Source organism: Rattus norvegicus, chromosome 7 (assembly GCF_021556685.1).
Source record: "Rattus norvegicus strain SHRSP/BbbUtx chromosome 7, alternate assembly SHRSP_T2T, whole genome shotgun sequence".
NCBI lineage: Eukaryota > Metazoa > Chordata > Mammalia > Rodentia > Muridae > Rattus > Rattus norvegicus.
The window spans coordinates 62845027-62917115 of record NC_141540.1 but is presented as its reverse complement, the minus strand read 5'-3'; the positions used below and the strand labels follow the sequence as shown (position 1 = coordinate 62917115).

General features: G+C 44.9%; 2 long non-coding RNA genes across 6 annotated transcripts; one reads left to right on the top strand and one right to left on the bottom strand.

Moving 5' to 3' along the window:
- The first annotated feature begins 36912 nt into the window (after window positions 1-36912).
- LOC102550217 (uncharacterized) lies at window positions 36913-48091 on the top strand. Of its 5 annotated transcripts, XR_015624676.1 has the most exons (7): window positions 36913-37516; window positions 42472-42601; window positions 42953-43253; window positions 44457-44592; window positions 45717-45905; window positions 46258-46452; window positions 46875-48091. It is a non-coding gene; the product is annotated as an uncharacterized LOC102550217 (long non-coding RNA). The 5 variants fall into 5 exon arrangements; XR_015624677.1 differs by lacking the exons at window positions 36913-37516; window positions 42472-42601 and having other exon boundaries at window positions 42772-43253; window positions 44414-44592; window positions 45865-45905; XR_015624675.1 differs by lacking the exons at window positions 36913-37516; window positions 42472-42601 and having other exon boundaries at window positions 42774-43253.
- Window positions 48092-53161: 5070 nt separating this feature from the next.
- On the bottom strand, window positions 53162-54823 carry LOC120093602 (uncharacterized). Its single transcript, XR_015624674.1, has 2 exons — window positions 54440-54823; window positions 53162-54336 (listed from the first exon to the last, which is right to left on the bottom strand). It is a non-coding gene; the product is annotated as an uncharacterized LOC120093602 (long non-coding RNA).
- Window positions 54824-72089: the final 17266 nt, after the last annotated feature.

Sequence of the window (72089 nt, the reverse complement as noted above, 5' to 3'; positions counted from 1 at the left end):
GTTCCTAGAAGGCTGCTTGGAGGGTGGGTATCACATCTTTGAAAATATGCCTGGCAGATCAGGAAACAGAACGCATGTGTGCGCAGACGCGCACACGCACGCACACGCTCGTTTTGTTTTGTTTGGTTTGCTTTGTGAGACAAAGTTTCACTATGAAATTCTAAACAGCTTGGAAACTCTTCTGGGGCCTATTCTGGCCTCAAACTCAAGTTTCTCCTGCTTCTGCCCCAGGCGCACTGGGATTATAGGTTTAAACCGCACCACCTCTGGCCTCAGAGTCTATTGTTCTTGTAATGTTCTTGTTTGTTTGTTTGGGCCTAGGGCATGCTAGGCAAGCATTCTATCATTTAGTCAAACCCCTGGCCTTGTGATGTTCCCCCAAAGGATAAAATCTAAGTTTTCAGAGCTTCCTGCTCCTCCCTCAGACCCGAGACAGACAGTACAGCGTCCCCTTGTCCTAACATGGTGCATACTTGAGAAGAAAAGGTGGACCAGGCCCTGGGTGAAGCCCGTCCTTGCCCCCTTCTTTTTCTAGAGTATGGGGGGCAAGACGAGAAAATTATTAAGGATTTTGAGATGACTTTGGTGGAACTTTGAACCAAGCACAAGCTCTTCCGGGTTTAGGTCACTGAATACTGTGTGACCAGGGTGGCCTATGGTTCCCCAGCCTTCCCACACATATGGGGACATTTCTGAAGCAGTGTACCAGCTGAGGGCAGGGAACACAGGATCTTCCTCCAGACCCTGTTCTTTTCCTGCCTCCCTCAGTCTCTGCCTTGTCTGTATTTCACAGGAAAGATTTCATGGAGCTGCCAGCCTGTCAATTAGCATTTGGATACCTGTCTAGGAGTTACCATGAAAAGCACACACCAGGCCTTGGGTTGGACCCCTAGGCAAGGCAAAACTAACCAACCAACAGACCAAAGCAGGAAGGAGGGGAAGCCATCTGTGGTAAGCCATGAACAGTTCCTATATTCACAGCAGGTCTGAAGAACATAGCCTGTTCTACAGCAGGAATCTTGATGAGACTGGCTAGCAGCCTCACCTTGTGTATTCTTGTACACAATTTCCAGGTTACCCAACTCAAAGTGTTCTTTCTCATGAAGACAATACTCGTCAAAGGAAGAAGGAAATAAAATGGCACCCCACCATTACTCACCCCTCCACTATCTCCCCACTGCCCCCCCCATTCCAACAACCCACTACCCCCTTCCCCCAACTCTCCTCTCCCCCCCAGCCCCATTCCCCACTGCAGGCTAAGCTAGGCATTCATACGCATTGTTCCTATAGGATACTAGGCTCCACGGTAGGAATTGAACTGGAGACAATACCGACTCACAGGTATAAAGGATGCCCTTGTGCAGAGAGGTTTCTGTCACAAGGCCAAGGGCCCTTCCATTGGATAAACACCTTACAGACCACTTCCCTCTGGTCTCTGCGCCTAGAGTAGTTTCTCATCTCTCTCTACCTATTGAAAATCCATCGAGCTGCCAAGGCCACAGTCTTTCAAGAATCTTTACTTATTTTTGACAGTATTCTTTCTATGACCCTTTGCTTCGGTTTTCCTACTAATTCCAACATATTCCAAAATGTCATCTTACTAACTTACCCACCTATTTAGCTGTGTGCCCAATACGCCCATTACCCTCATTTTGAATCTGATCACACATTCTCTAACATGGACTGCCTCTACCTCCTCGTGTTGATTACAGACAAATGGAGTCACGGTCTTTATTACTGCGGCAGCCAGCCTGGTGGCAGAGAGACGTTTTTTCTCTCTCTAGCTTCTGAAGACGAGGGTTGCTTGTGACTCATCTCCGTCTCCTTCAGCAGCAAGCACAGCCTTCTCCCGTCTTCTCAGTAAAAATATCTGTGCGATGAAGTGGACCACAAGGCAAGTTCAGTAGCAGCCCGTGGACAAGTGACATAAAACTGGCATAGGATACTGGACAAGTGTTTGGCAGGTTACGGGTGTGTTATGGGCGGGATTCAGTAACCACAGACGTCATCGCCCTGTGTTTATGGTTGTCTCCTTAGCATTACAACATAGAAATTCACCAGGCATGGCTTATTCCCAGACAGTTTTTCTATTTCTGTTCGGCCTTTTACAATTGCTTTTATTAGTTATTCTTTCAGGATGTCTTGGAGAGCTGCCCCATAAAAATTATTAATGCTAGTCATCCGGGAGCTCCTCACGGTTTATGAGATGCGTGGGTGGCAATGAAGTTTTTAACAGCATCTTTTTGTTGTGCAGCTGTTCGAGGTGCCATTTTGTTTTGAAAAAAAAAAAACTAGACAAATTTCTAAGAACATCACATACTCCAAGTCTGGCACAGTGCTGGTGACGTTGTCTCACCTGGAGGTGAATGATTTCTAGGCCCGTCTTCAGTCCATTGCCGTCAAAATGTTCTAGTGACAGTGACATCTGTCTGCCTCTGGCATAGCTCTCGTTGGTACTGGGCTCAGTCTCTCCTCTCCCATCTTTAACCTCTCTGGTCTTCTGCATCGCACACACAGTCTGGATTTTCACCCTGCTCAGTAGTGGCATCACCCGGGCTCCCTTCTTGACTTGTTGGCCGGGGGACGGTGTCTAAATCTTCTCCTCTTCCTTGTCTCTTTAGATGATGGCTGGATGCCAGCACATGCACACATGCACACATGCCTCTTCTGCTTCTGACTTCTCTGTGCCCCAGACTCACATACTTGGATGTGCCCAGGGCAGTTTGATCTGGATATCTGCTGGGCACCTCAGATGCGACATTTTTTTGTTTTTTGAAAATCTTAATCCTTAAGCTTTTCCTCTCAAAAACTGTTCTACTCAGTTTTCCCAACGCTGTTGTGAGAAGGGACACCAATGGTCTTGCGTTGAGTTCCTCAACCCCAAACCCTAGGGGTGGTCTAAGACCCCTTCCTGCTGAAGCCTGGGTTCATGCAAAGCTTTCCCTGAGGCCCTGATGTGTGGAGAAGGACCATAGCTCCTTCTCTAACCCAGGAACATGCAGAGCCAGTATGGCCTGGGCCCTGGGGAGCTATGGCTTCTGATAACTCAACTCTTCTCACCACAAGGAGCTACAGTTATCAGTCCCAAAGCCACTGTGTGCTTGGTCTGCCAAGTTCTTGAGATGCCCCGTGTTCCCCTTGTGTAGAGCATTGTTTGATTAGCTTCCCATTGACTTTATCCCATGATAGCTTCTTCTGACCTTGTCCCATTTCCCCCCTTGAAATAGTATACAAGACGCTGTACTTCTTAATAAACTTGCTTGGCATTAGACACAGCTCGTGCCACACTTCCAGAGCCCACGTGTTCTATCTCCTTCATCGCTGGTCTCCTGAACCTTCCTCCTTGGGACCCTGGCACCGACGACATACAGAAGAAAGAGTAAGTAGCACTATAAATAGATGGTTGAGATAGGACAACCAGGAGGACCACCTGAAGGAGGAGGCAGACCATGGGACAGCTGGATTCCAGAGTACTTTTATCTCCTCAGATGCTTCGCTAGCTTCTAAGTTCCAGATCTCGTTGTCTTTTGCCAAAGTGCATGTAAAAAAAAAAATTGTTTACCTTCATCAAGAAAATCTTCCCTACAATCTGGCTCTAGAAAAGGTCCCGTAGATTTGAAAACATGGGGAAGTGTAGATAAACAATTCAAAACAGAGTGTCACCTGCAAGGGCCACGTGGCTTCCTGTTGACAGGTTTGCACTGTGGAAATGGACTACAGGTTGTTTGGACCCACAGCATAGCGTTGATTCAGTTGCGATGAAACAGCCCTGTCAATATGGTCGGTCTACTCCAAAACAGACACAGAGATCAAAACAAAAATAAAAAGCCAAAACATAGAGATTAAGGGCTCAGAGGACCAGAAACGGCACCAGTTCTTACAGTATGTTCAATTCTTGAGGCCTCAGAGGAAGAGGGGAAAGTTCTCTCTCTCTCTTTTTTAAATAGTACAGTTATAAAGTCAATAAAATGGCTTCAACCCATTTAACTGAGTGCGTGTGCGCCATTTAGCTGAGTGTCTGTCTGTGCACGTGTGTGTGCGCACACACATTTTCAATGAGCAGCAGCAGCAGCAGCAACAGGCGGTAGCTTCTGCGTCGGCGGCCACAGCAGCAGCAGGGAGTGTGGCTGGAGAGGCCCCACATCCAGAAAAAGTCCTGACTGTGCTAGCTGTTGTGTGTCCGCTTGACACAAGCTAGAGTCATCAGAGAGGAAGGAACCTCCATAGAGGAAATGCCTCCGGGAGATCTAGCTGTAAGGCATTTTCTCAATGAGTGATCAATGGGGGAGGGGCCGGCATTGTGGGTGGAGCCATCTCTGGGCTGGTGGTCCTGAGTTCTTTAAGAAAGCAGGCTGCGCAAGTCAGGGGAAGCAAGCCAGGAAGCAGCACCCTCCATGGCCTCTGCATCAGCTCCTGCTTTTAGCTTCCAGCCCTGCTTGAGTTCCTGTCCTGACTTCTTCCAGTGATGGTCTATGATCTGGAAGTGTAAGCGGAATAGATGCTTTCCTCCCCGACTTGCTTTTTGGTCTAGGCGTTTCCAGTTCCTGTTCCTGTTCCTGTTTCCTTTCCTTGCAGCAATAGACCCCTGACTGACACAGTGACGAGGTGGCTGAAGTGTTTCCCGCCTTTTTCTCTTTTTCCTTCTGTTCTTCCATTCTACACATCAGATTTTACAAGCTCGAACTTCAAACCTAATTCCTAAATTACTCTCGTATATTGCATGCGTGCACGCACACACGCGCGTGCGCATGTGCACATGCGTGTGTGCACACACTCTTAAAGGATTTTCAAGACATGTTTGACCTCTTTAAACACAAATACTAAAGTGGATTTTCAAAGACCAAATACAGGAAATACAGGACTTCTGCCCTATCTTCTAAAATAATTGCTATCTTCCTCCTTCCAGCTGTGCTGGCCTAAAATCACAAAATAATGGTTAGATGTTAATATTTTTTTATAATTAAAAAGCTATGCAGGCCATTCCAATTTTATTTAAACATAAAAATGTGGATGACCTATCTACATGACTATTGTGTCTGATGATATAAAAAATGAAGAAAAAACATTAAGATAAAAGATAAAATAATGTTAATAAATAAGGATTTATATATTGTTGTGGTTTATATATTCTCAGCCCAGGGAGTTAGGAGGAGTGGCCTTGCTGATGTAGGTGTGTCACTGTGGGCATGGCCTTTAAGACCCTCATCCTAGCTGCCTGGAAGCCTGTATTCTGCTAGCAGCCTTCAGATGAAGATGTAGAGCTCACAGCTCCTCCTGCCTGGATGCTGTCATGCTCCCACCTTGATGATACTGGACTGAACCTCTGAACCTCTGTAAGCCAGCCCCAATTAAATGTTCCCTTAGAAGAGTTGCCTTGGTCGTGGTGTGTATTCACAGCCGTAAAACCCTAATTAAGACAGATTAAGACGAATCTATGTTTACACAGTAAAAAACTAAAGGCTTTTTTAAGTGATAAAGAGCCACATAAGTTATCTAAGGTATATAGAAGATGGCATAGGGTAATATAGAGAATAAGAATTAGAGATAATGTGTACGATATTCTAGTTTCTAAGGTCTAAGATTAACAATTACAAAATGACTGGCTAACTGTATGTCGAATCAAGGTTTATTTTAAAATATCTGGCTATTAAAATATTACATAATAATTGTAAGTATCAGACTCTTCTGCATGCTTCTCATGGGGCCGCCTGCCCCACTCTCTCTAACTCTACTGGGATTCCAATTTGTCTGACGTTGGTGGCTGTCTTAGCCAGGGTTTCTCTGGCTGTGATGAAACACCATGACCAAAAGCAAGGTGAGGGGACTGGCTCCCACATCATCCTTCATTATTGAAGGAGGTCACAAAAGGAACTCACAGCGGCTGATGCAGAGGCCATGAAGGGGTGCTGCTTACTGGCTTGCTCCCATGGCTTTAATGGAAACCACCAGTCCCAGGCTTGCTCTTGGTTTAAATGACCCCAGGAGTAAGAATCATCTTTTATGGTGTACTGTCCCAGGTTACTCTTTTTCACACTGCCAGGGAAGGATCCTCAAGAGTTTGCTTTCTGGGGTCCCCGAGCTGTTTCTTCCACACCAGGAGGGAGTAGGAAAATGCTTGCCACTACTCCATTTGGGTCCCTGGCATGCACATAAATAAGCCGGGTGGGGCAGCACACATCTATAAACCCAGTGGGATGGGCCAGAGATAGGAGGACCCCTGGGACTTCTTGGCCAGCCAGTCTACCACCACAGTGAGTTCCAGGTTCAGTAAGGGACCTTGACCAGAATAAACCAGTATAACAATACTGGATAGAGTCTAAGATTACAGATATCTAAAGACAGAAGAGCATTAGAGAATGACACCTAATAGGTGCACCATATTCGTTGGCCACTGGGTTGAGATATCTTAGGATGAAGAAAGAGTTGATGGGTGTCGCCCCGTGCTAGCGCTTTGGTCAGTGCCTGGATGGGGAAGTGAAGCTCAAACCTGGACTCTGAGAATCTAAGAAGATGGACCCTATTGTGACTTCAGTGAATCAAAGATGGGTAACGGATGAGGTGCCAACGTTTCGGCTCTTCTCTGTCCTCTTTCCTGATATCAGTTTTCTTTCTCTACATGCAAAACTCCGCTCAGCTCCGGGTTTATGAAGTTTAGTAAAATATACAACTATAAAAGCAAACGTTCCTCTGCTTATTTGGAATGGATTCTGGCAAGCATTCTCAGATAAAGACACAAACTGTCTTTGTTCGTTTCCGCAAACTGGCATTGTGCTGCTTGGAGACCCAGTCTACATCAGCAAAAGTAAGAGTGCGTGTTTCTTATTGGTGTTGGCTGTGCGAAACTGGGTAAATAAAACCCACATTTTCTATAACCTATGAATACACAAGCACCTCATTCTCCAGCTCAGGGTGGAAACATTTATTTTCGGCATTCTTGGTTCTTTCTGCATTAGCTTCACAGATTTTTCTCAGTCAGATGTCGATGTTGGGTGAGCCTAAATCACAAGACATATCTAGATAAAGGGAGTGACTGATGCCCAGCGATGGGTCTCTGTTAATATTTATAAGAAAATTATGCCATCTGTGGAGGTTTCTTTCTGAAATTGTATGTGTTGCTCCTCTTTAAATGACAGGTAATGGGGGTTGGGGATTTAGCCCAGTGGTAGAGCGCTTGCCTAGCGAGCACAAGGCCCTGGGTTCGATCCCCAGCTCCGAAAAAAAGAATCAAAAAAAAAAAAAATGACAGGTAATGGTGCTTGCTTGGTTTTTGTGATGCTACCCCAGAATGTAAAGAGAGAACAGTCCTTCTTTCTGTGTGACTCCTCTCCTTGCAGAACAGAGAGCCTTGTCTTGTGAAACCAGTGACCCAGCACCACACCGGACGGGTGCTTTACAGGGCTTAGCAGGAAATGAAGTCGGGAGACGCTGCAACAGTGTGCATGTGGTTTGTCTTCTAAACTCATTGACATTTGCTCTCCACGTTGAGATATTGGAAGAGATGGGTGCTCTGCTCCCTTGCGTGGACCAATCTAGTCGTGTGACTTTTTCATGGCAGACTTAGCCTGGTCAGGGCCACCTTGAGGAGCCACACATGTAAGAAGGCCATTACCAACTGTGGTCCCCTCAACCTTCAACGTCTGAAAACGTGAGAGTAAACGAACACCCTTTCTTCCTGTTATCTAGTCTGCATAACGGTGGTGTTAGCAGCAGGAAGCAGAAAGACAGACTCCTTGTTTAAAAAATCAACCATCACAGGGTGGCACTGGCAGGATATTGAGCCAAGGATGGTAGTGTGTCAGCCTGGGACCCATGTGACTGTGCTGGTTATAGGCCTCAAGCTGGCCTGGCCTACGTCCTTATTTCAGATTTTTAAAATATGGCTTCTTCAGGGGGATGAACCGTTGTGAATCTGCCTGCTCCTGTGTGAAGAACAGGTAAAAAGAACAATCCACTTCTAGTTACTCCGGCTGATTGTCTGAACCATCAGACGAGGAAACCAAGCTTTTCAGGAAATTGCTGTCCCCAAGCAAGACAAGAGAGGTTGTGACGACAGCATCCAAGGGTAAGAAAACATGACGACATTGTCCTAGTATAAGGACATGTAAAGACAGTGTCCTCGTGTAGGGATTTCCATGACGATGCCTTCTAGCTTAAACCCAGGTTCTTTTGGGCAGGGACTTCAGAATCCCTTCTAAGTACCAGCCCCAAATACTTAGATCTGTGCTCCAGTCCATGCCTGGAGATCCCCAGAGATACTTGGGGACCACGTAACCAGCACAGTTCCAGGATCCACTGCAGACCCAGCTCATCAGACTCTCCAGAGGGAAAGTAGATTAATTAGTAACTAAACGTTTTTAAATGTTTTCATTGTTTCAAATTGGCACAAGCGTTAGATACTCTACAGGGCATATTCAGAGAAAGTATCGTTTTGTGGCTCTCCCTCTTCCCTACCCATAATCCTGCTCCCCACTAATCTCCTCCTTGTCACCTCCCAGTCAGATTCCTTTCCTCCTTCACGGCCCATCTGGTTTTTTGCCCATCCCCCACCCCAGCTCTTCCCCCTAATGCTGCGCTCTGCCTCATTTATTTATTTGGTTATTTATTTATTTATTTACTTACTTACTTACTTAGTTTACCCACTCTTTCCCATGTTGCCAGATAGACAAATAAAACGGAAGCGCTCAGGCAGAACTAGAAGAAGGGGAGATCAAGACTGAAAGGCAAATCTGTTTCAAGAGAGACAAAGAAACAGAAAGAGTATGACAAGCTGCCAGTCACCAGCCACCACCAGTTGTCCAGCTCTCCTGTAAATGGAGTCCAAAGTCACAGAGGTGGATGGAATGTTGGAGAAAGAAGTGAGAGGGTGGTTGCTGGTGTTGTATTGTTTTGTTTTTGACACAAGATCTTACTATGTAGCAGTGTCTGGCTTTTAGCACGAAATAATTATTACTCCAAAGTGCCAAAATTTGGGTGTTACATTCTTTCTACCTTTACCAGATTTTGTTAATTTACTTAACCACTGATGGACACTACAGTTCCTAGTTGTCGTCGTCGTCAACTTCTTCTTCTTCTTCTTCTTCTTCTTCTTCTTCTTCTTCTTCTTCTTCTTCTTCTTCTTCTTCTTCTTCTTCCTCTTCCTCTTCCTCTTCCTCTTCCTCTTCTTCTCCTCCTCCTCCTCCTCCTCCTCCTCCTCCTCCTCCTCCTCCTCCTCCTTTCTCCTGCTCCTTGTTCTCTTTTTTGTAAATACTTCCAAAATGTCCATCAAGACTCCCTCCTGCCCAACCCTCCTCCAAGAAAAAGAACAATGGTGTCTACAAAAGGAGTCCTTCTGGGTAAAATTTGTCCATTGTTACCATCAGAATATATTATGCTTTGAAAGCAAAATAAAGCTTCAATGAGCAAATGATAATTCAGTGAGAAAGGTATTACGATACTTAAGAGTTCTAGGGGCTCCTGTCTCTAAAGACAGCTGAGCAGTGGTCTGGATCCGTCTGTAGCTCATGTCCAGCATGCTAGCTTAGAACCAGCAGCGGTAATAGGAGTTTTGGCAAGCAAATACTTGATTTTGAAAAAAAATTTTTCTTTTCTTTTTTTAATTAAAGATTTATTTTTTGGGGGTTGGGGATTTGGCTCAGTGGTAGAGCGCTTGCCTAGCAACCGCAAGGCCCTGGGTTCGGTCCCCAGCTCCGAAAAAAAAAAAGATTTGTTTTTTTATATTCTATCCCGTGTGTGTGTGTGTGTGTGTGTGTGTGTGTGTGTGTGTGTGTGTGTAGGTGAGTGCATACCATGCATGCACAGGTACCTACAGAGTCCAGAAGAGGGCATCAGACCATCTGGATCTAGACTTTCAGGCCTTTGTGACTTACTGGACATGGGTGCTGGGAATTGAGTTTAGGTTCCTGGCAGGAGCAACACATGCCCTTAACTGCTAAGCTGTCTCTGCCTCCCTACCCCCAGTCTTCTTGCTAATTCATGCTTATTCTTCTTGGAATCCATGGAGTTTGATGAAGTGCAGATAGCGTCCTTATGTCCAGTGATAGTGAGCATCTTGTGCTGTGCTACTCCTAGCCTCTCGGTCCCTTGCTTCCTTTTTCGCTTCACCTCATCCACTTTGGTTGGAAATGTATGAGACTTTGTCATTACTTGAAGGCTTTGCGTAAAGGAAATAAATAAAACCTGTCCTGTGTAGGACATTTCCTGTCCTGATTAAGAAGAGAAGGCATGACTCATTTGGGGTAAAATGACAATGGGAGAGACCAACTAGAGATTGAAGTGGAACACTTTATAGCATAAAGCCAGTGAACAGACATACCACGTATTGACGAATCGTTGGTGAGGACCTAGCAGGGAGCGGTAGACTGTTGAAGGAAGTGGCAGGAGCTGGAAGCGGAGTTGAACGGAGTTGATTTGGATGGGAGTTTGTGCTCATGACCACAAAGCAATGCAGAGAAGCCCCTAACAGATACATGAGCTATTAATGAGGAAAGTCCAAGCTGGGCTGCTTTGCCGCACGAATCAGGGAGTTCACAGTGATGTGGGACTCTGTACTGTCATTGTGATGGGAAACACAGCAACACTAGGGTCCAGTGGTGCCTCAGAGCCGTTTCAAAAGACATCGGATCTTTCTCCATTGCAGAAGCTACAAATACTTTCAAGGCATATGTGGTTACCTAGGCAACATCCTGGACTTTAAGTAGGGAGACACTCCTGCTGAAAAGCCCAGTAGACTTTTAGTTCAATTTGGACCTCTTCTAAAGAGGTGTTTGGACCTGCTTCCTGAGCACAGAAGACAGCCTCATAAACGAGGTGTCTGTGGTAACGGAAGATGGCTCAGCAGTTAAGAGAGCTCATTGTCCTTCCAGAGGATCAAACCTCAGTCCCCAGAACCTGCGTTCCCTGTAACCCCAGCCTCAAGGTAATTGGAAACTTCTTGTCTCCTTGGGTGCACCCACACATGTGTACCTACCCACACACAGACCCACAGACATACATACGCACATATACACCCCAATAATAAAAATCTTTAAAAAAACAAAAGGAGACATTTACACCAGGACTCAGAAAAGATTCAGTCTGTACAGAACCATCTCTTCGAAAGTAGATGGGCAACCCTTCAGTCAGTTCTTCGTGTTCCCAAGAGAGCCGGAAACCTACGTTGACGGTAGTGGTGGCGTGCCCCTCGGAAATTCACAAATATTTTCCCAAACACAGATAATATAGAATTTTCCAAGTGCCATCAGACATATAATTAGTGTCATTATCAAAGTGCTGTGGAATGCCTTGCAAACATGAGTTGTCAAGCATTAACGTCCTTCCTCTCCCACCTCCCACATTCCTGCCCCCCCACTCTCCCACCCCTTCACCCCCATGGCCACAGGCTCAGGCTTCTGTGAAGGGCTCGGCAGAGCATTTACTGTTTCGCTGCAGGCTCCTTACTTGGCATGCCCTACAAACTACATCAAAAAGAAGACAAATATTTACGAAGGCATTCCTTAATGGACGGTCAAGCCGTGCAATGGACTTCCGTGGTTTCATAGGCTGAGCTAATGCGGCAGGGCGTATATTAATAATTTAAGAAAGAAACACATATGGAACTCATTTCCTGTTGGGTCAGATCCATTAATGGGGCGGTGTGGGGGAAAGGTGCTTTTTTTCCCCCTTCACCCTCCTTGAGATTTGGGTGAGACTTCGGAATTCTTGAATTCTGAACTCTATCGTTTGCTCCACTCCTGGCCCCCAGAGTGTCTGAGGCTATAAGACCCCTGGAGACTACATATTTCTTTGCTCAGAAGATAAAGCAGGGTCAAAGAGCTGGACAGCTGAAGGGATGGCACCCTGTCTTCAGGTACAGGAGCTGCTGGTATGCTGTCCCTGGGGATGCAGAAATTCCAGTTCCAAGTCGGACTCCTTCCAGGCAAGAGGATAGAAGATTCTTCCCTTTGATCAGCCAAAGGGGAAATATTGTAAGATTTTAGGATAGGGTTCTCGATTGAGAGGAATGTTGGCAGAGTCCACTCAGCTTTGAGAGTGAAGATCAAAAACGTATGTGCCAAGTTGGACATGGTGGTGCACACCTTAAATTCCAGAAACTAGAGAGGGAGAGGCAGGTGGATCTCTGAGTTTGAGGTCAGCCTGGTCTACAGAGCAACCAGGGCTATACCAGGACAGCCAGGGCTATACGAAGAGATCTTGGACAAAAACAAACAAGTCAAAACAAAAAGTTTCTATGCCTGTGGCGGTTTGAATCAGGGCGGCCCTCGCAGGCTCATATAGTCACCAGGAAATGGAACTCTGTGCTAGGAATAGAAGAATCAGGAGGCAATGACGTTGCTGGAGGACGTGTGGTGGACTCTAAGGTTTCAAAACTCCATGCCGGGCTTTGTCATTCGTTCTGTCTGCAGATCAGGATGTAACTCAGTTACCTTTCCAGCACCACGCCTCCCATGCCTGCTGTCCGTGCTTCCTGCTATGATAGTGAACACGCTTCTAGAACTTCAAGCAACCCCCCAGTTATATGCTTCCTCCCATAAGAATGTCCTTGGTCATGGTAATTCGTTCACAGCAACAGAACAGTGACTAAGACCTTCCTGGTGTTGTGATCCCTTAATACAGCTGTTCTTCATGTTGTGGTGACCCCCCCATCATAAAATTATCTTTGTTGCTAGTTTGTAACTGTAGCTTTGCTTCTGTTATGAAGCATAATATAAATGTCTGATGTGCGGGATCTGATATGCCACCCCGGTGGAAGAGTCATTTGATCCCCAAAAGATCGAGACCCACATGGTAAGGATCGCTGGACTAAGATGTAGACATGTAGCCAAATATTTTTTCCTCCCCCAAGTTGCCTTGGTCATGGTCTCATCACAGCAATAACAGCCCTAACAAAGACAATGCCTACCTTTGACTTTGGGGAGCACCCGTAAGGAAAATAGAATTATTTCCCCTGTGAGCTTACAGTTCAACAGAAGTCACAAGACAAAATGCATAAAGTAAACACGGTGCATTGAGGAATTATAATGTTGGATAAACATTGGGTAGTGGTTGCATTGGTGAATTAAGGTTGGATGGGGTGGATGATAACACCACCTGCTTCCACACAAACTCTTCACCCGGAAAGCCTCTTATCTGAACTGCTTTCTGTTCCCGAAACTGACCTGCCAGTTTCTGTCCTTCCCGCCTTTACTGTATGCATTCTCTGACCTGTAGCACTCGTCTGCCCTGCACCTGCCCAGGCAGTTGCTCCAGAGGCTCAGCTCATAGCTTTAGTCTTCCTTGTTGTCATTTACATACACCATGCAGGGAGGAGACACTTCAGGTACTTTCCTCAAGTCAAGAAAACCCGGGTCTTTGTACTGTTGGCCTCGTAAACACAGCCTCGGAGAGCTCTCACTGGTTAGTGATTGCAAGGTTGGTAAGCAAGCTTTATGATTTCATGGCAAATGCAGCTTGCAACCTCAAGGGAACAAACTTGATTCTCTACAACATCGTACCGCACAGATGCCGTCTTGCCACACAGCTGTGCCAAGTCTTCAGGTTGCAGAGCCCTTTCCAACCATAGAAATAGGCTGTCAATATTATAGACACAGCCCTGCCATTCTTGCTAAGCAGAGGGAAATTTAATTTCATGATGACAGGGGTAAGGTAGACTTAATGAAGGTGAATATTTATTATCTAACTACCTGTGTTTAGATCAGAGAATGACTAATGCAATAAGGTTAAAAGCACTTCTGTCCCAACCTAAAGTTTCTTCGTGTTCAAAGCCACTGAAATGCCTTTAGTCTCAAGTGCAGTTTAAAATCAGGATGTTAAAAAAAAATGGGACAGACATGGTAGTATATACCTTTATCCCCAGCACTGGAGATGGAGAAGCAAGTGGGTCTCTCTGAGTTGGAGGCCAGCCTGGACTGCAGAGTGAGTTCCAGGACAGCCAGGGCTACACGGAGAAACTCTGTCCTGAAAAACAAAACAAAACAAACAATAAGAAAGAAAAGTAGAGGATGGTTGCAGCTAACCATTGGACTGAACAAGGGGACCCCAAGGGAGGAGCTAGAGAAAAGACTGAAGGAGCTGAAGGGGTTTGCAACCATGTAGGAAGAGCAACGATATCAACAACCAAACCCTACTAGAGCTCCCAGGGACTAAACCACCAACCAAAGAGTATACATGAAGGGACCCATGACTCCAGCCACATATGTGGCAGAGGATGGCCTCATAGGGCATCAATGGGAGGAGAAGCCCTGTGAAAGCTTGTTTCCCCAGTGTAGAGGAATGCCAGGGCAGTGAGGTGGAAGTCAGTGGGTGGGAGTGGGAGCCTCCTCATAGAAGGAGGGGGAGAAGAGGGAGGGGGAGGGGGAGGGGGGTACGGGAAAGGCAGGAAAGGGGATAACATTTGAAATGTAAACACATAAACTATTTAAGAAAAATAAAAATTAAAAAAGAAAAGTATATGTGATACACACACACACACACACACACAGACTGAACATATCTTCACTACACTGTTTTTTTCTCAGCTTCCTCTTCATTTTACTAGAAAGCCCATGATTCCCCCATGAGAGGAATTCTCACCTGTGCTCCCTTCCCCTGAACAGGAACACTTTTACCACCTTGGAGTCACACTCAAATGTTGGTCTCTGTTCAAATGTCACTTAAATGTCACTTTCTCAGTGAGGCTTTCTTGAATCATTGTACGTAAGATGGCCCCAGAGTCCCTCATGCTCCCACTTCCCTTCTGGCTATGGAGTCTATGATCCATTCTATCATGCAAACTCCATAGGAACAAGGGTTACCACCATGACCTCAATGCCCCAACGAGTGGCATATGGATGCCCTCTTTACGTTATTAAAGGCTCATGACAATAAAGAATAATTGTTAGAAAGATACGATTAGATTTATCTCTCTGTATTTATCCATTTACTTTGTGTGTGTGTGTGTGTGTGTGTGTGTGTGTGTGTGTGTGTGTGTGTGTGTTTTCAAGCACTCATGTAGGGGACAGAGAACAACTTGTGGGAGGTGGTTCTGGTTTCACACCTTGTTGAGGCAGGATCTCTTTTTTTTTTTTTTTCTGTTAACCTGTGTCTTTTTTTTTTTAATTTAGAGAATACTTTATTAGTTTTTTTAATCAAACCCATGTATATAAGACCTTACATATTTAATACAGTGTGTTACCCCTGTACAAATGGAAAAAACTTAAGTTCAACATTTCTAGACCAATATGGCTGTTAATTTCTGTACAGTGCCAACTCAACACAGTAAACGGGGATACTTTTTTCGAAAGTTGACAGCACAGGTAAAGTTTCAAAAAATTCAAATTATATATCTGTATATATATATTTATATTTATATAAAAAGACCAATAATAGCAGTGTGTTATGCATCAACAGCAGCAACAGCTTTTCCAGGTTCGAGGCAGGATCTCTTTTGTTGCTTCTGCTGCTCCAGGCTTCTACCCACTCTAAGTGGCTAAGCCCTGCCCATTAGTGACTAAGCCACGCCCACTCTAAGACTAAGTCCCACCCACTATTCTCCCTCTCCACCCCCATCTCACTGTAAGAGTTCTGAGGTTGCAGATGTATGCTACCAATCCAGCTTTTTTTGTGGGTTTTGGGTTGTGCAGCAAACATTATCAGCTGAGCCATGTGCCCTGCCCCAATTTAGCATGTTGTTGTTGTTTTGTTTTCTAAATGAGATCACCAGCTATCAAGTACAGTGCTATAGTGCTATTTAAAATCTATTGGGCCATTCCCACAAGATGGATGCATTTTACACAGCAGCCCGGTACATCTGTGTGAAATAATACCTTTCCTTATGTGCAACGTTCTCTTCTCGATTTGTGGTGTTGCTGGTCTCCCTCTCTCCCGTTCTATTCTATTATTGGTAAGTGCTCTGACCCACTGAACTAATATTATTTTTTTTAAAGATTTATTCATTTATTATATATAAGTACACTGTAGCTGTCTTCAGATACACCAGAAGAGGGCATCGGATCTCTTTACAGATGGTTGTGAGCCACCATGTGGTTGCTGGGAATTGAACTCAGGACCTCTGGAAGAGAAGTCAGTGCTCTTAACCGCTGAGCCATCTCTCCAGCCCCTGAACTAATATTATGTCCCACTAATATTATGTCAACTTGATCAGTTTAGAAACACCGATTTAAAGTGGTTTTTAAAGTATCCAACTGTCTTAGTTAGGGTTTTACTGCTGTAAACACACACTGTGACTAAGGCAAGTCTTATAAGGACAGCATTTAATTGTGGCTGGCTTACAGGTTCAGAGGTTCAGTCCATTGTCATCAAGGAGGGAACACAGCAGTATCCAGGCAGGCATGGGGCAGGCAGAGCTGAGAGTTCTACATCTTCATCCGAAGGCTGCAAGTGGTGACTCTGTCGGTGCGTCTCTCCCCTGACCCAGAGACACTGACAGTGTCTCTGCTCCTGTGCCCAAGAAGCTGCTGCTGATTGCTGGTATTTGTGAGTGCAATCCAGGAGCCAGGGACTCTGCTGCTACCCTGGGCAGCTTTGCTGAGGCACCTACAAGACCTACAACTATTTCACCCCCAACCTCTGGAAGGAGACTGTGTTCACCAAGTCTCCTTTCAGGAGTTCATCGGCCATCTTGTGAAAACCCACATCAGGGTCTCTGTTCAGAGGACCAAGGCTTCAGGTATGGCAACCACAGAAGGGTTTTTATGTAAAAAGAAAATGTGAATTTAAGTTTGGGGTGGGGAGAGGGGGAGTGAGGGGGCGGGAGAGAGAGAGAGAGAGAGAGAGAGAGAGAGAGAGAGAGAGATATCAAATGAATCCTAAAATGAATAAATTCAGAAGGAAGTAGGGATTTATATGTTGCTGGTAGAAACGAAAATTACTACAACCCTTTAGAAAATAATTTCTCAATATGGCCTTAAAGTGTTTTTTAAAATGATTTATCTATTAATTTTATGTATATGAGTACACTGTCATTGTCTTCAGACAAACCAGAAGAGGGCATTGGATCCTATTACAGATGGTTGTGAGCCACCATGTGGTTGCTGGGAATTGAACTCAGGGCCTCTGGAAGAACAGTCAGTGCTCTTAACCGCTGAGCCATCTCTCCAGCCCCTTAAAATGTTTATAAGAGTAATTTCACTCTGGAAGTTGTCTTAAGGCATCTTCTGAAATGAATTAATTTTTTTACACGTAGTGATCATAATACTATTAAAAGTAGCAAAAAATTGGAAATAAAGTTTATATGATAATTACATGAATCACAGAGTGGAATAGTATGCTGCCAGTAAGATGAGGCGTACCATGTATGTTACTGTGGCTGGTGAGACAACAAGGCACGAGCTGTCTATAGAGAACTGCCTTTGCATTACCTTCCCCACCTGCCGACACTGCTCACAAGTGCTCGGATTCCATTTGAAATAATCTCATCCATTCATTCTTTCAACTCATAGACGTATAAAATTTGTTTTCTGGCTGAATTCTGGATATACGTTTCTTTTCATAAGAACAAGAGACAGAATCAGCTTTTCTCCCAACGATGTTAAGTCCGACTCACTGGCGGTGGCTGACAGGCTGCTGTCTGGGACACAAATAGGTGAAATTCAGGGCAGCAACTAAAGGTGTGAGTTGAAGTCTGCAGGCCCGCGCTCCCCTCCCCAGCCTCCCCCTCCCCCTCCCTCTCCTCAGCCCCGCTCCCCGCATGAACACAACACTTTCAGCTGTTTGCTTGTGGCTTTTGGTCTTTGGGATTGCCTGGGTGTACTTGTCCTGTGTAGAAAAGTCGTCATGAGTAACTGCCTTATTCTGCTGCCACAGCATAAATAAATCTTGAATTCTCCCAGCTGGGTCAGGGCCAGACCTAAGCCTGGACCAGTTGGACCCAGGAGGTTGTATTACAAGAAGCGCAGTGTTGTGTCCTAGCAACCGGAGCAACGGACTCCGGTGTCCGCACAAAGCATCGGTTTAAAGACCGTACTTCCCCCATTAAATAGCTAAACAGCTGTATTATTCTTAGAGAAGTCGTAAGACAGGAATTGGAAAAAGCATTTCCAGTTTTATGGTTAAAAAAATGATTATTTTGGTTTGTGGATTGTCTACTGCTGCAGATTTAATGTTAAAGAGAATCAGGAATGTCTGATTTAATTACTTTTGGATGAATGCGTATCTTTGATAGAGAATCATGATAAATATTAACTATGTACCAAAGGCCAGAACTGCATTTCCCCCTGAAAATTAGGCTGAAAATAAGAATAAATGGACTCTACATGTTGTGAACACTCTAAAATGTTTGAACTTTGTATTTTGATTACTAATACATATTCATTATAGAGGGGTTGAAAAGATTTCACTCACCCATAAACTCAGCACCTGCAGCTAAGTGGACTGTAGCTATTATTAATATATTGGCATGAAACTCTTCCCTTTTTCTCTGCATATGTGCACATATATGATATTTTATTCTTCCCAAATGAGATGGTTCTAGCAAATATTAGAGTTATGATCTTCAATACTTGTTAGTGGTTTTATGGTAAATATGTTACAGTTTTTCTCTTAACCCAGCTAGCTCCCAAATAATTGAAACTGGACTATTATATTTATTTATCAAGCTTTAACTGCACAACAACTGAGCAGTATTACAATCTTAATCCTCTAGGCTACTCTGTCTACCTCCTGGTCAAAATCCTCATTATACTTGCATTTCTAATATTGATTGGCCTCTTTCTGCTTCAGGTGTTTTCTCACAGTATCTCCTGGACTCTTTCCCCTTGGCTGAATCCCTACTTCTGTCTCCTGTCCCTTCCCCTGGCTGGGAGGAAGTCCTGCCCTATTCTCTCCCCAGCTCGGTCATTGCCTGATTAGCCAGCTTTATTGACCAAGCAGGGAATAATTGGGGAGCAATATTTACATGACACTGAGACAGGAGATTCTCAGAACAGGGATTGTAACCAGATATGGGGAGGGGACACAGTAATGAGCATCTGAATGATGCAAGGATACACTTTACATAGAGCACAACAACATTATGCCTACAAATACTTTTCTATTGCTGTGATAAGACACCATGTAAACCCTGAGCTATTGCTTTAGGGCCATGCCTGCCAGCCTGTCGTCTTGCTCCTCATCATGATGGTGATAATCAACTCTAATTCTCTGTAAGCCTCAAATGAACTTTTTCTATAAGTTGCTGTCTTAGTTAGGGTTTTACTGCCTGTGAACAGACACCATGACCAAAGCAACTCTTATAAGGGACAGCATTTAATTAAGGCTGGCTTACAAGTTCTGAGGTTCAGTCAATTATCATCAAGGTGGGAGCATGGCATCCAGCATCCAGGCAGACGTGGAACTGAGAGTTTTACATCTTCATCCAAAGGAAGCCAGACCAGACTGTGTTCCAGGCACCTAGAAGGAGGGTCTCAAAGCCCACCCCTACAGCGACACACTTCCTCCAACAAGGCCCCACTTCCTAATTGCCATTCTCTGAGCCAAGTATTTAAGTGTATGAGCTTTGGGGACCACTGTCATTCAAACCACCACACTAGCATATTGTTAACATCATCCCATGGCCGTAACTATATAGTTCTGCAACATTGTTTTTATAGTAGCTGCACACATTTGTCTTCATGTGGTCCATTTGGGATATTTATAAACCAGTGCTTTGCAAACTTGAGTTCATGACCTTTAGCAGAGTAAAAAGGGAGCTGAAGTGTGTTATGGCTGGTAATCTTGTTTATTATATTTTAAGTATAAATCACAGCTTTATAATTTGCCTTGCTAACGATGACAAGTTTTCCCTTAACTCTGTACATCTGACTTTAAAATGGCATCATTTGTCTTCTGTAAGTTCAAGCTTTTGGATGATGCTCATAGTTATTCTGAACGGCTCCATAAATGGTGTGGGGGATTTTTATATTCGATTTACAGAATGATTTGGGAATTGATACCCTGGCATTAATGCCCTTTTCCCTTTGGATATAAAGAGTATCTTTTCAGTTTGTTTTTTTCATTTATGCCACAGAGTTAAGTTGCAAAGGACTGTTCATCCAAGCCTACACATTCCCTCTTGAACTTATCCACTGGCATTAAATATTTAGTTACGTTATTATATAAATACCATCATTATTTTTTCCAATGGAACACAATCCTATGTAAGAACAACATTTCTATGCTTGCTTTATAACGAAGTATGCTGGCTTCTAAAAATAGTTTCCCACCCAAGCTGTGTTGGTCACATGTGAAAGAGAGCTATGAAGTGTAGCTGGACACTTTGGCGTCCATCCCGCTGCCTCCTTAGTCTTGTATTATTACAGTCATTTTCATTTCATTGAGTATGAATGGCTGGTTTATGAAAGCAGGATGCCTTGTGGCTTATAGACATCTCTATGACCCATCACCTTCATGAAGAGCCAGGTGAGCTTCTGAGTAACAGGCCTGAGCCACACACAGCAGGATCCACCTGCGGTGGCCTTGTCCCTTGCCCTTGTCAACAGCTGCACATCCCTAAACCATGCTTTTTACGAACTGGAAGAACACAAGGGCTGGCTAGGTCAGTCCCGGTACTGTACGCTAATGCCAGCTGTTCTTTGACAGGATGCCGTGTTGAGTGCATATAGCATTTCATTTTAGAGATGAAAATAACGTGACCGGGAGAGATCAAACACATCTACTCTTTATCCATTCATTCTTTTCTAGCACAGTGGTTCTTAACCGTCCTGACCCTTTAATACAGTTCCCCATGCTGTGGTGACTCCCAACCATAAAATCATTTCCACTGGTACTCAGTAACTGCAATTTTGTGAGTTGTACAAATATTGGTGTTTTCTGATGAGTTTAGGTTATTGGGGGGTTATGACCACAGGTTGAGAACCATTGATCTAGCATGTATCACAGACCTACCAAGGACATAGGTTTCTTTTATGGCGATGAACTAGAAGTCCCTGTTCTCATGCAATTATTATTTTTTTATAGGAGAAGTATAGCTCATTCTAGGTGAGCATGCCAAGTGTTTTCCCTGCAGCTTGACCCAAAGAGGTGAGTCTCTCTCCTGTGGAGTTGGAAGGAGGGCAGCTCTTGTCACTCAACCTTCATGACGCACGAAATTAAAAATGGCACAAATATTGGGTGTGTCTTGCACTCCCACAGAGATGCCCGCTGCCTCCTAGCCTGTAGTAAGTAGATGGGAGGGCAGCGGCTCAGTCTTGTTTCCGATGCTGCTGACAACAGCGTCTATCCCTAGGCGCCAGCATCCAGAAAAGAAAGCTCTTCAGTGATATCCTAGTGAGATCCCACGTTCCACTGGACCGCTGTCTGTGGGAGCAGTGTGCACGGTCCAAACATACGGTTGATCATGAAACCTCTGCTAGTGACGTGCAGAGCCAGAGGGCACTCGTTTTGCAGTAGAGAGATGCACATAGGAGAAAGCTGGTGCTTCAGCCACCGGGTTCTCACAGCAGATCCACAGTCTGGTCTGGAGCCTGCTCAGTACAGGCAGCCAAAATGTCAAGAGCGGTGGTCATGGCCATGGATCGCTACGGTGATGGGATCACAGAATACTCTGCAAATTGTATTCTAACTGGGCAGGCATGTGTAAACAATAGCAACAACAAAACGTACCAATGTCCTCGCCAAGGTTTGGGCGCCTTTATGGTGCACGCAGAGCACAGGCCTCAAAGAGCAATCCGTCATCCCCTGAGAAGCATTCCAGGGTGGCTTGACTTGTGAAAGCTGATCCCAGGTGGGCACCGGCTCTCCTTAGGGACTGTACTTTAGTTTATCTTGAGCCTCACACCAACTCTGTTTTTCCTTCTCATCCTTCCTAGTAAAACTCTGAGCGAACCTAAGACATCAAGGATGAGGCAAATTCAGTAAAAAGTGGATGCTGGGATTTTCCTTGGTGTAGCAGACAGGTAGAATGAACATGGCCCCCATAGGTCCGCAGGGAGTAGCGCTGGTAGGAGGCGTGGCCTTGTTGGAGTGGGCGTGGCCTTGGTGGAGCAAGTTTGTTACCGTGAGCTGGCTTTGAGATGCTCAAACCACACCCAGTGTGACATTCACTTCTTGTATGAAGATGTAGAACTCTCACCTCTCTCTCCGGCGCCAGGTCTGCCCGCATCATTCCATGTTTCCTACCACGATGATAAAGGTCTAAACCCCTGAATGGAAGCCAGCCCCATTTGAACGTTTTCCTTCATAAGAGTTGCGGAGGTCACGATGTCTCTCCACAGCAATAGAAACCAAGCTAAGACAGCTGATTACGTAAAAACTTCTAATATCGCCCCACATTACCTTTAAAAACAGGACTGTTGGCTATGGGGCTACACAGGTTTACTTTGAAATGATAAAGTTATATTGTAAATCTTTGCTACTCTTCCATAAATGAAAACAATGTTTTTTGCATTGCTCACAGATACTTTAGAATATCTAGAGTTAACCTTCCTTTGTTAGGATCGATCTGGATTTTCATTCTTTTTTTTTTTTTTTTGGTTCTTTTTTTCGGAGCTGGGGACCGAACCCAGGGCCTTGCGCTTCCTAGGCAAGCGCTCTACCACTGAGCTAAATCCCCAGCCCCTGGATTTTCATTTTTTTTTTAAAAAAAATTATATTCTTTTTTTTCTTTTCTATTTTTCGGAGCTGGGGACCGAACCCAGGACCTTGTGCTTGCTAGGCAAGCGCTCTACCACTGAGCTAAATCCCCAACCCCAAAAATTATATTCTTAATTCTTATAAAATGCATGGAGTTAAGGGAACTTTTCCACCAGAGATTTCCAAAGACTGGGAAGGATCTGAGTTGCCTTAACACAGTTGGCGCTTTAAATACAGGGGAATATTTCTTTGATATTAACTCAGCTTGATGTCAGATTTCATTAAACCCTTGGAAGTCAGTTTGGAATTTCACCTTTAATATAAGACTGTGTGTGTGTGTGTGTGTGTGTGTGTGTGTGTGTGTGTGTGTGTGTGTGTGTGTGTGTGTGTGTTTTAACCTGTGAAAGCCAAAGAAAAGCTGAAACCCAGAACTAAAGGAAACCACCCAGGGCCCCTTGCCCTCTGCCTCCCCTGCCAAGATGAGGTTCAGGGAGGCTCGATAATCACACTCAGTGTGGAAAACTTACACATGTCTTCACTTTCCCCTTGTTTGCTACATCCCATAAAGTCTTTGCGAGCACAAGGATTTGCTGATGAAGGGGACTAATCCAGGACAAGCCGCTCTCTCGTCCTTTCCACTAATAAGAAGGGAATCTGCTCCAGGTTTGGATGCCAGACAACCAGAAGGAAAACTTGTGTATTGGACGCCATGGGTCCCTTGTTTTATTTACTTTCTGTGCAACTGGAAATTATTTATAGAAACTCGTGTGTGTTTCCTGCAAGTGACCCAAACAACCCAAACTATTCCAGGGGGAAGCATTGTTCCTTTACCAAATTAAACAAGACAGTAACTGGCCTGTCCTCAGGAATTGAGGAGGGGGTGGCTAAGAAAATGGATAAAGAGGTTTTTCTTTCTGTCATGTGTTAGTTATTCAGCCTGCTGTGTGCTGGGCTGGGCTCTGAGTTGAAAATATCAATAAAGCAGCCCTCCTGCCCTGGCGCAGTTCATTTTACAAATGAGGGAGACAAGCAAACAAATCATTTCAAGCCTGGGAGACTCTGGCTGTAATGGAAAGCACCTGGCGGGGCCTGCGACCCTCTCACCCTAAGACCCCCGAGGCAGTCCAGCGGGAACAGATACAAATCACAACTGAAAGGCCCGAGTTTTCAGCTCTATTGATTCCAAACGATGCTGCGCAGTTACCTGGTATCATTGGTCGCCTGTAGACATGGGTGGCCAAGGGCCTTAAGTTGGGTAACTTCAGGAGGGTCTCAGACACAGGTAGCTTCTACACAGAGGCCTTTCCAGGAAAATGCTGTATTTCTGTCATTTACAAGTTGGTCTGAGCCTCAGGATGGAGTCAGTGGTCTCTGCCTTCAAAGACAGCAGTGGATTTATGAGTCTCCGACTAACAGTAACTCACTGCCTGTCACCTAGGTGCTCTTAGCTTATACATCGCCCCTCCTGAAGCCTCTCACCAACACAGGGGGATTTATATTGAAGTCAATGAAACTTATGTTTTAGGGCTTCTCACTTGCAAATGTCCCTTTAGTGTCCTGGAGGAGTGGGCAGTGAACAGATTCTGTGTCTTTGCTTTAGTGAGTGCAGTGGTAGGGAAGCAGTTTAACCACGACCAGCTAAAGCCCATAGCCACTCCCACTGTATGTGTGCATGAGGTGTGTGTGTATGTATATGGGGTATATGTGTGTGTGTGTGTTTGTCTGTGTGCATGAGGTGTGTGTGTATGTATATGGGGTATATGTGTGTGTGGGCATGTGTGTGTGTGTACAAGGCATGTAGGCATGTGTGTGTATATGTATGGTGTGTGTGGGCATGTGTGTATATGTATATGGGATGTGTGGATATGTGTGTGTGTGAGGTATGTGTGTGCATGTGCATGTGTGTGTATGTATGAGATGTGTGTGGCATGTGTGTGTATGTATATGGGGTGTGTTGACATGTCTGTGTATGTATATGGGGTGTGTGGGGGCATGTGTGTGTACGTATATGAGGTGTGTTGACAAGTGTGTATGTATGTGGGGTGTGTGTGTATATATATGGAGTGTGTGTGTATGGGCATGTGTGTGTGTGTGCCTCTGTGTGGGCATGTATGTGTATGTATATGGTGTGCGTGTATGGGCATGTGTGTGTATGTATATGGGGTGTGTTAACATGTGTGTATGTATGTGGGATATGTGTGTATATATATATATGGTATGTGTGTATATATATAGGGTGTGTGTTGACATGTGTGTATATGTATGTGGGGGTGTATATATATGTGTGTATATATATACATATATATACATATATGGTGTGTGTATGTGTGTGTGTATGGGCATGTGTGTGTATATATATATATATGACATGTGTATATGTGTGTGTGGGGGGGCCTGTGTGTGTATGAGGTGTGTGGGCATGTGTGTGTATGTATATGGGGTGTGTGGACATGTGTGGGTGTGGAGGGCTGTGTGGACATGTGTGTGTACATATACTGCAGAAGCCACAGTAGGATGCCAGGGTGCTGCTGTACTATTCTCTGGCCTATTTCCTTAACATCTTTTGTTGAACCTGGAGCTACTCTGTCTGCCCTGACAAACTTGCTGTCTCTGTTGCTCTCAGGACTGGGGTTACAGACATGTGGCTTTCTAATGTTTGTGCTTGGATCTGAATCCCTCAGAGCCTCTCTCTCATGTAGTCATCTCTCCAGTTGATGATTCCTTTTTTTAACTGCAATTTCCCTCTGCCTGTTCTTCTGGTGGCATCTGAGTAGCTGTAGACATTCCAGGGAACTGACAGAGTTGGTTGCTTGTGGCAGCTAGACTTATGCCACCTTGATGCCAGCTAATGTCATTTTGGAAGAGGTCATCTCAATTGAGAAAATACCCCGCACCAGACTGGCCTGGAACCAAGTCTGTAAAGCCTTTTCTTGATTGGTGAGTGACACGGGAGGGCCCAGCCCACTGTGGACGGTGCCAATCCTGGCCAAGCGGTCCTGGATGGTATAAGAAAACAGGCTGAGGAAGCATTGGAGAGCAAGGCAGTGAGCAGCATTCCTCCATGGGCTTCTGCTTCAGTTCCTGCCTTCAGGTTCCTGTCCTACTTGAGTTCCTTAATTTCCTTCAATAATGGACTGTGATATAGACTTGTAAGCAAAGTAAATCTTTTTCTCCTGTGTTGTTGATGATGGTGTTTATTGTGGTAATAGAAACCCCCTGTGGTGGTTTGTATATATTTGGCCCAGGGAGTGGCACTATTTGTTGGTGTGGCCTTGTTGGAGTAGGCATGGCCTTGTTGTTGGAGTGGGTGTGGCCTTGTTGGAGTGGGTGTGGCCTTGTTGGAGTGGGTGTGTCACTGTGGGCTTGGGCTTTAAGATCCTCATTCTTGCTGTCTGGAAGCCAGTATTTTGCTAGCAGCCTTCAGATAAAGATATAGAACTCTCAGCATCTCTTGCACCATGCCTGCCTGGATGCCACCATTTTCCTGCCTTGATGATAATGGACTGAACCTTTGAACCTGTAAGCCAGCCCCAATTAAATGTCCTTTTAAGAGTTGCCTCAGTTATGGTGTCTGCTCACAGCAGTAAAACCCTAACTAAGACATCTACTAAAACATTGACTTAGGGACTCGTTCATTTTGAATGGAGAGGAAATATTTCGTGGTTTGCCCTGACTTCCTCTTTTTTTTTCTTTCTTTCTCTTTCTTTTTTTCTTTTTTCTCTTTTTTTTCTCGGAGCTGGGGACTGAACCCAGGGCCTTGCACTTGCTAGGCAAATACTCTACCCCTGAGCTAAATCTCCAACCCCCTGACTTCCTCTTACGGTTGTGTTATTTCCACATGTCCTGGTCACTCACGGTCATTATATGAAAGCCAGCAGCACCAGAACACAGGACGACAGAGTTGGGACCAGAGCTAAAGCATGAGGGATGAGAGAGAGAGTTTGATCCCCAGCATAGCAGAAAAGAGAGGGAAGGAAGAAGGGAGGAAGAGAATGGAGGAGGGAGGGATAAAGGAAGGAAGAAGTATGGGGTGGAGATTGAGTTTGAAAATGTATCGTCAGACACAAATCTGTGGGGCTTTTATTCAAAGTTTATAACTTGCATTTGAAATACACTCAGCAGGAGATTTCCAAAACTTAACAACAGTCCTAAATGCCAATTTTTTTCTAAGTTGTGAAGCTGAAAGGAATTTTAAAAAAATCAATTATCTAAAAAAAAAAAATGGCATTTGGTCTGTTATTTTAGACGAAGGAGCAAAATGTCTTTTTGGTCTCCTAAGGAAAAGTGAGTTATCATGCTACTATCACATGAGAAAACACTCAAGATATGGATGCTGTCCTTCGGCCTCCGTTGGGCATGGCTCTGGAATATCTGTGCATTAAAAAGACACGGGGACACTCTGGTCCTTCGTATAAAATAGCACGGTCCAGTATAACATGCCCATATCCCTGCTGCCCTTTATCTCTAGAGTTAGAACTGTATGGGTCATTTTCACACCGCATTGTTCAGGGAATTATAATCAGATAGCAAACCTGTACATTTGGCGCAGATGCAGTCCAACATTTTAATCCATAGTTGGTTAAATTTGCAGATATGGAGTCCACATATTGCAGGGCCAGCTCTTTAGTCAAAGAAGTATAGGGAAAAGCAGCCAAAGATCACATGATGCTTGGGCAATTTTTTAAAAATTACTTCTCATCTCGAATATATTTTCATTTTTAAACTAGTTCTGTATTCATGGTTTCATTTTTTTTTTAACTTAGAAACCCCCTCCCCCAGTTGTGAGCTTCGACTCAACAGCGCATGAACTGGGCCTGTTTCAGGCCTCCCCACCGGAAGTGATGGTGGTGCAGTCTTCCGAGGTTGAGTACTCCTTCTCCAGCGTGCCCTGTCTCGGCCTTTCCCCCTGTGGAGCACAGAGAGCAGGCGCCATTCTTCACTTCAGGGCAGCACTGGAGTGAATACCTCCTATATGCATCCTTCAGCCCTCACACCCTGGACTGAGGAGTCTTCCTCCTCGATGGCAGCTTCCACACCCTGGTGCTGTCAATCACCCCCAGGAGCCGGAACAATGTTTCAGTCTCTGGCCTTCCAGCACAACGCTGACTGTGCAGTGTCTGTTCCAGAGCCTCGTGGGCCAGGCCGTGGCTAGATTTACTCTGAGGACACTCTGGGTTGGCTTCTCAGCTTCCCATCCTGCTTACCTCACTTTGCAGATTTTTCCTGAGAGCATCTTCAGTGAATTCCTAAGATCTCCATCTCAGCTATGACATCACGCTTATCTGTGTATAACCTGTCCCCAGTAGAACCTGAACTTCCCAGACCGTATTTATTGCTATATTCTTATTTTTTTAAATTTATTTACTTTACATTTGGATCGTTTTCCACGCTCTTGGACCTATACACCCCCTTCTCTTCTAAGAGAGTAGAGGCACCTCCCCCGCCCCTGGAGTCTCCCTCTCTTTTCCCACTGAGATCAGACAGACAGCTGTTAGGGGGACCGATTCCACAGACGGGCAGCAGCTTTAGGAATCGCTCCCATTCCAGTTGTTTGGAATCTACGTGAAGACAGAGCTGCACATCTGCTACATATGTTTGTGGGGCCTAGGTCCAGCCTGTGTATGCTCTCTGGTTGGTGGTTCAGACTCTGAGAGCCCCAAGGGTCTAGGGCATTTAACCCTGTTTGACACTGTGGAGTTTCTATCCCCTTTGGAGTCTGAAATCTTTCTTCCTACTCTTCTGTAAGAGTCCCCAAGCTCCATCCAATTTCTGTCTGTGGCTGTCTGCATCTGTCTGAGTCAGCTGCTGGGTGGAACCTCTCAGAGGACAGCCATGCTAGACTCCTGTCTGCAAAAATAACAGAGTATCATTAGCGTAAGTGGATTGTCCATGGGATGGGTTTCTAGTTGGGCTGATTTTTGCTTGGCCATTCATCAGTCTCTCCCCCATCTCCCATCCCTGCATTTCGTGTAAGCAGGATAAATTCTGGGTCTGCCAGGGGCTTGACAGGTAGTTCATTACAACATGGAATGAATTGGATAATCCCTGGTGTGTACCAATTCTGGTCTCTTTGTATGTATTTTCTCTAGTTCTTATGACACCAGCGAGGTAGGCATTGTTCATCTCCTGTAACAAATGGAGTAGTGAGATGGAGCAGAATTGTTGAGCATTTTACTTAGGGACAAGAAGGTAAGGCTTCAGTTGCTGTCCAGCTTTCTCTCCTCTGGTACCTGTCGGCCGACCCCAAGGCAGGGGACCTAGCATCCCCTGTTTTATTCTGACCCACATTTCGATATGGACCCCTCCCTGATTCAGTCTAAGGCTGTGCAGATGAAGAAAGGACAAGGAGCACAGAGAACGAGTCAGGACCAGGCCCTTTCCTTGGACCACCCCTTACCTCCCTGCAGATTATCTCCCTGAATATGAAGAAAGGCCCTACTCCCTCCTTCACAGAAATGGTCCAGTCAACTCTACAACACTGAGACAGGCCAAGGGTCCAGAGCAAAACAAGCATCTCTCCCAGCCCCTAAACTTCTTGCAGAGTTGTTATGCCCTAGTCTAAAAGCAACCTCTTCCAGACTCTCTGACGAGGTGACACACCCCACCCCCACAGGACCAACAAGACTCTCCTGTAGAAGAATCTTTTAGGTAACTGTCCCTTTCCTAGTAACCAGCCTGTGTCCGTGACTCCCAGCTCTGTGGAGCCACTTGAGTTTCTTCTCAGAAACATTTCATGACACTTAGTAATGTCATCATGTGTGACCACCACCCTGTGGAAGAACAAGCTAAAATGCACACAGTAGTTACTTTAATGTGACAGTGGGAGTGAGAGTAGCTTACCTGACACTGCTAATTGAACAGGGAGTTGGATTTTGTGTGCATGTATGTGCATTTATGTGTGTGCTGTGTGTATGTGGAAGTGTGGAGATGTGCATGCATGTACACATACATGTACATGCATGTGGAGGTCAGAAGTCAATATTGGACAACTCTATCACTGTTCAACTTATATTTTGAGACAGGGTCTCCCACTGAACTCAGTCCTCGCCAGTCTAAGCCAACTTCGCCAATGAGCTCTAGAGATTGCTGTGCTCACTAGCAATGGGCTACAAAGCATGCTACTCTACATGGCTTTTACATGTGTGCTGGAAAACCGAACTTAGATCCTTGTGCTTGTCCAACAGGAACTTTACGGATTGAGCTTCTCACCAGACTAGGACTTAGATTAACACAGAAGGGTCTGGTACTTGGGTTTAAACTTTTCAAAGGAGAGGGAGACATCAGCTGCTGTTGGATGGGGTTGTCAGGAAGCCATAGAAATGGTACATTTCCTCTCGGTGTGAAGGCAAGGAGAAGCCCAGAGTGCTGACCCTCCACTAGCCCCTGTCATGAAGAGGCCAGCTCTCCCAGTTTTTTCCCCTGGTGGTTGCTTTTCTCTTCCACTATGATTCGAATGTAAAATATCTCCCACGGCTCATTTGTTTGAACCTTTGGCCTCCAACTGGAAATTGAGAAAGTGGCAGAACCTTTGGGAAATAGGTGCTGATGTAGGGGACGAGGGCTAGGGCATGCCAGCCTGGGGGGTTATAACTTGCCTGCTCTAATTCTGATTCCTGGCGAGTCATAAAGTAAGTGAGCAGTGGTCACATTCCAATGCAAATCAGCCTCTCCAGCTGCCCTCAATTGACTGTGAACCAGATACATTGTTTTTCCCTATGTCACTTCTGTTGGTTATACCCTGACAGCAAATGAGAAAAGCAACCAAAATGCCCTCCTCCACATTGATCCTACCCCATTCTCTCCCCTTCACTTTCTATTCATCTAACCCTTTGTGGTGGTTTGAATATGTTTGGCCCACGGGAAGTGGCACAATTGGGAGGTGTGGTCTTGTGAGAGTGGGTGTGGCCTTGTTGGAGGAAGTTCATCACTGTGGGGGTGGGCTTTGAGATCTTGTGCTCAAACTCTACCCAGTGCAGAAGAGTCTCCTCCTGGCTACAGAAGAGAGTCTGCTGGCTGCCTTCAGATCACGATGCAGAATTCTCAACTCCTTCTCCAGCACCGTGTCTGCCTGCACACTGCCATGCTTCCCACTATGATAATGAACTGCACCTCTGAAACTATAAGCCAGCCCCAATTTAATGTTTCTCTTTATAAGAGTTGCCTTTGGGCTGGAGAGATGGCTCAGTGGTTAAGAACACTGACTGCTCTTCCAGAGGTCCTGAGTTCAATTCCCAGCAACCACATGGTGGCTCACAACCATCTGTAATGGGATCTGGTGCCCTCTTCTGGTGTGTCTGAAGACAGAGACAGTGTGCTCATATACAAAAATAAATAAACCTTAAAATAAAAGAGTTGCGGGGTTTGGGGATTTAGCTCAGTTGTAGAGCGCTTGCCTAGGAAGCACAAGGCTCTGGGTTCGGTCCCCAGCTCCGAAAAAAAGAACCAAAAAAAAAAAAAAAAGAGTTGCCTTGGTCGTGGTGTCTTTTCACAGCAATGGAAACCCTAACTAAGACACTGTACTGGCTGGTTTTGTGTGTCAACTTGACAAAAGCTGGAGTTATCACAGAGAAAGGAGCTTCCCTTGAGGAAATGCCTCCATGAGACCCAGGTGTAAGGCATTTTCTCAATTAGTGATCAAGGGGGGAGAACCCAGCCCATTGTGGGTGGTGCCATCCCTGGGCTGGTGGTCTTGGGTTCTATAAGAGAGCAAGCTGAGCAAGCCAGGAGAAGCAAGCCAGTAAGTAACATCCCTCCATGGCCTCTGCATCAGCTCCTGCTTCCTGACCTGCTTGAGTTCCTGTCCTGACTTCCTTTGGTGATGAACAGCAATGTGGAAGTGTAAGCTGAGTAAACCCTTTCCTCCTTACTTCTTGGTCATGATGTTTTGTGCAGGAATACAAACCCTAACTAAGACAGACACCTTCTTATCCTTGCCTTTTCTTTAGAATTTAAGACTTGGTCAGTTGCAGACATGTATTGTATTTTTGGGGTCCTGCAATTCATAGAAGAGAATGGGCTCCCAGGTGGCACAGGTCTGGGTGTAACCCAAAAATGTTCCTTTTCAGTGAGCTATGTAAGTCCTCATCTGCAGAAGCAAGGACATTCCATAAATCTATAAGTTATTTGCAGAATAAATATGACCCTCAACGACCTGGCCCACCGAGGCTCTTGGTTGATGTTTATAAGGCAGTATTTCCTCTTCCCTTATTTTTAAAGTACCAAGAACACAGTAGCCATTAAAATGCTGCTTTCATGTGGGTGTTTGGAATTTAGTGAACCTTCAGATGTGTGTAACGTTTGAGATTGGGAATGACTTAGTAATGACTATTGAAATCCTTTAGTGCTAGGCCCTGGGATCAGGAAAGTCCTCGCCATGAATGTCTGACATGACCCTCCCTGGGTGCATAAAACGTTCACTATTTTTATTATCCAAGATACTGTCTTTATGACTCAGGAACTGCGCTTCATTGTATAGACAAAAGAGGTGAGGCTAGAAGAGTTGAGGAAGCTACATGTGGTCACATTGTAGCATTCTGGCACCAGAAACAAACTGCTTGGTCTGGTTGGTACATCAACTGCTGCCCCATAAGGAGAGGGGCCCAGCAACCAGGGATCATCTGTTCCCTGAAGCAACTGAAATTCGTTCTGATTTATTTCGCTGTGTATGGGTGCTTTTCCCGCATGTTTGTATGGGAAAATCTTCACAACAGTAGAAATAACGCGCGGTTACAGGAAGTGGGAGGAGTTACGACAGAGATGGTTTGCAGTTGAGGAAAGGACTATTGGTGGCGCGGGGATGTGGAGAAGAGCGTGGTAAGTGATGTTCTATGGTGACCCAGAGCCAGTGAAGTTGAGATGGGGTGTTTTTTAGGGTGTTTGCAGCTTAAGATGCAGGCTAAGCCTTCTTTTGCCTCCCTCTGACTCTCTCACAAGATTGATGTTGTTCCCGGTGGCTTTGTGAAGCCTTTGCAGGGAGCACATGCCATGTTGACTGAGCTGTTTTCAGAGCCAGAGGAGGTGCATGGTCATGTGACAGATGATCTGGGCGATCCTTCTCCTGTTTTCTTTTCCCTTCCTTCTACAGCTCTCACATTTACACCTATAGCCTTTCGCCTTATTAATTCAGCATCAGCCAATGAAGAGTCTTCCCTTGGGATCCTCAGGGGGAGAGACTAGATACCTAAAATCTTTTATGTAGATGTTCATGTTTGTATATCACATGACCACTTTCAGACTACACAATCTTCCCATATACTTTATTACCATAATATACTATATATAACATGTTAATATGAAATTACATTAATATAATATCAATAATATCACAATATATTATGGACTAGTAATTATTAATGAACAATATAGATATAATAAAAATAATATATTACAATGCATGTAATATAATAATAATAATAATAATAATAATAATAATAATAATTTTACAGTGTCTCTGTAGCCTTGTAGCCCCAGATGGCTACAGACTTACCAGGAAGGTAAAGATAGCTTTGACCTCTTATCCTCTTGGCTCCACTCCATCTCCTAAGTGCTCTGCCTCACCATGTGCTTTAAATCGTTTCTAGATTACTTGGGACACACACTGACAATGTAAATGTCACATAACTACTTGTCATTTACTATACTGAATTCTGAATTTAAAGTTTTCAAAAGGTTTATTTTGTGTATATGGGTATTTTGCCTGCATATACATCTGTATACCACTGGTAGATGGGCTGGATGCCTGTGGTTCACCATTTTCTCGGCACCTGCTCTTGCTATGCAGGAGTTCTGTTCTCTCCCTACTTCTCTTTTGTTTTGTTTTGTTTTGTTTTGTTTTGTTTTGTTTTGTTTTGTTTTTTTTGGTTCTTTTTTTAGGAGCTGGGGACCGAACCCAGGGCCTTGCGCTTCCTAGGCAAGCGCTCTACCACTGAGCTAAATCCCCAACCCCCTTTCCCTACTTCTTAAGCCTCCGTATACACACCCATAACATACTCCTCTCTAAAAAGATTCATCTTCACATTTTCCGTAACATTTATTCAAGTTCAAAAGACAAAGAACTCAGAAGCCAAAGAACTCTGGGACTCCAGCCCCCCAGGTTATGATCGTTTTAGATGAAACAGCAGCTGCTGTATTTAAGAACCCAGATTTCCATCTTCTAAAGTAGTAAATGTTACAAAGGCATTTGAGCAGAGTAATTCGGCAGCAGGAGACTGGCAGCTGGAATAAATCCACGGGTTGTGGTAATACATGAAAAGAAGTAGCTAGCCCTGTGCAGAGCATCAGAGGTTCGAGGCTGGAAGGAGGAAAAGAATGTGTTAATAGCTTTTAATAACATCTGCTCATGAGGGTCCATATCTGAGGATTCTACCACTGGACCTTCCTACTGTTCTCATGTCTGGGTTGCTGTTCTTGTGGCCCCAAAAGAAATGCCTCCTGTCCCTGCCTTCCTCTACCAACTCTCCAAAGGCTGTCAGGTTGCTGTGCCAGGTAAGAAGAGTTCTGTGTGTCCTTCCTTATATTTTCCTCAGTGGTAGAGTCTGAAACCACAGAACCTGTATTTTTCCGTTTCTGCCGTTCCTAACAGCAGAAGTTTGAATTAGATTCTGCCTGATGCCTGCTGTGAGTCTGCCTCTCCATCCTTTCTCATCCAGTAGTTATTTATGGGCTCTCCTGCCAGCCCATTGCTGGACTAATTTTTTTTTTTTTCGGAGCTGGGGACCGAACCCAGGGCCTTGCGTTGCTGGACTAATTTAACAGTTAAGGGCGCATGATTTTTTTTCCCTCGCCTATTGGAAAACCTGGGTTTTACTATGGGATCATCAGTTTCTAAAGTAAAAGGGGAAGCTTTGCATGGGGGTTTCATTTCTATACCTTTGGCAATTGCCCTGAATTACTCATTCCCGGAAGGCTGAAGTCCTGCCTGGGGACCTCAGGGGAAAGCTCAAAGGATGCACCTCCTTCCTGGTTTAGCGTTCAGTTCTAAATGTCAGGACTCTCATTCGTTCTTTAATGATGGTGCAAGAGACTTGTATCTTCCCCACAGCCGACTTGAACCTTGCAAACACCATTAACCCAAAACCATTGCCATGATGAATTTCAGCCAACATAAGAGCTCTTTCAGGCAAGTGTTTAAGCACCAAAGAACTAATTCCTAACTTAAAATACCATGGCTCCACCTCCACCCGCTTTTAGGCGGTTTGTTAAAGACTTTCACCTCAGTCGGTGGGCAGCCTGGTTCTTTTCACTAATTGGTTGTCTTTGAGCCTGCTTCCCTAGTCAACGCGGCTTACTAGCAAGCAAGCCTAGATTGCTTAACTGAGCTCCAGAAACGAACCAGCGCTAAGCGCCAAACGTCTATCTACTGTCTACTGCCGCCACCAAACCCAGCTGCTTGAAATGTTCGCACAGGGGTTTCGGATTTAGCTCAGTGGTAGAGCGCTTGCCTAGCAAGCGCAAGGCCCTGGGTTCGGTCCCCAGCTCCGAAAAAAAAAAAAAAAAAAAAAAAAGAAAAAAGAAATGTTCGCACAGCGGCTTTGTGAGCTGAGTGGAAACCTTTCCTGCTGTTCTTAGAGAAAGAGCTGGTTGTGAGCCAGCTCCTAATGCAGCCACTTTTATGCCTTTTACCACCAGCTCAGATTTCAGTAGAAGGAAACTTGAGTTCAGGAATCTGAAAGCAAATGTGAAAGTCCACCTCTGGTTCTGCAACCGCTCCGCCACAGATTTCATAACCCACTTTGGTTCTGACTCCGAGCTTTAGGGAACCCTCCAGGAGAGCCCAAGGTGCCCAGGTTCCTGCTGGGTGAACAACAATTGCCTCCCTTCCTCTCCCCCCTCCTTCCTGAATGACTGCACATCTGGTAGTCTCTAGGCACGGAGCAAACCCGTCCTGGTGGGAGGCTGGCTTTACCCTGGGACCCAGAAACGGGAAAACTACGGTGGTTAATGGAGAAAGGAGAGCTGCAGAGACACATAACCCCACCCTGCCAATCCACCCGCAGAGCGAGGTGGAAGAAAGGCTCCGGAGTGTAAGTCCAAAGACGCTTTGGTCCTTTCTAGCCCACGCTCTGACCAGCCTTGTGCTTCTTTTACATCCTGCGTTGAAGTGTTTTATGCAAACGCGACTGCCTCCAGGCAGTAGAATAGAGACATCTGCCAAATGTGTAATTATATTTAAAAATAGCTGTGTTATGGGAGGCTAGGACAGTCTCTGCCTCTTTTTCTCCGTCCTCACTTTCCTGTGTTCAAAGGGAAGAAAAAAGGGGGGGGGGGGAGGAAGAGGAGGAGGAGGGGGAGGGAAGAGGGAGGAGAAACATCTACGTTTTTGCCCTGGGAGTGAGTTTCATTAATTCCTTGCTGTGCCACTATATCCAAACGCCATCGCTCAAAGCAAAACAATAGTACGTGGCCATAACTCAAAAAGCAAAATGTCTTTTCTGACAAACTTTAGTGCGGCAGGCGATAATCCAGGAAGGAAGACGGTTGATCCTTCTTCCTCTCATATTTCAGTATTTCTGTCTTTGTTTTCATAATTTCCACTTTCTTTTTGGAGTTTTATCATACAATGAGTGTTATCCACTAGTAAAGCTATTCTGGCCAACAAATAAATATTTAAATAAAAAAATTTTTAAGAAAACCATGTAAAAGCAATGACGTTCCCCAGGACATTAGTTCCCAGACGTTGCATCGAGGTCCTCTAGGGTGTCACAACCTAAGTTACCACAGGGCATCTTAAGTCAAGCACATTGCTGTCTGACCCCTGTGAGGTCACACAGAATGCTAGCTCAAGGCACTAGTGTCATAACGTAATCTTTTACATAAGTAAATTGGTCTTGCTTTCCTCTCGTTGATCAGGCTTCCTTTATAGAGATGGCAGCCTGGGCCTCTGAGATCGAGGAAAAGAAATCCCTTTTCTTTCAACAGGTGCCCAAAACTTTTTTTTTTTCTTGAATGATTAACACACCTGAGGAGGTAGCCAGGAGGTGCAGGGTCTCAGAAGTCACGGTCCTTGGAGTATTTAAAAGACATGTGCCTTTTTGATCTTTAAATTGGTCTTGGAGAGTGGGATTAATAATTCAAATATTGCCTCAGTGTGATTGATTCAGCACTACTTTTAGGGGTAGATGTTGAAAACTCTAATTCCACAACACTATACATCCAATCACTCCAATTTAATTTCTGCTTCTTTTAGGCTGTTTAGTTCTTTTCTAAGTAAGCTAGAAACAGAAAATGGGTGAGTCCCTTAAATCCCTCACTCAATAAAGTTGGTGCCATCGGGGATTGGAGTACAGATGATGTAGATTACGACCCACTGATACATTGGCAGCTCAAGCATGGTCACATGACCGGAAGCCACAGGCAGCCTGGTGTACCTGGAAGTCCATCCGTCCAGGAGAGATGGGTAGCAAGGGCTGAGGAGACCTCTGGGGACATCCAAGGCAGGATGGCTGGAGAGCCAGTGTCAGGCCAGACAGTGCAGAGGCCGCACTGCTTACCTGGCTCGGTTCTTGGTGACTGTGAAGAGATGCTCTGTTGACCTCTCCACTCTGTAGAAGAGCATCCGCTGGAGCTCAGAAAAGGATACCTCAGAGGAAGGGCCTCCTGATTTCACCCTCGTTCTTCTCTGAGACAAGGACCAAAAGGACCAGAATTTCTTCTCCTCAAGTGAGCCACAGGAACAAGAACCTCCATCCCTAAAGCCAAGGGCTAAAATTTACCCATTACTGTTTCCTGCTTATCCGTAAGCGTTGGCCATAAAGAAATTTTTGGCTGACGTTGTCTGAATGTAGGTCCCACATTACAGAAAGGATCTTGTCCCACGATGTGGGTGGAAAAGAAGCAGCTGATTCCCCCAATTCAGAACTACTTTTACACCCTGTGAGGAACCCAGAAATGGTTAAAGAACACATTCCAGTTGGTGGTGTTGATAGAGTCGACGTGTCCATCGGGACAGACCACGGTAGGCCAATGCACTTCCACGTAGGAGAGGTTTATTGGGGTGACAGAGACAAAAGGGGGAAAGAGAGGGAGGAAGAAGAAGGGGGAAAGTCAGGAAAGGTCTGCTTTTTATTTAAACTGAGACGTGACCGCACGCAGGTAAAGGTGGGAGATAAACCAAATGAATGCTGGGAATGTATGGTCGTTGCCATGGCAACAGATGCACACGTCCCTGTTGCCTGTTGGTGACGTCACTGCCGAATCTTGTCTGTTGGTGACGTCACTGCCGGATTCAGAGGCGAAAGCGGTTCCTGATATCAACAGTTGGTTCTGATGCTGCTAAGTCTATAAAGAAAAACTCTGAACTCTTTGGAGACAGAAACCTCACATAGTCCATGCTGGCCTTTGCTATATAACCAAGGCCGGCCTTGAACTTCTGATGCCCCTGTCTCTACCTCCTGAGTTCTGGGATTACAACAGACAGCTGGCCTTGGGAGGGGCAGGGGTTGTCCTTTTTAAAGCCTTAGTTTGTGGGATTCAGGAAAGGGAGTCTGTAGTTGGGGACAATATCTTTGTAGACCTGAAGACCTAGCTTATAACTTTCTTCCACTCAGTTTGGACAACATCTATACATTCTGAGAGGGGTGAGACCCTCCCTAGACCAGAAAGAATTGGGGGGTTGTCCAGTCATGGGGCTGAAATGAAAAAGTGGAAAATCTGTAAGCAGAAGTAACTGAGTGACCGATGACCACATGATGACCTTTGCAACCAGATGCTAAGATACCAACCAGCCCAGGACTGGACAGTGGATCAGGTTAAGTCTCCTGTCCTCTAATGCAGGTGCGTGCTACAAGCCAGTAGTCTCAAACTTCACTGGGCATTAGAGTTAACCTGAGAGATCATGGAAGCCCCACCCCCAGTTTCCAATCCAGCAGGTTCAGGGTTGAGGAAGAGCTTGGGAATCTTATGTTTCTGCCAAGTTCCTAGGGATGAGGACCGCTGGCCCAAGAGACTTCCACAGTCACTACTGTTGGCTGTATGAAGAGCCAGATAAAAGCCTACACGGGCAGAGCATGTGGCTGTTTCGAACATCTAGAAACCTGTGTAGTGCATTTGAAGTCAACGGACTGAGGAGTAAGGAAGGGCCTCCTTTTTAAAGTTGCCCCGTGGCTGGAGGCAGAACCTGGAAAGATAAAGACTCCATCAGACCTGAGTGGGCGCTGGGACAGCTGACCCAAGCCTCTCATTCAGGCATAGACAGGGCAAGAATTAGGAACCTCCTGGATATGAACCAGGTGGTGCATGGCGTCAATCCAGGAAGTTGGGAGGCAGAGGCAGGTGGATCTCTTGTGAGTTCAAGGACACTATGTTGTGCATATCAAGTTCCAGAACAGTCAGGGATATATATATATATATATATATATATATATATATATATATATATATATAGAGAGAGAGAGAGAGAGAGAGAGAGAGAGAGAGAGAGGGAGGGAGAGACCCAGTCCCCAATCAACCAACCAACCCACCTACCATCCTACCAACCAACCAACTAACCCACCAAACAACCAAACAACCAAACAACCAACTAACCAACCAACCAATCAACCAACCAACCAACCCCCAACCCACCAACCAACACACCAACCAACCAACCAACCAACAACCAACCAACCCACCAACCCACCAACCAACCCACCAACCAACCCACCAACCCACCCACCAACCAACCAACCCACCCACCAACCAACCATCCCACCAAACAACCAACCAACCAACCCACCAACCCACCCACCAACCAACCAACCATCCCACCAAACAACCAAACAACCAAACAGCAAAAACAGTCGAAGAAGCAGGAACATGGCGCAGCGTGCAGCAGACCATTGAATTGCTGGCCGCCCTAGCTTCCCTTTGTTTTGTTGTTTTAATCGTCGACCTAATAATGATTGTGTCTAGAGCTCTTAAGACTAAGACAGTCATGGCCAACGGGAGCATACACGAGGTGTGTTTGAAGAGTGATGGGGGTGGGGTGAGGTGGGGGTGGGGGTGGGGAGTCTTCCTAATTTTCCACTCAGTTCTGACAAATGAATGAATAAACAAGCAAGCATTCCTTTCTGAAAGCAGTGGAGCAGCCAGAAAGAAGCAGATGGACTAGGTGACTAGGCTTTGAGGTGGATTGTAGAAACCCAAATCCTCCTCCTCCTCCTCTCTGCCTTGGTGTTGGCATAAAGACACTATCTTGCCTGGCAGTAGGTCATAGAACCTCCACTGCAGAAGGGATACCTGGGATGAGGCAGCAGCACAGTGGAGCCAAGAATCCAGACAGACAGACAGACAGGCTTCCCCGTGTTTCCCACTCAGTTTGGTAGCTTCAGAATGGGCCTTTTGTGTCCATCCCATCTGCAAGGTGCTCGTGTAATGGTGTCTCCAGTAAAGCCCCGAAGGAGAGTCTGGAGAATGTCAAGATGGTCTTGAACATGTGGAGCTTCCTGGAGGGTCAGAGGGCAAAGGGGGTATGGGCAGCCCATACCTGTCGTGCCATAGTCACACATCTGTCCACCCCGTTATTCGTGTCCTTCATAATAAACAGTAAATACAGTAAATACAGGTGCTTCTCTGCATTCTAGGAGCCACTGGAGACGTTAGCTGAACCTGAGAAGAGTTATGATGAGGGTCTGAAGCAGGGCTGACGTTCCTGTGGAGGCTTGCCCACAGGATGGACACCAGGCACATAGCCTCAGAATTGGCCGGATTTAATGACATCCAGCCGCTGTCTTGGGCAGAATGGCTTGCTTGTATGGTATGGGGACTCGCTCCCCAAACATCGGGTATCCGTGCCTGCAGCAGCCCGCAGGATGTGAGAGTACAGTAGTAGAAACCGAAGCCAAATTTATTTAGGAACAACACACCCAGATAACCCCATTGAAAAAGACCCAGCCTTGGGATTACTTTATTTAGCTTAGAGTAAGAATAAAAACCGAGCAAATAGGTGAAATTAGAGAGACTTACTTTTTAAAATAAATGAAGTATGCCTTTAATAAATAGAGGTTTTAATCATAAGACACCTGTAAAATTAGAACTTCCTTTAAAAAGTGTATGTAAAATATTAATGCTATTACCTAAGTCTTAATTCAAAGGTAGTTTTCAAAAAAGGTAAAATTATGGCCATCATTCAGATGCACTATGAACATTAAAGGCTCTCCTAATCCATCTAATGAATTAGAATGATAACTGTTTTGGGACGAGTGCACAGCAGGCTGGAGAGACGGATCAATGGTGTATAGCACTTGCTGTTCTTGCAGAGGTCAGGGTTCTCAGAACCCACACAGAAGCTCACAATCGGCTAGAACTCCAGTTCTAGGGGATCTATCTCCCTCTTCTGGCTGCCTCAGGTACTGCACACATGTGGTGTATAAACAACACTGGGGAAAAATTCCAGACACCGAAAATAAAAAAATAAATCTTTAAATAAAAATAATTTGCATAGCAGATCAGAAATGTTGAAATTAATTTTCAGGCAGATACAAAGCTGGATTTTGATTTCCTGTCATTGGGTAAAATTTATTTGCATATTAATGGTGAAAAATTATGTGTGCCTTTAAAATTTTTCCATAACTTACAGAGTCATAAGAGACTAGTGAAAACACAGGGTATTCCCTATAAATCAGATAATTTCTGATGGCTTGAGTGCTGTGCTAAAAGAATTGCCAGCCATTCTTTAGTTAAAAGATTTTATTCTGTGTGTCTGTGTCTGTGTGTGTGTGTGTGTGTGTGAGAGAGAGAGAGAGAGAGAGAGAGAGAGAGAGAGAGAGAGAGAGAGTGTATCTCAGATGTATGTAACCCTTGTAGATCAGAGAATTGGCCTTTTCTTTCTAACATGGCTTCTGGCGCCCAAATACCTCATCAGACCTGTGTGGCAAGTACTTTTACCCATTGAGCCTGTCACCAGCTCTTTTTGGTTTATTTTACAGTCTAAACATTTATTTATACTTGCCTCTATATTTACTATAAAAGAAATCTCAAAGATAGGTTATTCATGTTCACCAAAATATGCCCAGTTCTTGGAGTCTGGCCTGATCACACGGGTTGAGCACTGTGTGTGCTGTGAAGTCCATGACGCATTTGCTTTGCCAGTTTTATCCAGAGTACAGCTGGGGAACTGAGCCCAAAAACCTCCACCAGGTTTCCCTGCAGTGCCCGCAGATGTAGACACTGCCTGTGAACCTGGAGGCTGGCTTCTTTTAGCCCAGAGCCTCGGATGGCTTTTCTCGGTTGTGATTATTAGCTTTTTCAAAGTGCTTGCAAGACCCAATTGAATAAACATCCTTCTCAGGTATTGGCTTCCAGACCTTGGCTGTTGTACAACCTAATCCAATACTATCCAGAAGAAAGGGCGTGCTGACTGTTGATAATTGGCCATTGTCTCCTGTTGTTACTGTGACAAAGCTCCACAGACTGACTTAAGGTAGCACATGTTTACCGCCTTAAAGTTCTAGAGTTCAGGAGTCTGAAATAGAACTTCAGGGCCCAAATTAAGGGGGGTCCACTCTCCAGGGGCTCTGAAGTTTCCTTGGCTTGTGAACCTCTCCCCTGTCTCCTTCAAATCCAGCAGTATCGTTCTGTCTGTCTGTCTGTCTGTCTGTCTGTCTGTCTCCTTCCCTCTCTCTCATTCTCTTTCTCTCCCCCTCTTTCCCCTTTTCCCTCTCATCTCTTCTCTCCCTCCCTTTCCGTGATACAACTGAAAATAGTCAAGTATTCATACAAACAAACCTTTCTAACACTAAGAAATCCCTTCAAAAACAGATTTCTTTAATCCAAATACCCACTTACAGAAATCAGAGCGTCAAATTCCCAACCACAGCTGCTCTGACAGGTAAAACTATGTCATCAACAAATAAAAATAAAACCCAAGCAGCATTCAAGTTAGAAGCACAGGAGGGTGACACCCCTGTCCCTTCCCGGTGTATCTACCAACAGAGCGGGTGAGCAGATGCTGGGTCACACTGGCTGTGGGCTGCATGGAATCTGCCGCTGGACCCCCTCAGCTGAATCCACTGAGGAGCCTAGACTGCCAGAGGATGATCTTCCAAAAGGGGAAAAATCTCCAGTATCCTTCAAAGTGAAGACTGACCAGGTATGAAGGGCGTTCCCCAAGGGAACCATACTTATAACTTGGTGAAGAATGAACGGGTATTGGTCAGGAATATTGGAATGAATTTGCAAATGGATACAAACTAGCCTTTCCACACACAACAAGGAAAGTCTTGTCTCAACCACAGAGAACCTATTTGTGCATCTGCGATCAAGAATTGTTTGCAAGACTGTTTGTTCTCCTGGGACATCAGAATAGCCAGGCCGGATCACTGTGGGAGGAGCCAGCATTCCACAGAAAGGGTGGTTAGTGCTTTCCTGCTGACTTCAAAGACTTAATTTTTATAGTCCTGACTCAAATCAACAGCGATGCATTTTTCCACAATGAGAGGCTCACACAGTAATGCTTAAGTACATACCCCACAGTCTCTCGGCCCCTAGGCCTGGAGCCTAGTCCTACAGCTTTGGGAGAGTGGCTCAATCCGGAATCAACAACCAGCAGCCCAAGAACTACATCCAGCCCACTGCACTGCCTGCTTTTGAAAAGTTCTTCAGGAAGTTGTAGCTCAGTCAGTGGTAGAGCTCTCGGCTAACATGCACAAACATGCAGCGTTCAATGTTCAGCACAGCAAGAGAGCAGACAAAAACCATCCCAAACACCAATACAGGTAAGGGTTGTGTGTGTGCCTCCAGGTACTCAGAAGACAGAGCCAAGCAGATCTCTGAGTTCGAGGCCAGCCTGGTCTACAGAGTCAGTTCCAGGACAGACAGAGCTACAAGTGAGACATTGTCTCAAACAAACAACAAAATTTTTCATATATATCTATAGGTATATAGATATATAGATATATAGATATAGATAGATAGATATAATATTTTAAGTGGTTGGAAAAACCAAAACAAACAAAAGAACAGTGTTCTTTGAAATGTGACAAAAATTACAGAAGTCAGACTTCTGTGCTCAAAAACTATTTTCTCTGAGCTGGTGTATTTGTTTCTGTGCTGTCTATGGCTCCTTTCTCTCCAGAGTGGTAGTGTCGAGAAGCTGTGTCAGGCACCATTTGACCCACAGTGGCTGAAGGTTTTTTTGTTTGCACCTTTACAGAAAAGGTTTACCAATCCTCCTTTTCTCTGTATAGGTTTGGTAAGTCTGATTTTGCTCACTTTGTAAGGGAGGCTAAGACTGGTCCTTGCCTCCCAGACCAGCAGTGATACCTGAGAAAAGACAGGTGAAGTGGAAACTTAAGGGTTCTTTGGAAAGTCGGTTGGATGGTGTTTTGCTGGGGTAAACACGTGAAGGAATGGTTAGCTGAAGTGAACACAGGTGAAAGGCTAAGGCAGTCTCATGAAGGAACATTTAGCTGAAACAGACACAGGAGAGAGGACATCCTGCTAAAGCAAGCACGTGAAAGTACATATAATGAAGGACTTTTTGCTAACGGCACACATATATTGGTCTACTTTGCATTGAGTAGTTAGAACTGAATTTGTCAGGACTCCCTAGAGAAATGCACCAACAAGCTTCTGGTGGTGTGCTGTGGCTTTTTTGCTGCTTCTGCAGTCAGGCTGATTGGCAGAGTGATGTCAGCTGAGACAGATGCAGTGCTGAGGCAAGACCTGTAGAGGACAAGTGATGTTTGAAGGTATACATAGGACTTCACAGACAGTGACAGAGGCTAGCGTGACTTGCTTATAGAGCTAGAGGTGCAACCTGATCTTCCCTGATCTTTGATTTGATGAGAGAGGCACAGCCGAGAACTTCCCCTGGCGTCCCCCCTGGTCCCTCTGCTGACTCGAGCTGAGGCTGAGGCCTGGCTGTCTCTGCTAGGTAGTGCCTTGGCTGCTGATTCCCATTTGCCATCCTGACGTAGAGAACTGGACTGACTGCTGGTGCATCCGTGAGTGTCTGTGAGAGAATGGAGCTGCCACTGCCTGCTGACCTGTGAACAGAACTGCCAATTTCCAGACAACACAGAATGAGCTGCTCCCAAGAACCTTTCTAAACAGGTCTACTCCCCTCCCCCACATATCCTTTCTTTCCCATTACTTCTGGTGGGTGGCAGACTAGAAGAAAGGTTAAAACATTTAGGGGTTGGGGATTTAGCTCAGTGGTAGAGCGCTTGCCTAGCAAGTGCAAGGCCCTCAGCTCCGAAAAAAAAAAAAAATTAAAGAACCATCATTAGAAATAAGGTTTGAAAAAAATGTAAAGTTACAGATATGGAAAGCTTCTATAGGAATAGGACCAGCCAGAAGGAATCCCCAGACTAAGTGGCTCATGCCATGCCAGGATGTAAAGCCACCCGCTTGCCTTTTGAGGGCGTGTTCTAGATTCATTCCTATTGCTGTGACAAATGCCCTGACGAACAGCAACACAGGGGAGAAAGGTTTTGTTTCCTTACCATTCTGGGCTATGTCGGGCTCTGGGTAGAAGCCAAGAAAACTTACTTCAGATACAGAAGCTTAACAGTGAAAGCTTTATTTTGTTGAGCACTTGGGGAAACGGCCAGTCGGGATCTGAACCTCGTCCCTGAAGGGAGATTGTAGGTTTTTAAAAGATGGGACCACAAAGCAAAGGGGATGACTACAATGTTATCCAATTGTAATTTGACATTAGGGGTTAGGTAAGGGAGTAACCATTGAAGACTGGGTGGTATCCACAGCACCTGGCTTCAAGGTCCTTAATTCATTCTCCTAGACAATTAAGTCTGGAGCTCAGAGTGACTGGGGGTTGGGGGGAGGGAGAGCAGGCCAGCTGCATGTAGTTAATTAGGGCATAAAAGGCAATTGGTTATATATTTTTTCAACTTACGCACCTTGGCTTAGATAACAGTAATTTCTTAAATTTGTTAGTTGTTAACAGACAATTAGGGAAACACTTGGAAAAGTGGGGTAGGTGCTCAGTCCTGGTCTGGGAACATGAACTTGTTTGACCCTGCCAGCAAGATGGAGAAGTTGTCTCTGAGATGTCTGGACTCAGACAACTGTTTATACCAGAAGCTGTTCAGCTAGAGGGAAGTCCCCAGCTCCCCCGGGGCCTGGGATCTTGAATTTAATTTCTCCCTATGATTAAACGGAGTCTAAAAACAGAATGGTAACACTTAGAATAAGTTTCTTTCCCTTGTTCCCAACAGGCCATAGCCCATTTATTGAGGGGAGGGGGTCGCAGTGAGAACTCAAGCCGCCGGTCTCAGGACATTCAGTCAAGAGCAAGGAGGCAAGTGTATTGGTGCTGCCAGTTTGCTTGCTCTCCGATAGTTTGCTCCCTTTGTTCTTACGCAGGTCACTGTCCTGCTCCTGAGCAGGTGCTGCCCACGTCTGAGGTAGGTCTTCATCCCCCGCCATTCATTTAAGGCAACCCAGTCACCCTCAGATAACCCTACAAGCCAAACCCAACCAAGGTAGGGAATCCCTCACTTAGACTGTCTTCACAGCTGATTCTAGCTCATGGCAGGTTGACATTTAAGACCAAGCATCTCAGGGGCCACTAAGCCAGGCTGATAGATGCCTACAGTTGCCTATATCACTCCTGTCTTTCCGCATTAATAAAGCTCGTCTTTCCTGAGCTCGTTTTATGTCCCAGGCATGCTGTGAATTCCTTACGTATGTTACATTGCTTCTTATTTTACGCCAGTCCTATCATGGGTAGGTGTTGCTATTGTGTCTGTTTTACAGGTCAGAAAACAAAGCCCCAAAGAGTAGGGCTGTGGAGACAGCACAGTCAACAACACGTTCGGGTTGCAATCTGAGAACCTGGGCTCAATGCCTAGATGAAAAAGCCAGACTCGGTGGCTCACGCTTGTAATCCCAGTGCTGGGGAGACAGGGACACATGGATCCCTGAGGCGCACTGGCCAACTTGGCCTACTTGGTAAGCTTTAGGGATGGAACTAGACAACTCCTGGGGAAAACACTCACAAAAAGTGGTCTCTGCTCTAAATGCATGCTCAAATATGTACACCTGCAGACAGACAGACAGACAGACAGACACATACACACACACACACACACACACACACACACACACACACACACACACACACACTAATTTATTCTACGTAAGCAGTAGAGCTAGATTCCAGCCTAGGCAGTCCGATGGAAGGGCTATCAGCTTTTATAGCCTTTCACCTGGAGAACATTTCTCTGTGGTGGATAGGAGGCCAGCTCACCAAAGGAAGAGACCCTGACACAAAAGAAAGAAATCAAATTCTTCCAGAGGTCCTTCTGTTGGCTAGTTACTCTGATTGTTTGTTTGTTTGACTGAAACTAATTTTAGTGATTTTTTTTTCCTAGCTGCAGAGACGGGAATTCTCAAAGAAAAGAAACAATCCAAAAAGTCATGTTTTCCTCTGGCAGCCCACAAGACAGGGACAAGACAGATACACAAACAGAAAGACACAAGCACTCGGGGTTAAAGGAAGACATATTTAAAGGATGACGGAATGCAGAAGATGCAACAGTATCAACCGGGAGAGACCAGCTGTATCTTCTGGGGCCAGGTGCTGGGCTCCCTTCCTGTTTCTCTATCTCTTGATTTTTCAAGCAGAACACAGTAATTGACAGTAATTTGCATCCTTCCAAGTTTGGGCCTTTTATCTGCGACTCTATTGTGCTGTCTGTAAGGTATGCACGAGGCCTGAGGAGGACTCCTAGCTGTCTCCTCTGTGATTTGGCATTGCTTGGGGCTTCATTAAGAGCATAACTATGCTGACGCTGCTGCAGCGAGGACCACAAATGGGCTAGGGAAAGCAGTTGTTAAAATATAAAAATGCAATAAAGAAGTCATGGGTGTTTTTCCACTAATCAAATTATATGCCGACTTACATCTTAAGCAGCGACTTATTAAAGGGGGTTCAATTACACCTCCTTTCACAGTGCAGACAGTTCTTTAGCCACAATTATTTGTTGCTGGAAAATTACATTCACGAGTAATTACATCCGCGCGTGTTTAATTGCAGGCTGAAAAATGAAGAGTGAGCAGTTAATTATTTCTCAGATGTCTGATGCTACTTGTCATTAGTTGGTTTGGCGCAGATGATTACACCAACTGTGCTTCGCCGACAAAGGGCGGTGGCCCAGGTGACATAGCCCAGTAGGTGTGGACATCCAGGGTGAACCCTTTGTCACCTCTGCCAGAGTCCCTCCTCTCTAAAGTCAGCAAGCACATACTGTGCCTACCTTTTACTCTGTACATGGAAGGTTCTTTCTGTGCTTCTCTTTGCTTCTGTTGTTCTGATCTCTTTAGGAATCATCTTGCTGTCCATCCTATGGGGTTGCAAACCCCTTCAGCTCCTTCAATCCTTTAACTCCTCCACTGGGGACCCGGTGCTCAGTCCAAAGGTTGGCTGTGAGCATCCGCCTCGGTATTTGTCATGCTCTGGCACAGCCTCTCATAGAAGTGGGGGTGGGCGGATGGGATAGGGGGTTTCCGGAGGGGAAATCGGGAAAGGGAATAACATTTGAAATGTAAATAAATAAAATATACAATTAAAAACAAGGAATCTTCTTGTGAGCTTTGGAATGTTTACTTTTGGCCATTTTAAATTATTTTCTTCAGGTCCCTCTCCCAACTTTCCTTGCATGGAGTGAGACTAAACACCTAGTTTTGTTTATGGGCGCAGTGAACATAAGATAGAATAGTTTCTTTCTTAGTGAAACCAGTACGCCCCCATGAAGAACTAAAGAGCAAAATCTTTAAAAACAGAGAAACAAATGAAGGGAAAAGAAGGCCCAGAAAGGCCCACGTGATCCTGTTATTGTTGTCACGTCCAGAGGGTTTTTTGGTTTTTTTTTGTTTTTTTTTTTTGTTTTTTTTTTTTTGATGAGGTCACTGTTATACATCCACATGGCCGTGTAGGTAAGTTCGGGAGCATACATAATAATAAAGCAAGCATTCTAATCAAATAACTTTATATTTTTTAAGAGTTTCATTGTGGGCTGGGAGAAGCAGGAGCAGCTCTGAGTGAAGTTACACACTCGGTCTCAGAATGGAATAGCTAGGAATTCTGAACTCTTTCTGGTCCACAGCATCCTATCCTCCGCCTGTTCCCCCCAAGATTTGGTATCTCCATGATCAGCCATTGCGTCTGTGACACGGGCCTTCTGTTGAGGTGCTCCTAGGATTTCTGCTCCACAAAGATTAACTCCTGGGGCTTTACACTTTCTCTTTCTCAGTCATGTGTGATCAGGTTTATGGCAATGTAACCGTGGGGTGGGCTGGCATGGGGGGCACATATCCCCACAGTGAAATGTGCTCTTCCAGTGGTCATTTCCCACTGTGAATCTCCTTTGTGTGTCTATATCCTGTGTCTGCTCATTGGATAATATATATATATATACATATACATATATATATATATATATATATATATATATATATATATATGCGCCATTAACTCAGTTCTACAGACACTAGAAGTCTACGGTCAGTAAATACAGTTGGGAGAAAAATCACAATATTGAGGGTGTCCCTCAAACCCTGACTTCTGAGGATATACATGCTAACTGTGACTGTCTCAACTTCATGTAGAAGTCGGTTTTTCCATTGCAGGTGACAGGGCCCTCTCTAGCTATTGAACAGGATGAGATTAAAAGAGGGATATTAGACAACTCATTTCTAGCACATACCACCTCATGGATTCTCGTGTGTATAGCCAGCGGGGTTCAAAGGCAACTGATAGAATGGGAGAAAGTTGCAGACTATGTCTCTAAAAAGAGATTAATACCCAGACTATAAAGAATGCTTAAAACTCAGTAATAGCAACAGTAAAACAACTTGATTTAAAATGAGCAAAGGACTTAAGAAGGCATCACAACTATGCAAATACCAATAAGCATGTTTTCATAGCAACATACTCCTAGAAGCCAAAGGCAGAAACAGTGCAATACCCATTCACAGATGAGCAGAACGCAGTGAATGCATATAGTGGAGTATTATCTACTCCTGAAAAGGAAGTTGGTTCACATGCTACAAGGTAGATGTTCTAAGAACAACCTGAAGTGAACCAATCATAAATCACACACTACATAGGAGCTCATGATTCTAAGTCAAATTCATAGAGACAAAAAAAATAGAATACACATAGCTAGGAGTTGAGAGGAGGCAAGTAACTGTTTAATGGGTAATGGATGCGTCCTAGAGAGGTTTGCACACAAACAGAGCTCTCCAATACGTACAAGATCAGCTGGGAGACAATCCAGACAAGGGCTGCGATGTGCCAGCTAAGTTAGAGTATCTGTGGCGATGAGCGTGGTAAGCTCGCACGGATCTGTGTATGTTAGTTGTGTTATATGACATTCCTTTCATGAATCTCCGAGGAAGCCAATGCTGCCGCACTGCACATCTTCCAATGTCACAGATGGCAAATGTTACGTTGTGCATATTTTGCCACAGCTAAAGAACAACGGTTTATCACTTCACATGGATTGGAGTGGCTATTATCAAAACTGAAATTGAAGCAGAAAAGAGGTGCTTGTGTGGATGTAGGGAAACGGGCTTCGTGCGTGGCTGCATGGAAGCGAATGGTCTATTTGTGATGAAAATGGTTAGCTGAATCTCAGCAAGTTAAATATGGAGCTAGTGTTCGATGTGGACTTTACACACGTAGGCCGGTCAGCTGAAGGCAGGGACTCACGCAAAGGCCACGAGCAGTATTCACAGAGCTTTCTCCACAATTGAAGTGAAAATGGCCCAAGTATTTCTAAGTAAATGAATGAATGAAGAAATGGGTAGCGAGGAAGGCTTCATACCACCATTAATGTATTTAATGCCTCTGAATAGTATAAGGGATTAAAAAGAAATAATTCTCATATATGCAATTATTATGAAAGTATTATTTCTTTTTTTCTATTTATATATGAGTATTATTTGTGTGTGTGTGTGTGTGTGTGTGTGTGTGTGTGTGTTCAGTCATCAAAAGAGACAAAATTCTGGCACATTCCACGGCATGGATGAACCTGAAGGCATGCTGGGACGTGGAATAAGCAGATATAAAAGCACGGACGTTGTTTTGCCAGTCCACCCGTGCGAGGGACCCAGAACACAAAAACACAGGGACGGAAGCTGAAGAGCGCTTGCTGGGGACCCCAGGCAGGAGAGGGATAGAGTTCTTGTGTATGAGCACAAGGTTTCTGTTCAGATAGGAATGTTCTGGAGACCCTGTGAAAGTACTCAACGCCCCTGGGTAGTAAAAGGGATTAACATGGGAATTGTCATGTGCATTGTGCCTCAGTAAAGAAGATGAAAGCCGTCTTTAGCTTGACATTTGCAAAAACAAACAAAACAAAAAACCAAACCACTAGGCTAGATTCGGTCCTTAGCTTATAGCTCACTATAGGTGCCGTGGTGTGTGTGGGACGACACGCTAGATGGAATGACTAAGCCAGTTTAGAGAATCTTCCACTGTGAGGAGAAAAATATGTCCCCAACCCATTAGCTGTATTCACCCACTTTAGAGAGCCAAGTGTCTCTGCACGAACTTAAAAAACCCCTTCAACTTAGTGCTCCTCCGAACTTCTCTCTGCTCAGTGAATGCTCTGCCTCCTTCCTTCCACCCCAGGTACCTTACGGTTAAGACTGACTCCCTGATCTCTTTCTTTTGATTGGGTCTCCTCCCGTGCCTTTAGATTCCTGCCCCATTAATCACCCCATTCTCCCCACGAGCTTCTTTCTCTCAGCAGCAAGTCTGCCCATGTTTCCTCTGACATGAAAGAACTTTCCACCACCTTCCATCCCTCCAGGTACTGTTTTATTTCTCCCGTTCCATATGCTGTCATCTTATTTCTGTTGTTGCTTTGTTTTGTTTTGTATTTGAAGAGTAGTTTCTGCTAGGATTACTAAGCTAAACAAGAGAGTCATATCTGCCCACTCATCCTATCTCAGACCAGCTTCCTGTAGATTGAAATATCCTTTAAAGGCCCTCCTTGATCGCTCCGCTGTGTCATCCACTCTCAGGGGCTGTCTCCAATCCACCCGTGGCATTAATTGCTCACTGTTGCCAGGTTTGTTCTGCGGGCTGCACATGGATGAGTGGCTCACAGAGGAGAACGTTGAGACGCCGAGAGAGTATCTTAAGGTCTAGTGCTCACAGGCAGCCGCTCTGGGATGCAAACAAGTAGTTTGTATGTAGGTCTCTGTGTCTTCCCACACTACTGCCTGTCCTTAGCTCGTATATCCCTGGCTCGTGGGCTGCCCGTCTGGCTCCACGTGTGGCTAACATCTGGACAGGTGCTTCTTTAATGATCCTGGAGTCTGCACAAAGTTAACAGCTGGAGCGCCCCTGTTCCAAGTGTCTCAAACGGTCGCACTATGAAGAAAGCTATGGCCATTTCATATAGCCTATCATCCTGCCTTGAAACTAGATTGTTTTAACATTGGTTCCGATTTAGTTTCTGAATTCCCTACTGTGGGAGCTGCCTCCTACCCTCTGGGGCTATTCGAACTCTGAGGAGCTTTGTGCACAGACAACCTACACTCAAGATCCACCCTTGTCCTCATAAACAACCTTCACTGTGGGTTTCGAATGCTGGTAGCACTGTCTCCCCTCAACCTATGGTCAAGGAGGGAAATTTTCTTGGACCCAGGAACCAGGCACAGTGTCTTTGGGTCTGGGATTCTAGGGAGGTGGTGAGAGTGGTGGTGGGGAGGAACACGAACTTGATGGTGCATGCCTGGAGGTCGGAGGTCAGAGGTCAGAAGAAAGCATTTGGGAGTCAGTTTTCTCCTTTTACCACCTGAGCTACAGGAATTAAACATTTCCCATCTGCCTAAGTCTGAGAGGCCTGGGTTCTCGATAAGCACGAGTCTGGGCTCGTGGACCCTTTGTGTCCATCAGGCTGATGTTCTGAAGTAGCATTTTTCAAAAAATTCTTAAGAATCTTTCTCCATTCGCTATTTCAGTCTCTTAGAGACCGATGGTTCTTTTACGATAATGAAAATAAATTCTTAAAATCGAAACAAGGCCTGGGGGTGCAGTTAGTTCAGCTATAGAGGGCGTTTTCTACCACACACAAGGCTCTGAGTTCAATCCCCATAAACAGGACTGGATGTCCAGTGCCTTTAATCCCAGCGGTGGGAGGTGGAGGCAGGAAGATCAGAAGTTCAAGGTCACCGTCTGCTACACAGGGAATTCCCCGATAGCCTAAACTACATGAAACCCTGTCTCAGAAAAAAACAAAAAGTGAAATGAAAACACAATCTTCAAAACCTATGTTTTTAACATTAACCCACTTATTATTAGATTGTTATATATAAGCTTGTGCTTCAATAAATATAACCAGGTCAAATATAAAAGAAGTAAAAATTTATGAAGAGCCACAGTCGGATGACGGACACAGTCAGTGGCTTTTTCTACCAACATAACTTTTGATAGTTCTGTGGTCATAATTAAATGAAAAAGCTGCACAACTGAAGATCAGTTCCATCAATGTTTAAGGGATTTCACATGACAAAACGCTTACCAGGTAATTCTCCAATTTTCTCTGAGTTGATGACACGCCACTTGTAGGGAATATTATACACGTGGATAGTTTCTATGCTTTGTAGGGAAGCCAGTGACATAGGAGAATGGAAAAAGCCATAGTTCCAGCAAGCTGGGCAGTCACTTTAATTTTTTTTATATACAGAATATGGAACAATATTCTTTTTGAACCCCTTACCAACATCCAGCCCCAACGACTAGCTCTCTAGAGTTATAAGGCCATTCAGGTGCTCTTTCTGTAGCACTTCAGCTCCACAGATTTCAATGTCTCTCCTAATGAAGGAAGTGGCTTGCTGATTTACACACAGTCCTTGCTCTGGCTAACTAACCCGGACCGTGTTCCAGCAACTGCAGCTGTGTCTTCAGAATACAAAAATCCCGAACGCCAGACACATTCTCGGACAACATAATCCTTTCTGGTTTTTTATGTAGTTCACAGATGTATTTATTGGCTAAGAAGATGAAAGACGTTTTCCTTCCCACGGCAATCGTACTTAAAGCATAAGTACAAGGTTGGTTGTGGTAACACCTGTGCAGCCATGCAGTTGAAATAACAATACTTTGCCGGTTTTATTTTCTGCGATTTCTGTCTCCATAACATTAGCCAGTACCCAGAACTGTCTGGTAATGGCGTCGAACACTCCCACCATTTTTAAGCCAGCATCTCTGGCATGGTTTTGTATCCACGCCTTAGCGGTGGTAAGAATACTGATCTTCACCACCGTGGGTACCATGGTGTAAAAGGCCTGTATATGCGTTTGGATGTGAAGCAGCTAGCATCTGCTTCTGTAGGGGGTAGAGTTAACCTAATACTCTTTTTTTCTAAAAAACTCTTTTGATTTTTTTTTAAAATAAATTTGGGATGCAAATGAGGCTTATGTTGGTGCGATTCCATTTAACTGCAGGGCACTGTTTGCAGAAATGCACCGACTGATGGTTTCTGCATTTTCAATTTTTTAATGCAAAATGTGAGGCAAAATGAATGTGATTTGAGTAATTTTAAAGCTGTGCAGTACTTAGAGGCTCAGCACCTCCTTCCTCCTGCACTGAATTTGGTACGTGAGGAGCGCTTTCGGTTTCATTTCTTCCAGGTAAACTTCCATTGTCATGATTTGGCTTACTCCTTCTGACACATTTTGAAATGTGTCAAATGACACATTCGACACACCACAAAACGTGTTTCTTGAGTAAGTCATGATTAAAAGGAAATTATAGAAAGTTTATTTCCTCAACTTAGTTCTTGTGCCAAACTAACTTTTAAGACCCGCCTCGATGATCTGTGAACAGATAAAAAAAATCGTCTTAAAGATGAAGAAATGCTTTTGAATACCTACAACGCCCCACGTCCCACCCCCACACAAAGACTTCCCTGTAACTCACCTTTTATTCGCTCTTGGTTTTTAACCTGACTGGACCTGAGATTTCACCTGTTAGAAGCCAGGTCGGTGGTCAGTTAGTAAAGTGCTTGCCGTGTGGGCGTAAGGGCCTAAGTTTGAAACTCTCTTACTCCTGTGAAAAAACAAACATGGCGGCACACATCTGCCTCGGTAACCCTGTGACACAGGGATGGAGACAGGAGAATCTTAGGGGCTTGTTGGCCCCCCCCAAGGCTCCAATACAGTGAGTTCCACATGAGTGGGAGACCCTGTCTCAAAAAATGAGGCAAAAAGCAATCGGGGAGGACACCCAATGTCAATTTCTGACCTTACATTCACAGGCATGCACATGCGCACGAGGGAATACACCCACCCACGCATGCACGCACGCACGCACGCATCCTTCTGTTGAAAGGTTACTGTTGAAAGGTTATCCTACCCTCCAGAACAGTAGAGAGCCTGCATCACACAGGGCTCACCAGCCCATTCATACCCTACTGAGCTCAAAATACTATTCAGGCCACACCCTAATGAACCACACCCTGCTCTGTGACCCGATACATTGTTGTCAAACTGGCAGAGAATTTCTTAAAGATCTACTCTCAACTTTTGCATTTATTCCTCAAGGACAAGTGGCGGTCCCTGGACAACCTCGTGGATGGCATTACTCGGAAACTCAGACCTTCCTTTCTGTGGGTCTTGGCAATATCGCTTCTTGTTACAAACGTTGAACATTATCTGGTGCTAGATATCTTTTTTTGGATAATGGTAATTATAAATTTTGTTCAAGTATTATGAAGCTGCCTAACACTGAGAAGGTGCCTGCGCCCAGGAGGATGAGTAGAACTAACACCGTCAGTTCTAGTGACATAAGAACATTGTCGTTCTTGTGACTACTCTGGCACAACATCTTGGTCATCGCCATTTTACAGATAAGTAAATAAAGCTTATTAATGTTAACAGTGTCAAAGGGTCCATGCTAACTTATAAAGCATCATGGACCCAAACCCATGTATTGACGTCCTTAGACACATGTCTTTCATAACTTTCTTATGTTAAAGTGACAGGTAAAAATAAACATATTTAAGCCAAACATTTTCCTGCCAAGCTCTCCTCAGAGATCCTCGACTCTGTCAAGGGTGGTATTTCAAACCCCTAAGTAGTTCACCAGAACAATATCTCTCACAGCGCTGTAGGTTATGGTTATCCCACTTGTAAACCGTCAAAACATGCTGTATCAGAAGTTAAGTGACACGGGCATATGAGCAGTATTACTTTCCAATACCACCGTGCCGTGACCTTCATGTCTAATAGGATTATAGTGGTTGTCTTAGGGTTTCTACTGCTGCAATGAAACACCATTACCAAAAAACAACTGGAGGAGGAAAGAATCCATCACACTCTTCATCACTGAAGGAAGTCAGGACAGAAACTCACACAGGGCAGGAACCTGGAGGCAGAGGCCATGGCGGGTGCTGCTTACTGGCTTGCTCCCCCTTGGCTTGCCCAGCCTGCTTTCTTATAGAACTCAGGACCACCAGCCCAGAGATGGAACCAACCACTATGGGTTAAGCCCTCTCTCGTTGATCACTAATTGAGAAAATGCCTTATGGCTGGATCTCGTGGAGGCCTTTCCTCTCTGATGACTCTAGCTTGTGTCAAGTTGACCTATAACCAGTCAGGACACTGGTTTCTCATCAATGAGAGCAGTTTGTATTTTGATAATTGGGTTTATCTAGTTAATTGTTGAAGAAAGCACTGGATATTAAGTTAGAGTTGGGATAGAATGTAGGGATGCAGGAGCTCATAGAGGCCTTTCTCCTGGCTCAATAAACATTCTGTTGTGTAGACAGGGTCATGTGGCTCAGCTCTGGCCGACATGGTAGAGACAGAGGTCAGAAAGACCAGATAAGGGTGTGTCCTTCCTCCTAAGTTTCCTCTCAGGTCTCCATGTTATCTCTTTACTCCATCTACTGCAGACTCAGAGGATTTCATGGGGGACACTGATGTAAGAAACTTGGGTCCAACCCCAACTCAGCCCACATTGGGTGTGTCCTGTGACAGGATGCTGAGTTAAACTTCCAACACCATGTGAAGTTACTGATTGCTCTTGATAGGAATCGTAACTAATATACTCAGAAAAAAGTGAGGAAGTAAAATCAAGGGGCAAATTTAAGACACACGATGTGGACATTCTAATAAAATCAGCCGCCGGGAGCACAGAATGTTCTGTACTCTAAATAGTGACCTGGAGTTTTCTAATAACAGCCGAGAGGACTTTCCTGTTTGGATTTAATCCGGCTCAGGTGACAGAGCTGTAATTTATGTGGCTAAATATTTAGCAGTGTTGACAAAACGGGGCTCCTGGTAATTTATGGAGATCCTGAGTTAAACTGTGCTTGCCCTTGTCAATTAGTTCCCTGTTTACAGCCCTGCAGATGATCCGCCCTGGTTTAAACAATGCTAGCTTAGCGGATGCTCCAGTGATTTCCTTCATCTGTGGCTACATTATGTGCTGAGATGGTTTGTATGTGCTTGGCCCATGGGAAGTCATACTTTTAGGAGGTGCGGCCTTGGAGGAAGTACGTCACTGTGGGGGTGGGCTTTGAGGCTTCTATGCTCAAGCTCCACCCAGTGTGGAACCCCACCTCCTGGTTGTCTGCAGAAGAGAATCCCCTCCGGGCAAAATGTAGAACACTCAGCTCCTTCTCCATAACCATATCTGCCAGGATGCTGCCATGCATCCCACCACAATGATAATGGACTGAACCTCTGAAACTGTAAGCCAGCCCCAATCAAATATCGTCCTTTATAAGCATTGCCTTGGTCTTGGTGTCTGTTCACAGCAATGAATCCCTAAGACATATGCTTTAGGCTTTCATATTTCAATTCTATAGGCTCAGGGCATCCCTATAAATTTAATTTTACTGTTTCTATTAAATGGTTTTCCATTTCATTTCATCAGCCCAGTAATGTTTTATATATAGATTTTAATCACCATGATTTTCTTTGTGACAATTAGATAAAATGTACAAATAGAATTAAATAAAATGGCATTTATTTTGTAAGTAAGACATAGCAAGGCAGGAGCAAGTTATAATTTCTTAATTCTTTTTTTTTTTTTTGAGATAGGGTTTCTCCATGTAGCCCTGGTTGTCCTGGACTCATTTTGTAGACCAGTCTAGCCTCGAACTCAGAGATCTGCATGCCTCTCCCTCCCAAGTGCTGAGATTAAAGAGGTATGTCACCATGTCCAGCTATGATTAAAATTTTTTGAGGCTTATTTATTTAATTTTGTCAATTTTGAGTGTTTTGCCTGTGTGTTTGTATGTACACCGTATGTGTACCTGAGAAAGTTAGATCAATGGTTCTCAACCTTCCCGAGGGAGCAACCCTATAAATACAGTTCCTCATGTTGTAGTGACCCCAACCATAACATTATTTTCACAGCTACTTCATTACTGTAATTTTGCTATTGTTATGAATCATAATGTAAATAACTATATTTTCCGATGGTCTTAGGTGACCCCTGTGAAAGGGTCATTTGACTCCCAAAAGGGCCATGACCCATACACAGGTTGAGAACTGCTGAGTTAGAAGAAGCTGCTGTAACTTGGGATGCAGAATTATGGATGGTTGTGAGCCACCATGGTTAAGAGCACTAGCCGCTCCTCCAGAGGTCCCAGGTTCGATTCCCAGCGCCCACATGGTAGCTTACAGCCCTCTGTAACCCCAGTTTGAGAGGGTTAGATTCCCTGGTCTGTTACACAAGATCTTCCATGCATAGGAGGCACATAACCACCCACAAACACACACACGTACACACACTCACACATAAATAAGTACATAATTACACATAGAAATAGGTAAATAACTTTAAGGAGAAGATATTTATAACTTACTATATAACTCTAAATTATTTATACTTTTTAAGTTAAATTAAAAAGATCTGTTTGGGGGTTATGTACCTTCAGTATTTAAGAATTTTACATTTTAAGGTTTCTGACAAAGTAACAGGCCAGAAAGAGTTAGTGATTTAGGTCTCAAAAGAATAAGGTAATTTTACCTGGATTTTAAGTAATACTGGACAACTACAGAACTTAAGCTCATTAATTTTATAACCTTAATTGACAGGTACATAAGAATTATAGAGTTTGATGACCAGAGAAAGTCTCCAAATCAAACGTATTAAAATTATAAATGAAATATTAAAGGCTTAAAAAATGAGTTAAATTCTGAAGACGCTGAAGTGCTTACTAGAAAACTTCCTGGATGTGTAAGTGAAACATTAGGGTTTACAAGTTGGAGTCTTGAATAGAAGGAAAATAGTTTTAAAAGTTGTAGTTCTGCACGGCTAGGTGTATCCTCTCCCACTGAGGCCAGGCAAGACTGGGGTCCACAGACAGGCAACAGGTTTAGGGACAGCTCCTGCTCCAGTTGTTGGGGGGCCCACATGAAGACTGAGCTGCACATCTGCTACGTATGTGTGAAGGGGGATGGACTAGGTCCAGCCCATATATGTTCTTTGGCTGATGGTTCAGTCTCTGGGAGCCCCAAGGGTCCAGGGTGTGGGAGTTGGGGGGCTGTGGGGGGAACCAGGGAGGGTATTGAGCAGGATGTAAAGCAAATAAATAATACTTTTTAAAGATTTATTTATTTTATTTTATCTATATGCATTACACAGTCACTGTCTTCAGACACACCAGAAGAGGGCATCAGATCCCATTACAGATGGTTGGGAGCCACCATGTGGTTGCTGGGAATTGAACTCAGGACCTCTGGAAGAGCAGTCAGTGCTCTTAACCACTGAGCCATCTCTCCAGCCCATAAATAATTTTTTTTAAAAAAGTTGTAGTTGGAAGTGGAAAGCAGCACGCTAAAGCTCTGAAACACACTGTCAACTGGAGAGTCCCCACTACAGCACCAAGAAGTGTTCATATTCCTCTTTCTTTCCCCCCATTATCCTGTAGCTGCCCTAGTCCCAATATTACCTTCTTCCTCCTAGCACCAAAAGTAATATACATCTTAAAATGCAAAATTTAAAGGCCGTGTCTTGAGCAATTTGCAAGGTTTTTAGTAACTTAAAACAGAGATGTTTGCCTTTTTCCGTCTCTCATGTGGTTGGGTGTTCGCCGTCCTCGCTGGTTTTGTCTAGCGGCTCAGTCGCCTTCCCACGCCAGACAGGTAAAAAGCAGAGTTGGCTCCGCAGGTAGAAGCGCAGGTGAAAATAGCAACTGTGGGTCTGAATCGATCCTTTTTTTTTTTTTTTTATCCCGGGGTCTTTGCATCAGGTTGTAAGCAATGATGGTAACCTTTCCTAATCAAAACATTCTTTACAGTGAAATGTCTGATAAGGGGTTTCCGAGAGTGCATCCCAAGGCCGGGGCAGGCCTTCCCCCGAACCCCTTACCCTATACCCCCCACCCCCTCACCTTACACCCCCCATCCCCTCACCCCACACTCCCCACCCCCTCACCCCACACCCCCCCACCTCCCTGTCCCTCACCTTTATCTAAGTGGCTTCACCTCCCTGTTTTCTGGGATTCTGGTGAGCGCTTACCCCGACAGTGGCTTCTGTAGGTTCTGAGTGCCACCAGGCCTTGCTTTTCCCAGAAGCAGTTGGCATCACAGTGCGCACACAGTCTCCTAACGATGCCACTGTGCTTGCTACAGTACAGTAGACTCTTCAGTCAGTGATATAAAGCTGAGGACCAGAGGGCTTCTCTAAGAAATGTAAACAATGGCAGAAAGTTTGGCACAGCGTGTGGGGTGACGGCCCTCCTGTGTTTGGGAAGGGGATGCTTCTCCTTCAAAGACTTAGACCTTGCTGAGATTCAGAACCTCTCTCTTTGTGGGCTATCCGGGTACTCTGTGGGTTTCCTTAACATCACTGATCGGACAGGGCAAGTCTCCATGACTTCGTCCCCAGAGCTCAACCTTCCAGTGCCGTATTTCCCTGCCCCCACTCACTGTGTTGTCTTCCAAGCTTGAAAGCTTCCGCATCACCCAGCCGCAATGCCCAGCCGCCCAGTCATTGCACCTCACTCCCAGGGCTCAGGGATCATTTTCTACAATGAGGGGGCAGAAGATGTTAGAGCAAGAGGCAGTCGATAAAGAAACTCTTTTCCAGACTCAACAGACCAGGAACTAACAGAGTTGGGATAACAAGCCAAGACCTGTTATCTTAACGTTTTCTGTGACGAAAACACCATGATCAAAGCAGCTTGGGAAAAGAAGAGGTTTATTTGGCTTATACTTATAGGTAAGTGAAACAGGACAGGAACTCAAACAGGGCAGAAACCTGGAGGCAGGAGCTGATGCAAGGCCATGAATGAGTGCTGCCTACTGGCTTGCTCCTCATAGCTTGCTCAGCCTGCTTTCTTACAGAACCCAGCCCAGGGATGGCACCACCCACAATAGGCTTGATTCTGTCCCAGAGATCACTAATTGAGAAAATGCCTTAGGGCTGGATCTTACGGAGACATTGTCTTGATTGAGGCTCCCTCCTTTCAGATGACTTTAGCTTGTGCCAAGGTGTCATAAACCTATTGGTGCACCTGTGCAAGATCAAGTCAGACAAAAATCCCAGCTTGGAGGTGGGAGATAGACAAGAAGTCCCGCCCCTAGCTGATGGTTCTCTTTTTTTTTTTTTTTTTTTTTGGTTTTTTTTTTTCAGAGCTGGGGACGGAACCCAGGGCCTTGGGCTTCCTAGGCAAGCGCTCTACCACTAAGCTAAATCCCCAACCCGATGGTTCTCTTTAATGTTTTGTGGCTTGGTCACTTGGCCTGCACTCCAGGGAACAGCTCCACACCCAAGAATATATAGAGTCAGCACAAATTTAGCTCAATGGATATTTTTAAAAATATGAGATATTCAAGTTAAAATGGATATTAGAAGAGTTAAATGGATATTAAAAATCGGGTGTGTCAGGAATGAAGGTGGACTGGGAGGGGTAGAGGAAAGGGTGACTATGTCCAAAGCACGATATGTTGTTGTAAAATTATAAAAAATAAAAAAAAAATGCTGTCTTTTATCCGCTCTAGGTCTGGCACCGCAGTGCCCCAAGATATCTGCTTGATATCTTAATTCTCAGTCAGCAAAGTGTCTCACCCGCTCTGCTCCACCCCATATCACACTGCCGAGGGCCTCTCTCTGATCCTGGCAGCAATCTCTCTACCTATCTAGTTCCCAAGGCAGGTTTCCATGCCAGAAACACATATCTCAGTTCCGAGGCAGCCCAGTGTCTCCTGCCGCTGCACTTTCCTACATTCAAACTGTCACATAAAAGAACACACAACACAATAACCTTTGACCCAATTGATAAGATATAATTGCCCATCTAAATATACAAAGCCCAGTACACATCCATCCCTTAAGAACATTAATGACAACCTGTAAGTACACAGCGTGGAATCTTAACGTTGGCTTCCATTTTCTCTCTGCCGTGGCTACCCTCCATCTCCTGTCTCTCCGTTCCTGTCTCCTCCTCTTTCTTTAAACTCTTCTCCCGCCCATCCTTCCTTCTCATCCAAAGACAGGCCTTCTTCTACCCTGTACCTGCCGGCACCTGTATTTTACAAATTCAATGGGGAGAAGGTTCTGGTGAAGTCACCTGAGTCCTGAGCATGTGACTAGGCAGCCGTCCTTGGGGAAGTGGAATTAGCATCAAAATACAGACAACTCCAGGGCAAACCACAACAACAATGTATCAAATTCACAAAGAATTAATTTTTAAAAATTAAAAATAGGGCTGGAGGGATGGCTCAGTGGTTAAGAGCACTGACTGCTCTTCCAGAGGTCCTGAGTTCAATTCCCAGCAACCACATGGTGGCTCACAACCATCTGAAATAGGATCTGATGCCCTCTCCTGGTGTGTCTGAAGATAGCGACAGTGTAGTCACACATATAAAATAAATAAAAAACCAATACAGTCTTTAAAAAAAATTAAAAATAAAATAAACTCATTCCTCCCAGTAAGGGGGAGTGATCTGATAGTGGAGAAAAATGAATTCTATTCAAGTTCAGTCATCAGGCATAACGGCCATCCTGAGTTCTTATTTCTCAGGTACCTCTCACACAACAGGGATTACAACAATGAAGATGGTGTTATTTCTATGAAAAATATAATCAAGGAAACAGAGAAAGGTTAAATAACCTGCCCCAAGACAGGGGGAGTGGTGGAATAGGCAGGTACCCCATGTTCTGTGATGGAAACGTGGTCCTTAATTCAACTGTGTTAAGCAGTGGGTCCTTTAAGAGGTGTTCAGATTCCTAGTAGATCCATAAGGATCAAAACTCTTTGGAGTGAATTTGTTATAAAATCAAGACCTTCCTGGTATTCTGCTCTTGGTCCTTCCACCATCCACAGGGATGATACAACAGAAAAGCCTCACCAAAGGCTGACGACACCTTGATGTTGGATTTCAAAGTTTCCCTGACTATAAGAAATCAATCTATTCTCACTATATAAATTACCAGCCTGTGGCATACTGCTATGGCAGCAAGAATGGATGGAGACATTGTGCATGTCTGAGGCCACAGCCCTCAGTCCAGTCGCCTGCCAATATTATCCCCATAGTTGAGTCTAATTTCTTTCTGCATTTCCTAAGTGTGTGCTTTGGAAAAAGAATCAGCGGGTTCCCTCAGAAGGAGGAAAAATCAAGGTCCAGAACATCTGTGGCTTCCAGACCTAGGCTGCCCAGTTGGCCCTGCTTGCTCCGCCTGAGTGCCATCTGTCTTCTGGATCCTGAAGAGAACATTCATTCATCCTGTGGACACCTGCACCCAGTGGAAAATGGGTGGCTTCTCTCTGCACCAAAATCTCTTGCTTCACATTCTTCTCCCTGGCATTCCAAACGGTGCCTCACGGCAGCCAGAGCCTACACATTCTGACCGTATGTCTGGGTGTCTTGACAGTAAACGTATTTTCGGAAAAAAAAATAATGTGAGCACTGTTTGTTTCCTTTTGTTAGCTCTCTCAACCTTACAGTCATAGCCGGTGGCATAGAGTCTGGTAGATAGAAAGCAAAGAGGTGATGCCATTGTCCTTTCTCTGAGGGACTATTATCTGTTCACCTGGATTGTGACTTGCTGGGGAAGATGGTGTAGCAACACACAGAACTGCAAACAAGACAGAGCTGGCTCTGCATTCAAGCTTTGCCATTCATCCCTCATTCCAAAGCTTCATTAAGGACCTAAGCCCAGAACTGTGTCAGAGTGCTGGGATCACGCAATAAATAAAACAAAACGATCTCTTTCCTCCTGGAACTCACTTCAAGGGGATTGAGATCAAGAGATCAGAGAAAAAACATTGAATGTTTGATGATAACAAACTCTGAAGATAAAAGGAGGCAGAGAGATAGGCAAGGGGGGGTGTTGAATTTGGGGACACGATGCTTTGAATCTGAAATGTCCCCTGCATGTTTAGAATGCTTCTTCACCAGGCCCTGAAACCTTTAGGAGATAGGGCCCACCTCCAGGAAGTAGATTATGAGGCCCATTGAAGTTACACCCAGCCCATCTTCCTGGACCACCATGACGTGAACAGCTTCTGCCACATGCTCTGGCTGCCATGATTTGAGCCATTTCTCCATGCCTCCATTGTCATGATGAGCAGAGCCCCCTGAGAGCATGAAGCAAAACCAAATCTTCCCTCCACTTGCGTTGTTTCTGTCACAATGAATTAGTTGTAGTTAACACAACGGAGTTATCCAGGAGAGGCCTAATGGCGGGGGTCATTTGAAGCAAGACTCCAAGGAGGTAACACAATAACTAGGCAATACCTCAGTTGTGTGACGTGGGGTAAAGGTTGTCTAATCTCTTAGTAACTTCAGCATCAGATGGAAAGCCCAATTTTGAAGAGCATGTGGCCCAGGCTCTGAATGGGACCTGACAACAGCTGTCGTTACTGTCTGCATCACCAGTGGCAGCAGCAGCACTTGCTGGAGCTGGAGATGAGTTATTATACATTTATTAGCCCCAGGCGGCCCCTCTGAGGACACTCAGGCAATAGTCTGAGTCTGAAGATGAAGCCAGCCTTGGAAGAGGAACATATGGTTTTGATAATTCTATCACCAGAGTCTTGGCAGGGAACAGAGGCCCCTCAAATTGGATGCCTGGGGCAGAGTTTACCAAGAACAGAGAGAGATCACATGGGTGGTGCTGTACCCCAGAATTGGTAACATCAGGACAGCACCACCTGCCAAGGCTGATGGGACAAAGGGAGAGTGTGTCTGCTTGCCAGAAGCCAGACCCAGGGAGCTCATGGACATGAGCTGTTGACAAGGGTTGGGGCTCCCAGTGGACAGAAACAGCCACCCTGCCCGGGAAGAAGACGGGAGTGGACACTTAGTGTTCAGGTCCTTACGTTTATCTGAATTCCTCGCCGGACAAAGTCAAAGGTAGAGTCCAGGGAGACTATGAGGCAACTCCCAGGGCTCCAACTGGAGGAGGAAGTGAGGGGCGGGGCACAAGGGCAGTGAGTCAGCCATGGTAACGGTGAGGGCAAACCAAGGCCATCCCTGCACTTCTGGGCACCTGGAGTCTCTGTTCTCTCCATCTGAGGGAGCCACTGATGGCCTTTTTTGGTTTTTGTTTTCTTCTTTTCTTTTTAAATATTTGTTTGTTTGTTTATTTAATGTATATGAGCACACTGTAGCTCTCTTCAGACACACCAGAAGAGGGCATCGGATCCCGTTACAGATTGTTGTGAGCCACCATGTGGTTGCTGGGGATTGAACTCAGGACCTCAGTCAGTGCTTTTAACCACTGAGCCATCTATCCATCCCTCTCTCTTTCTTTCTTTTTTCTTTTCTTCTTCCTTCCTTCCTTCCTTCCTTTCTTTCTTTCCTCTCTCTCTCCCTCCTTTCTTTCTTTCTCTCTTTCTTTCTTTCCTCTCTCTCTCTCCTTTCTTTCTTTCTCTTTTCTTTCTTTCTTTCTTTTTTCTTTTTGTCTTCTCACTCACATTTGCTCTCTTTTAGAACCTTCTCTTCTCTCCCTCTTGCCTGTGTAAACCCCAAGGTTTAGTTAGGGGTTTTAAGATAACTGGGAATCAAAACAGGAGCAACAACCCCCCCTAAAAAGCAACAAAACTCACAATCTCCAGTCCCACCCGCATTTCCTATTTTATCCTGGTCTCGGTTTTGAGACAGGGTCCCCTAGCGAGGTCAGGTAGGCCAGTTGGCCAGTGAGCCCCAAAAATCCATCTGCCTCTGACCTTCCCAGTGACTGCAACTGTCTGTCTGTATCTGGTCTTCTTATGCAGGTTCTAGGGGAAAGGTCAGGCCCTTGCACTAGCATGGCCAGTGCTATATTGACTGAGTCAATCTCCCCAGCCTATTCATTTTGATTATTTATAGACTATAGTACTCCTAACCCCTTTCCTAGTTTTTGAAGTTTTAATATGGAAGAGATATTCCTTTAAACACGAGAAATTAACGGATGTTTGCTCTTTTAAAACGAAAACAACCATTTCATCATAACTGCAATTTCCATCTGCTTAAAGCTGCAGCGGGGGCTAGAGAGGTGATGGCTCAGCAGTTAAGAGTACTGACTGCTCTTGTAGAGGACCCAGGTTCTATTCCCAGCACCTACATGTTGTCTCCCAGTCATCTATACTTCAGTTTCAGGGAAGTCGGTGCCCTTTTCTAGCTTCTGAGGGCACTGGGCATGCACGACTGTGATGCACAGACATACACGCAGACAAAACACTCATGCACACTAATTAAATAAAACATAAAATAAAAACTACAGTTCTTCTGATTTCTTGGCCTTTGTCAGCAACTGGTTCTAGGTGGTTGGCTAAACCCACAGATGTAGAGGTCTGACTCACAGGAATAGCCACAGAAAACTTTTTCTAGACTGAAAAGGCTATTAAAGCGATAATCTTAGTTTTGTTACTGCGTGTGTGTTGTTTGGTTTTGTTGATGCGTTGTTTTCTATGCAGTTCTGGTAGTAGTGGAACTCTCTCTTTCTCTGTAAACTCACAGAAATGTGCCTGCCTCTGCCTCTCGAGCGCTGGGACTGAAGGCCTACACCACCTTCAATTTTGTTGTTTTTAAACAGAATTGTTTTTTATGAATAACTTGTAAGAACAACAACGTAAATGATACAGGCTTAGTTTTTTTTTTTTAATTTTTTATTTTTAAGACAGGGTCGCACAGTATAGTCGTCACTATGTAGACCAGGCTGGTCTCAAAGGTGCAGAGGTCCACCCACCTGTGCCTCCAGAGTGCTGGTATTAAAGCTGTAGTGTGGGTTGTCTGCAGATCCCAACTCCAGTGGGATGCTCTAGTCCCAGTGATTGACAGGCACAGCTCCATAGGTCAACTCCACTTGGCAAGCTTAGGTTCTATACCAGCTATTAAACACTTTGAAAATCTCCCCCTTTTGTGGAGATATTTTTGCACCCTGTATTACTGCCAAGCCACAGATACCTTTTCCATTGCTCTCTTAAACCTGCTATTATGAAAGCACAGGGCTGTTTTAACTATAAAGGAATAGTTAGTAGCATCGGATTTTGCTCAGATGGGCCTTGCATTTGAGCTCACGTGTGACTCAGTTAACCTTTGGGATATGGGACCATATTAAAACATGCACACCTTGCTTCAAATAGCTGTCAGGAGGATCCGGGTGAAATTCACCCAGATCTTGTAAGTTCGTCTTTCTATTATAGCTAAATCATTCTCTTAGACCTGTAAATTCTTTTAAAAACTTTAATCTTCTATAATTATATGAGCGTGTCTCCTTTAAAAGATGGTTAGAGCCCCCTATATAGTGGGGGCAGGGTGGGGAAGCTTCTTAGTCTTGTAAAATGGAAAGCCAGAATTCCAAACCCATCAAAGCCTTGCCAGACGCCCAGCTGTTCTGGCCAGTTTCTTAGCTCAAATCCCCAAAGCTGCCTGCTGCGATCTGGGTGCAATCCGGGAACAACTGGCTTGCAAGGGCCCCGTGGAAATCAGCCTATCTGCCACACCTCGCTCCATTTCATCCTGCCGCAGATATTCTAAAGTGTCTATCTGAGCCCGAGCCCCAGTTCTCTGCTGTCTGTCCACATACACAAATCACCGTAATGAATTTTTCTGCCAATTCTCCATCCTAAGTGAGAAACTCTAGGTTCCCGAGGGCAGTGTTCTCTGGGAGCGAAAAGGACTTTTCATGTGCCAGTCCTGCCTTGCTTCTTACCAATTTCATTGTTATTTTTCTTTCTTTCCTGGCTTCTCGATTGCTGGGACAAAGATTTAGACAATGTGATTTGTGTTACTATTTAAGATATCCGTTTGTTGTTGGTAGGAAACTTAGGAAAATGCAATGGTAAAGATCAGGGCTTCAAAATGTAAAGCTGTCCGCTCTCCACTCAGGTATTTCATGTGCAGAACTGTATTATCTCTAGACGGGTGTTGGTTGCTCGGCTCTTCTTTACGAATGAAGAGCGGTAACTGAGCAGTTAACCGCTGGACCCACGCATCCAGCCAATGGCAGTGAATGTTTCCCCAAATCCAGAGAGTGTGGTTCTACTTACGGGTTGTCCCAGTCCATGCGGGCTGTTACAGCAAACTGCCACGGGTTGAATAGATTAGAATAACAGAAATGTATTTCTCACAACATCGGGGCTAAGAAGTCCAAGATCAAGGCATGGCCTCCGTCCCAGGCCGCCATCTTCTACCCACAACTTCACATGGCGCACAAAAGGACGAGGGATCTTGCCAGAGTCTCTTTTATGGGGCACCCATTCCATTCATAAAACCTCCACCCTAAGGGCTTAGTTAGCTTTCGAAGGCCTTCCTTCTTCCAAATTAGCACCAGCGATTCTGCTTTTATGATTTGGGGGAAGATACATTCAGTTCACAGCTTGCTTCAACCTACATTCTGAGCTTAGGGTTTAAAGATTTAACAGAGGAAGCTGCATGGTTCTTCGTGACATCCCGGAAGTAACAATGCCACATCACTTTTGCCATTCTCCGTAGGTCAAAGTAGTCACGTGATTATCCAGATTCAAAGTTAAGGACTCAGATTCTACTCCTAGATAGAAAGAGAATTAAAAAAATGATAGCAATGAAATTGGGCACTACTAGCATTATGCTCTGGTGCAATTAAGGGCGCCAGGACTTTAATAACACTTGTCTCTTTTCTACCTGTACGGTTTCCATTCCTCAGTTGAAACTCGAAAGACAGTTTGACATTAACTGTGGCTGATGGGAAACAGAAGGTGCCACAAGTGAATGTTGACTGTCCTGGCTGGTCTTGTTTCAAATTCTAGGCATATTGTAGCCATCTGGGCGCCTCTGGTTTCCATTTCTTCCATTCAGGACTCAGCTCTTTGCTCCAGCCTCTGCATCACCTGAGGTTTAGTAAGGTATTGACCTTGCACTCCGAGCCACAGGGAGTTGAAATCGCAGAATTTCTGGTTCTGAGGTGTCCTGTACCCTTCCCTGAGCTCTCTCCCAACTCAGGCAGGTTACAGGACAGCAGAGACTGCAGTGGTCTCTCTATATAGGACATGCAACCTAGAGACTGAGACTAGGATCTTGACTGACTTCTTGATAGCTTGAAATCTCCATGCATTGCAATCAAAAGAATGGGGGTGTGGCTGGAAAGATGGCTTACCCGCCAAGAACACTAACCACTCTTCCAAAGGACCCAGGTTCCATTCCCAGAACCCACATGGCAGCTCACAACTGTCTATAACTCAAACTCAGATCCGATGTCCTCTCTGGCCTCCAAGGACACAAGGCGCACATACATTCAAAACATCCATACACATATGAACAAAATAAATTAGAAGACTTGAAGGAGGAGGAAGAGGAGGAGGAAAAGAGGAGGAGGAGGAAGAGGAGGAAGAGGAGGAAGAGGAAGAGGAGGAGGAAGAAGAGGAGGAGGGAAGAGCTTCACCTTTGGTCCTCAGAGTAACGTGTTATCACACTGTAACTTGGATACAAGAGAGAACCACGTGATGAGTTGAGATTGCAGATCTAGGCCCAAGCCCACGTTCTACAACAAAGACACACTCAGAACAGATTGAGCTTCAAAGCCATTTGACACTTTGTCACCTGGTTAGGATTAGCTTCCTATCCTCCTGGGCAACTCTATCTTCATTCTCAAAATGCACTCAAGCTGAGCTGGCTACTGTATCAGAAAAGATTGGCCATGTCCTGTCAATAACCATTTCCGGTATGCTATCAGATGCTGAGTAGATACGACAGGCACTGTGGGACCCAGAAAACAAAGATCTTGTTTTTGTCCTGAGGAGCCCAGGACTAACAGAGTGGCCTGATAGCTGGACCACAAACACAATGGCATGTGATAAGACAGCACAAGTTAAGCGTTGAATGTTACAGAAGGACAGCAAAGGGCGAGTACAGCTTAAAGCCATTCCTCAAGATGTGAGAGGGTTTAGGTTAGAAGGCAGGAGGATAGGGGTTGGGGATTTAGCTCAGTGGTAGAGCGCTTGCCTAGGAAGCGCAAGGCCCTGGGTTCGGTCCCCAGCTCCGAAAAAAAAAAAAAAAAAAAAAAAAAAAAAAAAAAGAAAAGAAGGCAGGAGGATGGATGCTCTTGGTAAAAGGCATCCTGGGAGAAATGGAAGAACTCGTCATGGTGAAGGAACATGTGGAATTCAGGTTCTAGGGAGGCAGGGCGGTAGAGCCTGAAAGTGGAATTGGTTTAGATTCTCAAACTCTGTGCATTTTCAGCTCAGGGTGGGGAATTCTACCCACGGCTAATGGTGGGGGAGTTGAAAGGGTGCAAGTGCCACAGAAGCTGCTCCTAATCAGGGAAGCCAGGCGAGTCTCTCCACTCAGGGCTTTGTCATCTTTGATATTTTTAAAACCTTCATCAGAGCCAAACTCCATCTGGAAACTTCAGACTTTCTCCTATGTTTCTGACCTTGAGTCTTTCAAAGCTGGAAATTTCACATTGCTGCCATGTTCCATCCAGTAAAGGCAAGATTACCTGCCAAAAATAATCTGGAAGGGGAATAGCATACTTTAGTCAGTTTTTCTGTCATGTTCTCTGCCAAAGAAAGAGATCAACAAGCTGGCAAAATGCTATTCTTTCCCGGGGAGAAGTATCGTGTGTGTGTGTGTGTGCGCGCGTGTGCGTGTGTGCATGTGTGTACGTGTGCACGAGTGCGTGTGTGTGCGTGTATGTTAATTATGATTAACGTATATATCAGAGGTTCTCAACCTATAGGTGGGGGTTGGAGTGACCCCCCCTTCACAGAGGTTGCCATTGCAAAACATAAATATTTATATTAAAATTCATAACAGTAGCCAAATTACAGTTATGAAGTAGCAATAAAAATAATTTTATGGTTGGGGATCAGCACAACATGGGGTACAGTATCAAAGGGCTGCAGCATTAGGTTGAGAAACACTGGTATATATGCACTAAGTTATTCCTATGAGTGATCCAGATATTTAAATAACCTTTGGAAGCACACATATTTATGAAGTCAGCAGCAGTGCTCATAGGTGCAGTGGGTTCCAGGTGACCTCAAATCATCTCATGACATCCAGGGCAGGAATGTGGCATAGGGAGCACCAACACATACATCACAGCATATGACATGTGTTGTTCGAGGCACTCACAGCCTGCTTTGAGGCTGGACAGCTTATAAGATGATGCAGCTCCCTGCACTGACCTTGATCTTGGGCTGATCTACCTACTTAGGTAGGAAATGAACAAGCCCATATAAAAACCACAGTGACCTAATGGAGAGGGACAGGGATGTTTGTCACCTTCCACTACAGAGATGCTAATAAAATATCTTCAGTGTATTAAACTGGCCTCAGTTCAAGGCCACCATGTACAGAACATTGTAACCTCAGGACAAGCTTCTTACTGAAGAGGATAGTTTGATGTCATAGACCCCAGGAAGGAGATGTTACAATGTTCTTTGTCACCTGAAAGTCAGAGAAACATGATCCAAGGAGAGATTGGTGTTTGGGTTTGTCTCACACCTAATGAATCTAAGGGACAACAAGCTTACCCAGGAAGTTCCTGAAATCAAATGTGATTCCCAGGAATAATGGGAGTCCTGGTATACCAGAGAGGAGAGCCTGAGAGCTGTTATCTTAGATTCTGCCTACAGAAGCCTCACAGAATGTTGAAATCTTAGTAGAGATGAGATATACTGAAGACCTATAGTATAGATTCTATAACCCCCCAAAACCAGAGTGAGTAAGAGTCCAGTATGGCCCACTTGTAAGTACTGCATATGTCCTCAAACCACAAGTGAGAGATCCGGGTAATGGGAGGACGCAACAAGTACCTGGGAGTTAGTGTTAGATAACTTCAAAGGCTGGAGAAAGGTAGCCTCTTATAGGTACTGATCAAGAGAATTGTTTCCTGAGCCCTTCCCTGATCCCATTCCAGATGTATCAGAACTGGAGTTCTCTGGTGGACACATTTGAGTTTGCCTATGGTGGGGGAGGGCAGGAAAGCTGTTAATGTGATTAACATGGAGGGCTTTGTATTCTTTTCTTTCTTCCTTTTTTTAATGTGTACAGTTTTGTTCTGCCTGCATGTATGCCTGCAGGCCAGAAGTGGGCATTGGACCTCATTACAGATGGTTGTGAGCCACCATGTGGTTGCTGGGAATTGAACTCAGGACCTCTGGAAGAGCAGACAGTGCTCTAAACCTCTGAATCATCTCTCC